At 39.4% G+C, this 60,948-nt stretch overlaps 2 protein-coding genes across 2 annotated transcripts; both read left to right on the top strand.

Annotated features, from left to right (window-relative positions):
• Nucleotides 1–22,119: 22,119 nt before the first annotated feature.
• On the top strand, nt 22,120–25,912 carry cfd (complement factor D (adipsin)). The gene is made up of 5 exons (XM_036573938.1): nt 22,120–22,263; nt 22,780–22,924; nt 24,068–24,206; nt 24,309–24,566; nt 25,481–25,912. The coding sequence occupies exons 1-5, from the start codon at nt 22,206–22,208 to the stop codon at nt 25,628–25,630; spliced, it is 750 nt and encodes a 249-aa protein (XP_036429831.1). The 5' UTR covers nt 22,120–22,205; the 3' UTR covers nt 25,631–25,912.
• A 5,088-nt stretch (nt 25,913–31,000) lies between these two features.
• Nucleotides 31,001–54,312, top strand: cunh20orf194 (chromosome unknown C20orf194 homolog). The gene is made up of 37 exons (XM_036573939.1): nt 31,001–31,185; nt 32,738–32,817; nt 33,051–33,167; nt 34,841–34,965; nt 35,521–35,617; nt 35,704–35,810; nt 35,914–35,991; nt 36,077–36,178; nt 36,266–36,321; nt 36,433–36,568; nt 36,667–36,748; nt 37,700–37,736; nt 37,837–37,921; nt 38,455–38,531; nt 38,651–38,695; nt 38,823–38,868; nt 39,009–39,120; nt 39,902–39,972; nt 41,490–41,540; nt 41,671–41,761; nt 41,844–41,947; nt 42,139–42,285; nt 42,397–42,482; nt 42,623–42,724; nt 42,821–42,941; nt 43,048–43,136; nt 43,222–43,356; nt 44,802–44,927; nt 45,039–45,076; nt 45,162–45,297; nt 46,614–46,700; nt 46,885–46,991; nt 47,254–47,328; nt 48,336–48,511; nt 50,175–50,240; nt 50,333–50,426; nt 50,530–54,312. The coding sequence occupies exons 1-37, from the start codon at nt 31,130–31,132 to the stop codon at nt 50,631–50,633; spliced, it is 3,444 nt and encodes a 1,147-aa protein (XP_036429832.1). The 5' UTR covers nt 31,001–31,129; the 3' UTR covers nt 50,634–54,312.
• The last annotated feature ends 6,636 nt before the right edge of the window (nt 54,313–60,948 follow it).

A 60,948-nucleotide genomic window follows, 5' to 3' on the forward strand; every position in this document is an offset into this window, starting at 1 on the left:
CACTGAGCGTGTCCCGAACCAGTCAGATACCGATCAGATCTCACTGCCAAACAACCTCAACTACTTCAGCACTGATAACACTCAGTTTTAAGTGCAGTTGCTTCGCAATTGTGTCAAAATGATGATTTATTTTGGTAACAATTTTTTCTTATAAATGTATTTTATACAATTATTGGTTATTCAATCTCATAATGACTTTAAAGGGCCATCTCATGGAAATTTGGAATTTTGCTTTTTTGAAATAAAGTTTGACGCAACATGTAAACGATGTTGTTAAAGTTCCAAAATGTATTTGTTGCTCCCCAGTCCATACGGTCCATACATTGAAACTGTGCTGCAAAACAGCCCGTATTGAGTATACTGTATCTGTGATCTCACATGAACCAACTCATTTACATATATCTATCTATTCACTCTACAGCAGTTTAGCTCCACCCTTTCATACTGAATTTCTAAGGAAGCACCATCCAGGTCAGCCAATCAGAACAGAGCTCATTTATCTTAAATCAGTCATAAAGGCACAGTAACAAAAACTGCTGATAAAGAGAGGTTAGAAAATAGTCAGGTACAAATTAATTATGACTATTTTGGTGCATAAAGCCACAAAATTGTTGTAAGATATGGGCCCTTTAAAAACAATCCTCTGAATATTCCACATAATACTCAGCCAATGCAATTTAATATCAACTGAAAAATCATTGCATTTTTTTCCAATTGCTTACTATTTATTGTTACAGTTAAAGATATGAGGTCAGTATTTAGAGCAGTAAGCAAAAGTTTGAACACCCCAAATGATGGTTTTGTTGATTTGGAAAAAAAGAACATCCTCTACAGAGAACAAACTTAACTATGGAATGATGAGCAAATTTCTATTTATTCAACATATTGAAAAAAACATAAAATATTAAATATGCATAACTTTGCATTTGACTGAATATATATATATATATATATATATATATATATATATTATATATATTATATATATCTACTAGAGAAACAACTTCATTTTTACTCCAAAAGCCACAAAATGACTCAATGTTTACTTGTTTTTTCTAAATAGAGCCGTGCATTAAGTTATATCTGCAATGCTTTATATTCAGTAGTAAAAGTAGGAATATGATGAGAAAGTTAGTATATGGATATGACAGACATACACCTTGACCTTAATGCCTGCTGCTTGATTTAAAAACAAAAAAAAACTGTTGAGATTTAGAGGAATATCAGGTCTTACTCAGTCAGCTCCAACCGCATGCTACACTATTGCTTGAGCTAATTTAGATTTTGTTTCATTACCTTTCCTTAACCACAGTACTATATACACATATAGCCTGCTTTGAAGGAATTTGTCAAAGCCTTTTGTGATGCTTCACCTAATCACTAAGTACTATACAGTGTTTGGCTTCATAACCACTGTGGGATCTAATGTTCAGCAAAGAGTGCATAAAGATGGTTTGTGGTCACCCTCTAAAAACATCCTGATCTTTTCCATCTCCATGCAGGGAGCTCTAATTGTGCTAATTGGTTTGCCTCGTTATGCTCATGTGAGCAGGTGTAAGCTAACCACCAGCAGTTCAGGCAATCAGAAACTGGAGAATGAACAACAACCTCTACATCACGAACTGAGTTTGATTCAGTTTTGTCTTTTCCAATTCTCTGCGAAGATGTGAGGTTCATGATTAATAGTAAGTAGATAGTGATCAGACAGCATGCATATGCTCTAAGTCTGCCACCGCCCTTATCGTTCAGTAAGATCTGTGGGGAAGCCACTTAGCAAGACAAATATCTCATGGCGAGGAACCATCTATTAGCTAAGCCACAGAGAAAAACAGTCTGCAAGGCCGCACAATACCACCATTGTTCCACGGCCCATCCAGATGATATTAAGCGCTTTAATATTCCCATATATCTTTTAGCATGCTAGCTTATGAGAAGCATCTCATGCTGCAGCCTCAGGGGAACAGGTGGAATAACCTGAAGTTCTCTCTCTCTCTCTCTCTATACCTGCCCAAACACACTCAACCACAATGGAAGTTTCTTGTCAAAGGAGAAAGAGTAGAAAAAAACATTTTAATTAGCTATTAATAACATCTTTTTTTCATTCTTATATCCTTCAATGTGGAAAAAATAACAAAGCAATAAAGTTCCGTGCCACCCATGTGTGTTTTGGTCAGGCACGCAATATGCAGTGTTTTTGGCATGGCTAGCAGTCTGCATATTTCAGCACGAGAGACTGTTGCTTCACTAATTACACAGCAGGTAAAGGCAGATGGATGCAGCCTTCTTTCTTGAAAGGTGACAGTTATTGACAATCAACTCGTCTAGCCATAATAATGCCTGAGGGGGAGGAACCAAAAGCTTCCAACGTAAACACTGGAGGAGTGAGGCTTCAAATGCGGCGGCTTTGGCCTTGACAACTGTAACTATGTTCAACAAATTAGCGAGAGAAAGCCCCAGTGTTTACAGGACTGGATATAAAAGAGACTGCCTTTGCTGTGAGTGACAGTCTGATTCTGCGCTATTCCTCGTTTGTTTTTACTGCTGTGATTTAAAACAGGGGGAGACAGAGTGACAGGTGTGGGGATTCCGACCTGTCAGTCACAGGTTCTGAGGAACAGGTCGTCTTCCGTTACTGATATTTTATGTGTGTGTGTGTGTGTGTGTGTGTGTGTGTGTGTGTCTGTGTGTGTTTGAGGGAAACACAAGCTTCATGTTCGTGTAAATACCACAATATTAACATTTCATTCTAAATCGATCTGTACTTGCTCCACCCATAAATGCGTTCAGATGTGGCATAACAATATATAACATACATAACAAATCAATTTCCTTTTTAAAATGCTGTGCTACTGACCTGTAGAGTGTTGTAGGTAATCAAAACAAGGCAGAAGAGACAATGATGTTGTCATCATACTAATGTTGGCTCAACAACACAACAAATAACTAAATCCAGCCTATCCTAACTGTCCAAACACAATAAATATTAGTGGCCAACCATTAGTTAGACATTCAGTTTGGGCTGTAAGTGTCAAAACTGACAAAAAAAAACTTGTCTATAATAATGCTAATTTCTGCTAGCTCCCCTATGTGACTCTAGTAGTATGTTAGCGCTAAGCTAATGTCATTCACATGAACATTAATTGTTTTGTGATATAATGAGGACCAACTCATTTACATATATTCACCTGTGCAGTCTACAGCAGTTTAGCTATCCCCTTTCATACTGAAGTTCGGAGGAACACTGACATTTGAAGTTTGTAACAGACATTACCATATATTTAATCTTGTAACAGTTTTACAGTGTTCATTTTAGTAAAGATCCCTGATAGAAACCTGCCGCTGTTTTCCTTTTTTAACATCCGATTGAAAAGCACCACTTGTATTCACAGTCTTCACACTTTCTAGGACTTCCAAAAGCAACACAATTGGTCCCACCCATTGTAAATCTATACATGATTGGTTGACTACATTGTCAGTTCCTAATTATGTTGGTGGTTAATTTGCTATACCAGGCCTTCGGTTCGAGCTCTAAAGTCCTAACCAATAGGAAACTTTTCTACATAAATACCACAGAGAAAGAAAATCCTTGTTAAATAACCTTTCAGTTGGTATTTAATCCTTTTGTTTCCAACCAAAACAATGAAGTGAGAGAATTAAATTGATGCTTGCATAGTTTAAACACAAGCACAATGATTCTGTTAAATAAGTAATGACTGACGTGCATTTTATCATTTCACAGAAATCATTAGGCCTAGAAGACCCTAGAAGTGTCTTAGTGTGTGTTGCGCTGGTACAAGTGGATCAGACACAGCAGCGCTGCTGGAGTTTTTAAACACCTCAGTGTCACTGCTGGTCTGAGAATAGTCCACCATCCAAAAATATCCAGCCAACAGCATCCTGTGGGCAGCGTCCTGTGACCACTGATGAAGGACTAGAGGATGACCAACACAAACTGTGCAGCAGCAGATGAGCTATAGTCTCTGACTTTACATCTATATGGTGGACTGACAAGGTAGGAGTGTCTAATAGAGTGGACAGTGAGCGGACACAGTGTTTAAAAACTCCAGCAGCACTGCTGTGTCTGATCCACTCGTATTAGCACAACACACACTAACACACAACCACCACATCAATGTTACTGCAGTGCTGAGAATGATCCACCACCCAAATAGTACCTGCTCTGTAAGGGTCCATGGGGGTCCTGACCACTGCAGAACAGGGTGAAAGGGGACTAAGTGGAGCTGATAAAATGGACAATGAGCATAGAAACATAGACATAATGTTATGCCTGATCGGTGTATATTTTCATGTAATTTTTAATCAACCTCCTTTATAGCAGCACTGTCACTTGAGAACAAAGATGCCTCACTCTGCTGTAAGATTTGATTCTGCTCATTCTGAGAGCGTGATGTTGAGTTTCACAACACAGAAGAGTAGATTCAAGATTTGACAGAGACAGTGTGTGGGACTGTACTGGGAAAAAAATATATAATGGTGAGTTAAATTTAGTATATATTCTTTATCTTGGTGAACATCGTAACCAGAAGCTTTTGTTTTGGCCACATTAAGTCTCTTGCAGTCAGCAGCAAAGTGAAGACAGCTAGCTATCATCTTGCTAACATCAATATAAGAAGTTAGATAGCTAAATCTGCTAACGGAAAAAGAAGTATTTTTGGCCAAAATAAAATCAGGTGCCCATGTTCCAAGACCTAAGGATGCTTTGGAACAACAGCTTAAATCGAAACTGCACTTTTTCTCTGGTATAAAAGCTGATGCGTTTTATCTGACATGTTGGCATGTGTGTGTGTGTGTGTGTGTGTGTGTGTGTGTGTGTGTGTGTGTACCGTTTCAGGTGTCTGCAGGTACACCCTATGCTGCGTTGAGTGAGTGACAGTGCTGGGTGGGAATTGGCTGAGGGTTAGTGCCACGGGGTTCCCCCAAGCTTACTATTCATTCCCTCACCAATTACAGCCACTCACTCACAAGCTCAGTAACTCTGCCATGAAAGGAGCAAAGTTTCCAGCTTCAAAGGCACACAGTCATATCCCAACAAGAAACACACTTCACAGGTATTCTGCTTCAATGGTAAGACAACAAGAAGTATCTCATCTTACCAACACATGACATCACACTTTTTTCATAACATCCATTTCTAGCTGTTCCCCATGCCACAGATTCCAGTACGCTAGTTCTGTGTACGTGTGTCCCTCAACTCCGCAGGCAAACACCAATAGAACAGGCTTTTGTTTAGCCCCTTAATCTTCATGGACGTCTCTATCCTAAAGCTTATTATTCAGTAATTACATGGAAGATGCCAAAATGTGTTCTTAGGAGTGCTGCCATAGAATAAATATTCCTAGTTCCCTTAGGAACCCTTTAGTGGATGGTTCATTTAAGAGCTGTTTGTGTAAATGAGATGTGTTAATGTGAATAACCTTTTCAAAGTTTTAAGAATCTCCACATTTTTTCCTAGATTGGTATGTTCAAGACTAGGAAGCTTTGTTTTTAAGAATGAATGCAAACTTTTTGTTTTATTATTTTATTTTTATATTGTTATGAAATAAGAGGAATGGAGGGTGTTAGGGGCCCATAGCATGGAAAACAGAATTTTGCTCATTTTTTTTCCAAATATGAGTTCAATCTAGTATGTCAACTTCATTACATTTCAAAACATGCCATTCACCCTTCAGGCCATACAGTCCATATATGGAAACCATGCTTCAGAACCAGCCTTTTTTGAATTCATTAGTTGTGTGATGTCATCCACCTATTTAGCATTTAGCTCCACCCATTTACGCTGAAGTTATGAAGAGTGTTTCAGCCTGAACTGCTTTTTGAGGCACAGCATAGGGCAGCCAATCAGAACAGAGCTCATTTCCATATATCAGTCTTAAAGGCCCAGCAACAAATAAGTCTGTTTAAATCTAAGGGATGAAGAGAAGTTGGAAAATGGACATATAAAAATGAAATAAAACTGTTTTTGGTACATGAAACTGCTATGAGTCCTTTAAAAATAAAGGAACCTCAAAGGGTTCCTTGCATGATGCCAAAGAAGAACCACTTTTGGTTCCCTTAAAGAGCTTACAGTTGAGGGTTCATTAAGGAATCCTTTTTTTAAATGAGTTGTGAGAGTGTGAAGAATCTTTTAAAGGTCAAAGAAACTCACACAGTTGTGTACAAACGTTTAGGCGACCCTGGTTAAATGACATGTTTTGTTGTTTTTCTAAGTGTAAATGAGTGAACACATCCTCTACAGGGAACAAACTTTTGCACAGTTTAATACACAATTATTGTTTATTTGCTGAATTTAACATACTCCAAAAGAAAACAACAATTATGGCCTGTGCAAAAGTTATTTTTTAATGTTTTTTCTTCCATTATGTTAAACTTAGCAAATAAATAGAAATTGTGCATTAATAATTATAGAAAAAGTCCATATTTAAGTTCCCTGTAGAGGATGTGTTCACATTTTATTTAAATCAACAAAAACATATAATTTGACCAGGGAAGTGCAAACTTTAAAATAGCTGTAATAAAAAGGTTTTAGAAAGAACCTTACATTTGTCTAGAGCCCTTATATTCTGTAAAGGTTCTTTAAGCCTTTAAAAGTTTTCTTGCTCTCATTAAGCTATTTTTCAAGTTTTAAGGTCTAAAGTTTTAAGGAGTCTTTCAGCTCTGAGTGCTTTTTAAATGAGGCTCAATAGGCAGCCATTCAGAACAGAGATCATTTACATATATATTAGTTTTAGAGGCACAGTAACAAAAACCTGTTTAATTATACGTGATAAATATATGCTGACAAATGCTCTTGTAAAAATGACTTATGATTATGTGTTTTGGTACATCAAACCACAAAAAAAGTTATAAGTGGGCCTCAGGGGAGAAACTACAATACATGAAAGGCGTAGGATATGTGCCCTTTAAAGAGTTACTAATGGCAGCTGAATTTCTTGCAGTCATTTGTCTAAAGTAGCCGGGGTTATTCAGGAGAGCTGGAAGAAGCGAAGGTGTGGGAAAATTTGGAATCCCCCTGCAATCGTCCCAGGCCCACCACTGGAGCAGATTCCTCACAATACCACAGAAAGCACACGGATTACTGTCTCCTGGGAAAAAGGCATGAACGGTAATAATAACGTAGGTAGCTTAAACTGTAACTATGCTAGCAGCATGCAGCTTGGGAACATAGGCAACTGGAATAGCTCATATATACACATCCATAATTCACATATACAAACATACACATTCATCAAGCTCTACCAAGCTGGTTCCATTGTTTTGGGCCACAGTTTATGAAGTGTAAGTTCTGACCAGAGAGATGCTGACTAATACAGTGAGGATCTGTGTGAATGCAGCTCAAACAGTACAAATGTGAATCAGTGGAGGAAACACAGGAGATTATATGAGTTTAACAATAATCCCTTCCACTGGAAGCTGTCCAGCACTGAACACGAGACACAGTGGGGTGGGGCAGGTGGGGGACGACACCCAGAGATACAGGGGCGGGGGCTTTACACTCAGACACTCACAATATCTCTTTAGGCACAGAAACTCCCACTTTTGATAGCTGTAGCCATGCCAGACCACACACAGACAGGCACGCACCCATACACACATGTACACACACTCACACACACCTGTGTGTGGTCTTGAGGGTCTGAGTCACTTCGGGTCTAACCTTGTATTATTGCCAAGAACATCCTTGTTTCCCATAGTGCCGTGGGGCACAGGTGCAGACAGAATTGCTCCAGCCTCAGCCTGGAAACCATAGCAACACACAATGTCATCCATGATCACTGGGAAGAAGTTGACTGACATATAAACCGTCCTGTCAGTCATAGACATGTATGTCATCACAAAACCTTGTATCCTCAAATTGGTAACTAAAAACTTCCTTAACGTACAAAAAGGGAATTCCACTGATTTTTCAAATTTCTACATAATTCAGTGGTCGAGATGTAAACAAAGTCATTCAGAGTGGTTTGATGTGAAATGGTTCGTAGTAGAGAAGATCACAGACTTTAATTTATTTACAGTGGTGGTGATAGGAACCAGGGGTCACAATGTCTACAACACAAATATAGCCATTTTATTTACAATCCACAACCACCAGTTAACCTACATGTGTCTTCCAACTTTTATATGTACTGTTGATTATTGTAAACGAGTAAATCCAAAAAATGCATTTTTTGTGCACTATTTTGCTTTACAGCGCCCTGCATGTACCTCTCCACTACGAATAATAAAATACATTTTGGGACAAAATCTAATTTTAAAACTATCATAAAACAATATCTTAGGCATCAGGCAGTGTATTCATAACCATTTTGTGTAATAATTTTTTGTGACGTAGCTTTCAGAGGCATTACACTCTTCAGACGTCTGGTTCCTATCACCACCACTGTGAACAATTCTGACTCTTTCTCTAGAACAGAGCATTTCATTTCAAGCCTCTCTGAATGACTTTGTTTGCATCTTAACTGTTTAATTATGCACACATTTTGAAAAGTCAGCAGGATTCCCTTTTAATGTATTCTAATGTAATGAGATTTTTTAAATAATTCCTTTCAACATGAAATGTTCATACAATTTAAAGGACAGCTGGAGGTTTTGATATGTGTAATTAAAAATGAATAAAAACGGAAAACAGGAAATAAACAATGGAAAGGGCAGCTTGGGTTTTCAAATTATGTAAAAAGAAATGAAAAAATGAGATCTGACAGTGAAAATAGTTTATTTGAAAAGGATAAAAACCTCCTAAATGTGGACCATGTCATCACTGTCAGAACAACATCCTGTATCACCAAAACGGTGACTTTACAGTAAAAGGAAAAAAGCAGTCTTAACTTTCAATGTAACTTAACACAAAGATTTTTTTTCAAGTAACTTTGAAACATTTATGTTGGTCCATTCCTCATGACATGTTCACACAACGTAAAGGCCAACTGGTATTTTCAAATTATGTTACTTAAAAATCTAAAAAAATATTTAAAAGTTTTTAAAGATTTTAAAGTTTTGCTCTTACAGCAGTGATATGCTCTTGATGGGTGCCAACAGCTCACATGAGTCCTTTTTTGTTTTCGTCAATGTATCCTTCTCACAAATGGGTTCTCTCAGTCCTCTCTTTATTTGTCTGATACCAGTAGAGGGCAGCACTGAGGTGGAACATGCCATGTAAACATCTTGCTCTGTTTTCTGCGGTGCAGTAAAGGCTGTGTCATAGGTAGTCATTACTAAACTCATGTGAGTTTATTAGTTACTGAACTAATGTAAGCATTTCGGCCATTCATTCACTGGCCATTAGCAACTGATGAACAGCTTCTTAACTGCATAGTGAGTTGAATCAGGAGTGGTGGAGGTGGTGGAAACTCTGCAGTGTGTAAGTGCTGCAGAACCCAATTTGAGAAACACAGGATCTATAGCACTGGCTGAAATCGCATATCTAGCATATTTATGTGGCATCGCAGCCTGGATGTTGATTTGTTTCAGCTTCATTTGAGGACTATTTGAGGCAAAACCTAAAGGGGCCATCTCATGAACTATGGTTGAAATGAGGACGTAGCATACACATGGATCTTCAGGGCTTCAGTATAGAGAGAGGGCCTCTAAAGGGGGACGCCAGGACACGGTACACTACACCCACTGAAACACATTCACAGCTTTCTGTGACACATAAAGGCTGGTTTAGTTCACCATGATCCAGAATAATGATGCTTACGTTCTATAAAAAAGCTCAGGTATAATTATTTCAAAGGTTTAAGCCTGTTATGACACAAGACATGTAAGTACTGAACCACTGCCACCTCATTCTGAAGCTTTTAGAAGTCTTTATAGCCTCACCGCGGTTGTATGTTTTTTTTAGACTACCAAAAAAAAACTCAGCTGAATCTCAAGGAGCTGTTAAAGAGGATAAAGCTTTTATAACCTTACAGTCCTGAACTGCACTGCCCCATTAAAATATGAATGAATAAATGAATGAATTAATTAACTATTAAATACATACATTTTGTACTTGTTTATTATTAATTATTAATTAATTAATATTTTTTATTAATAAAAAGTATTAATTAATTTTAATCCACACAGGCTTATTATTCAGTCATTTTTACTGTGCAAAGTACCGTAAAATGTATGGTTAATACACATTTTTGAAAAAAGGTTACATGCATATAAATAAAACTTGCACATACTGTATTATAGCACTGCTGTTTATTTACAAAAACAAAATGTAAATTCACAACAAAAAGATGATCACTTCTATTTCATTTCATTTGTGTTTATTTTAATGGTTGTTACTGTTATTATTATTATTATTATTATTATTATTATCATTCTTGTAAAATATTGTATTATAAAGCAAGCTGAACAAATGAAACTGTTGAATTATGATAAAGGCAGTATTTCTAAGAAATTAAATGACTGCAATTTTACGGATTTTTACCATCATTGAGAAAACATACATTTGCTGTTAATTAACAGGTTTTGTTTAATGTTTTTTATTCCAGATTTTTTCCCCTGTGTATAAAATCAAGATTTAGGTTTTATTGTCATAAACAATCCGTCAAGCTACATCTAAATAAAAATTATTAATGTGAATTATGATAAATAAAATATCACTTGCCAGCAAATGATCAAATAATGAAAATACTTGCATGATCATTTCTCAGGGTAGATCCGTGAATGGATAAACTAAAAGGAAATTTTTATAAAATTATTAATTAATTTTAATCCACACAGGCTTATTATTCAGTAATTAAACTTAAGATTTATTATTCACTAACATCTATAAATTATTAGGTGATAAATTATTAGGCTTGTATTTAAGCTATGTCGTCATTAGAGTGAAGAACTGAAGTGAGGGTCCACATACAGGAAGTTTAAAGGTTTAAAGAAACTGGTAAACTGTTTTCCCATTGAATGGCCAGGCGTTCAGGGCTGTTTTCCAAGATAACCAAGTCAGATGTCAGTCAGTGGACATGGTGGAGGAGTGATTATAGCCTCCAGTCCTGAGGGCCAGGCAGGTTAACTGTCCAGTGAGAGGGATAAAGGTTAATTCAGTGGACAATAGCGGGCTGGTAACCCTAATCCCCGCGTATCTGTTAGAGGTGCTGAAGTTGAGATGGGTGTTTGTTTGGAGTAAAGTGCTTTTTGCCCTGTGGCGGAAACTTTGCATGCTTTTAGCCTAGCTGCTTCCAAATGCCTCACTGCGTGGTTGGAGGCGTGAGAGGGGAAAACACAATACCCCTCTCTCATCAGCCTGCTCGCTAACGACACCCCCAAGCCTGGCAGAATAGTCCCGTGGGGCTATCAATAGGTCAGTAGCTCACTCCTCCCCCACCTCTCCAGAGATCCATGAATCTGAACGCCGACACAGTAAAACTCCTCTGTTTTCTTTTAATCCCCCAAAATCTGTTGGATTATAAAGGCTGACAGCATGTACAGGCAGATTAGTTGGGCTGACAGACAAAGTTTGGTCATGACCTTAGGGTATGACCCATACATGACCCCTCTGTGAAGGTCACCCAGGGGGTCTTTCAAACACATAGGGTTGGGGTACTAAAACATGCTGTTACTCCATAATGGGCCAATTATCATCTTTCCTTATCATTTCCCCCATTTTAAAAATCCTGTTAACTAGCCTCACAGCTTAACGTGAGAGGCATCCTACCTACAGCATTCACTCACATCGATAGGTTTTGATTGACAGCTGTGAAAAAAAAAACACTTATCAGAAGCAGAAGGAGAGAGGAAAACGTTAGTTATGTAGTCTTTGGGGACAATTTTGCCTAATAATGCCCTGCATGTACCTCTCTGCCATGAATGGATTAAAAATATATATATTTTAGGCCAAACCTTTTTTAAAAAACTATTGTAAAACAATGCATCAGGCAGCATATTCATAAACATTTCATGTAAGAAGTTGCAGTGATGTAGCTTTTAGGTATTAAACTCTTTGAATGTCTGGTTCGTATCATCACACACAACTGTGAGAAAGTTTTACTAGAATGGGGCATTTTTGTATGACTTTGTATTTGCATTTTAATCACATAATTATGCAGAACATTTGAACAATTGGTGGATCTAGAGATTTTAAAACTACAAGAATGTGTCCCAACAATTACTACTTTACAATTTTACAATTACTACTCTATTTTTTAAGTTAAACATATATAACGTAACTGTGCATTAACATTTTTTTAAAAGTTTGCTGCAAAAGTTGTTTACTTCTTTAACGTGAGAAGTCAACAAAATATATTAAATATATTAACTATAATAGCCATAAAATAACTAATAATAGCTATGTCATTGTTATGATTAGTAGTAGTAATAGTAATAGTACAGCTATTGCTGTTATTGCATTTTTTGGCGTCACACATTGGTGAGATTTTACACTTTTGAATTTTAGAAACAGCGACCAGAGAAGTGTGTAACTGAGTACTGTAATTAAATGCCTTCACAAGAAAGTTCCAAAAATCATCCACCTACTTCCTTAAAGCCATCATCACCTGATAGAGGAGTGGGAGGTGTTGCAATGGGTGGGAGAGGCAGCGCTGAGTGACAGTTACTTGCGCTTCAAAAGCTAGATCAATGGGAGGATGGATGCACAGATTGATGTATAATGAACAAAATCATCAAAGACAACCTCAATGCAATTATTGAATTTCAGTTTAAAATCTTTTGAAATATATATACAAACATATACACACATATACACACACACACACTGCATATTGCCAGGTTTCTACTGGATTATTCCATCCTGCATCTAGCAATCATATATATATATATTTACATTTATATATGGTTCAAAGCACATTCTTAGCATTTAATAAATGTTGAGGGGGTAGAGATAGAGAGACTAGAAGCACTGAGCAGGAATGAGAGAGCACCTTCATTGTGTTGATGGACTTAATGCTTCTTCTTCCTCTTGGTTAGGAGATACTTCCTCCTGTCAATCACTCCCAAACAATCCTGAGTGGGGCACAACGACCTTTGACCTCAATCAGAGACATCGGTTCCTTCCGAGGAAATGAGTCTCGCTTTTCCTTCCTTACATTTCTTGTCTTGGACCAACACTATATTTCAATAAAAGCTCACTGGAAACTGTAATTACTATCTGTAATTATTATATAGATTTTGTAAACTTGTAAACGGACGAAGTTCTTGGTTTGGAATTAGAGCTAAGCTAAAGAACAAACACACACACACACACACACACATACACACAGCTTTCTGAGCAAGGCGTTCTGCTGCCTCCTTGTGGTCCAATGGTCAACATGCCCATTCCTCATCACTGCAGCTCTGAATTGGTTGCCCATGTAATGATGTTTCATGTGTAGTGTTCAAATGTTCAGTTGCAAGATATATCATGGAATAATGCAGTAGCAAAACATGGCAACCGGACATGATCATAGCTGTAAAACATCTCTTAAAGTATTCAACTTCAAGCCTCACTTATTATTCAGTTGGCCTTTTGCAGACATTCTGACAACCTCTTGATGCAATGTCTGTCAAACGTTTGGATAAATGCAGGCCATCACTTCCCCTGGTAGCATCTGTAGCACTTGTTAGATTTAAAAGAACGTAGAAATGTACCATTGAAAACATTTCATTGTTCATAAATAACTAAGTGAATTGTCGGTGCAGATATTTCTGAGAGTTGATAAAATAGGTGGGCTAAAGCTAAAAAGGATTGTGGAAACTATGTTAACATGAATCGAGCCAGGGAAATCTTAAAGCCACTGGAGTTTTGTTCTTGATTAGGAGGAGATTTGTGACAAAGGCTGCAAACGCTAAAGCGAACACTAGTGCTAATGCTAAAGCTAACCCTGGTACTATCGTCAATGTTATGTGCTAAGGAGTACACGTAGGGGAGCATGGGGCAAGATTTAACACAAGATTTTATGTTGTTATACAAGGTCAAGCAGCATGTGCTTCTGGTCACACTACCACATTACCAGCATTTTAAAGAGATCTGTGCCAAAGAGTGTTTTCAAGGCATGTAAGTAATTTTTTTTCAACACAAGTTTTTCTCGGTTACTGAGCTGTTTGCGTAAATCACAGAATCCAACCTTATATTACTTTATTCACCATCTTGTTGCCTAAAATGTAGCACCATTTTGAAGCAGCTGACAAGCCTGAAGCAAGTGCTAGCTGGGCTTAAGTACAGCCTCCGTACTGTAGGGTTAGCAGAACAGGGTTCTTTTACTTTTTTTTCTTCTACTTTATTAGTATGTTTCAGATGTTAGTATTTTGATTTTAAATAAGTATATTAATGAAATTGACATTAACAGTCCGTAAAGCTGTAGTTATTCAGATACAATGTTCCATATTTTACTGATGTGTGATGTTAGATGTGATTTATTTGCTGTCCTACACTAGACAAAAATACATTTGTCATTGTTTGACACAGAGTCTCATGTCAGTTTTCATAAATAATTTGATGTTTGCGAGTGTATCTCTCAACTGAGCTGTCTGTCAGTCATATAGATAGGCAATATATGTAATGCAGTTTGGTTTGGAAACATATTTGTTTCTTACAGCATATAATTATGTGTGTAAATTGAATTCATTTTGTTTGCATCAGACTTTCTAGGCATTGGTAAAACTAACTCTTAGCCTGTTACAGTTAACCCCACCCATGAGCTAAATTGTAACACTGCACTTCCCGTGATTTTCGGTGGAATTGTACGCGAACGGTAGGTGCTAGAAACAAAGTTCAGTTGTTTGTTTGTAGCACAGAAGTATATGTTGCTTGTGTGAAAACATGATTATTTCAACTTAAATATTTATAAAATTATTTCACTCAATCCAAAATGAGTTACGTTGTGCCCTGCGCTCCCCTACATAATGTCATGTAGTAATGAAAGCACTGCAGGGGATGGCACACGTGTGAGTGCATAAGAATGTATCTTCACACAGAGAGTTCTTTTTGTATATCGCTGTTGTTGGAAGAAAACCTTGTATCTCCAACATGATAACTTTACAAGAGAAGGAAAAAACACACTTTACTTGTAATGTAAGTCAACTGAACCAGATGTTTTTCTAAGTCATTTTAGGTCATTTCTTTTCATCCATTCATATGAAATGTATATACAATGTAAAGAGTAACAGGCATTTTCAAATAATGTCAAAAACTGAAAAATGTCAAAAATGGAGATACGAGGTTTTGTTCTGACAACAGCGATATGTAAGCAGTGTACAGTGCTGTTTGATCTGACCATTTTATCAAGCTGTCAGCAGCAAAAATGAGAAAGTCTAACTTTGCCAACTGATCGTAACATTGTTCTGTAACATTATTTATTGTTAGATCAAAGTCAACTCAAAGTTTATTTATAGAGCACTTTTTGCAGCACGTGGTGTCACAAAGCAGCTTTACAGAAAAATCCAGGTCCAAGCCCCCATGAGCAAACCACTGGCGACAGCAGCAAGGAAAAACTCCCTAAGAGCAAGAGAACCTTAAGAAAGAAACCTTACGAGGAACCAAGACACAAAATTGGAATCCATCCTACTGATGAACCCATCATTGTGATTTGAAATGAATAACACATTTTTTTAATTTAGATATTTTGGCAAAATTGAGTTTTCTGCTACAGATTCTCATCAGGTTGAATGGGATTTTTGCCAGCGTTCTGTTTTCCTACCTTACAATTTTTCAAGAACGCATTTTTGGGCGGAGTACCGATATGACAATTGCGCAATAGGAGCCTTGGAAGGTGAAGAATAATACATATTTGTTGGCCGGTGAACCAGCTACTGAAAACACCAGAGACTATCCACCACTGCATACGAAATAACATGTCAAACCCCTTACTAAGTAGTACAGCAGTATATTCCTTAATATTGTACATACAGTATAGTGCACAGTTGTATGTGGCTTTGGATGCCGGTCATAGATCCATTGAACATTTTATATTGCATTAGATGATTCTGCCAAGCATCTTATTAGCTAGCGAGCCCATCACTTCCTTTTCCTTTTTTCCCTTTAATCATCACATCACTGTGGTTAAATAACCACAGTGATGTGATGATTAACACTTTATCAGCTTCTTTCTGCTGTTTGAAACCAAACAGACTGACTGTCCTGTAAAACTGTACTGAATCCAGACCTCACTGCTGAACGCATGGCTGGGACTTGTTGAGACTACATCAGTCACAATGTGTGATTTTAGTTTATACCTCTGTTTCAGTAAGAGTTCACGAATAGAAACCTCTATTGGTTTGGTTTGGTTGTAAAAGCACTCAGAAAACAAGGACTTTAGGGCGAGAATGGCTCTGTAAGTCTTTTTCTTCCTCTCTCTCTTATATAACAATTTATCTGCGTATATTTTCCCTCAGAAGTGGCTTTATTCTACTATTCTGCTCAGTGTCTAACATAAACATCACTTATGGAAGGTTTGTCCCAAAGTTTTGGAGTCAATTGTGGACACACTTTCTCTACATTATATGCAGGTTCTGAAACTACTTCATGTGGTTCTCATGCTTCTGATTTCAAATCCTGATAAGAAGGACAGATTTTGTTCATCCAAGAAGGGAGGTTCCAAACTTCAGGGGTCACTGCAAAGTTGCAACACTTCATTTGAAAAACCCAAATGTATTCTTTGGAAGAGATCTGAATGAAGTCTGAAGGGTGAAGCCTCGTTTTCTGGAAGTTGTTTTTGTCCCCACCCGTTGGGCCAGTTTGAGCGGCAGCCGTTATTTGCAGAACTCTGCTTCCTGGAGCACAGATAATCCAAACCTGATCACACGATACCCTGTAGTTTTCCTCACTGCAGCCTGGTCTAAAACAAGAAGTAAACCAAATATTAGGATTTTCAAAAACCCTGATAGATGCGGGTAGGGGCATGGGGCGTGTCATCTTTTTGGAGACTCTCTGAAGACAAAAAAAAGCTTACTGAATCGCATCAGGTTTGCTCGTTTTTGCATTGGTGTCCCATTTTTGCTAAACGTTCCAAAATATAAAATGAAAATGAATAAATAAATAAATATCTCACCATATCCCAATAACATAATCTTGGGAATCTGACTATAAAGTGAGTAGCTGTGCAGTGTTCCGTTAATGACATGTATGTAACATCATGCCATGAAGTCCAGCACCACAGCCCAGCTCATCACTCACAAACATGTCCACTATTGAGGAGATTGTTCAGTTCGAACATCCCTCAAAAGAGTTTAGTAACTCTGAAATAAATAACTGACCCATAACATTGATTTATCAGTCTACTCAGGAACTTGTTGAGCATGTTTGCTATACACTATGCACTCTGTTAGCACTTCTAGATCAAACATACACATGTGAAGCTTCTAAAAGACATTCCATTTTTTACTGAAGCTTGTGACCGACATATTAGCATTATATTTGACCTTGTATCAGTTTAACAGTGTCCCTAGTAGGGAGCTCTAGTATAGAGCTGCCTCTCTACTTTCCATTTCTAACAGCCCACTGATTAGGCTGCCACTGGTATTTGTTTTTTTTAGTCATGTGTTTCCAATGACGAGCAAAATCCAGATGGACGGCATGAAGTAAAAGGCAGAATGGACAAGATGGAGGCAAGTCTGTACTGGGCGCTAGTTTAGACGATATTAGGAGAGAAAGGTATAAACAGAAAATCACAACATTTGTTGGACGTGATCCTTATGTTCTGAAGAGGAACGATTTTTCAACTGAATTGAAAGACTTGCCTGCTATTGAGGCAATAGATATGAGCAACTACCTTGTCCTGCAGACATCCTTCTACTCAAAAAAAAAAAGACAGCATATGAGGCTGAAGTTAGCTTCTTATTCTAATTTTCCCGTTCCACCTTAAATGGTGCAACAGTATTGTTATAATGCCTGATGCTGGACTAGAGGTCTGCACGGGCCTGATTGTTAATACCCACACCCAATTCAACCACTAATAATGTCTGCCTGCGCCTTCATTCTTGCCCACTCCAGCCTGCAAAACCTAGCACCACTTTTGCCTGCACCCGCCTGCTTCAAGCACATGCCATGCCCACCCACACCCACCTACTTTGGGCTAAACTTGTGGTCCTCGTCAATTCCCGTCTGTGTTTGCTGTAATGTACTCCACTTGTGTAGGATGTGTCCGCCCAAACCTCATGACATGGAATAGCCTCCAGGCTCATCGCACTTCCACACACCCAGCAGCAAAATAAACCTTTACAGTGTTGCAAAATAAAAGTAAATGCTTTGTGTATTTTTAGGCTAATGAAAACCATGTGAATTTGCAAATGGCAGCAAACAATGGGCCTCCTTTACTAATGTTTTCCTAAGGTATTTCTTGAATTTGTTCTTGGGAAAGGTCCTGGGAAGAGGTTGTGTCAGATTTGTGACGTGTTCTTAAATTTCAGAATTGTTTGCACCTTTGCACTCTTGAGTGTGTGTAGATTCTGTTCTTACCTAACAACAAATCCCAAATAAGAAAACATTGGTGAATGTCAGAATCTTCGTGAAAACTGTGTAAGTGGATTTTAAGAAGAAATTTCTTATTAAGAACAGTTGCTGAACGAGTCCCATTGAGCGTTGCATCACCTGACATCAGTGTCGACAGACAAGAATCCATCACCACAGCCAAAAAAAAAACCAAAAAAAAACAGTGCAGCAGCTTGGCTTCGCTACGGTTTCTTCAAATCTGCATCAGCATTATATTATTAGCTAATTACTCTGTAAGACATCTGTCAGCTGAAACTAATTTTAAATTAGGGACATTAAAATTCAGTTTTCAGATTCAGATTTTGTGCATAAGTTATTTATAAGCATGCTTGCTGCTCATTTGTTGCTTGCCTGTTCACTACAAGCAGCTAATAATTATCCAAGTCTGCCCCACTCAGCCTGCCATAACATCCACCGCCACAAGCCCGAAACCTGTTAGCTGTTTACCATAATGGCTGCGGTGCTTAAAAATGAATCGTGCCAGCAAATTATTTAGCAGATCACATAGGAGCCACAGGAGAACCCACCTTGTGCAGACCTTTATGCGAAACTGTAACTGCAGCACCATTTAAGGTGGAACGGGAAAATTCGATCAAGAAACTGGCATTGTAAGGTAGCATCAACAGAAAAAGAAACACAGAGGAGGCCATACTTCTGCTGCAAATAAGTGCTTTTTTTTATCACACCAGCAAAAAGGCACATATAGATCGCTGAAGCCAGGGGGGGTCACTACCAGCCACTGGCTTTACCCTGGCAGTTACCAACCCCCAACACAAATATGCACACAACAACCCCACTCCCTGACACAGAATAACACACTAAAACACAACAAACCACATTAAACAAAGAACATTAAACAACATAACTACTGTCGTGCCCTGCTGTGCCACCTCCAGCTTCTAGTCTTGCCACACCAGCCCCGTCTCAAAGCCATGTTGCGCCAGCCCCAGCCTCCAGCCTTGCTGTCAGGCCTTCTCACACCGGCCCCATTGTCGGGCCTTCCCACCCTAGCTCCGGCCTCCAGCCCCTCTGTGCTGGCCTCGTCACTGAACTCCATCTTCCACATGGATGGGGGTAGTTGGGGGGTGGGTGTTGTCCCTGGTATTTTTTCAGTCAACGCAAACCATAGGCATTTTGAGAGCTTGTGATAATGATTTGTAGGTAGAAAATCACTTCTTGCCCTCCAGCTGCAGACCTTTTTTCTCACAAAATTAGTCCTACCCATTGGGAAAAAAAAAACTTGATTTGTCCTCGGTCAGTTTATAATTATGCAGTAGTTAATCTAATGTCTAAAAGGCATTCACCTGCTTTCTCTACTGGTCTTCTGAACATGTAGCCACACCATCTCTGAGTGTCATGATCTGCCTCAAACATGTTGGAGCATGTATACAGTGTAGAACTGCCAGAGAAGATTGCACTGACTTGTCCAACATTTTGAGTAATGTTTGTCGTATTGAATAACGTAACACTTGCTCGGGGTCCTGTGTCGCCCTGTGTAAAACATATGTTGTGGAAATTTAATTATATGAGGTAAACTTACTTGCTGAATAAACCTGTAACACCTTTTGGGTTTGCAGTTGCTAGTACTAACTAGCCTTGTGGTGTCCACAAAGGCTAACTAGGCATTTGCAGCTATTTAAACCAGTGTTTCTTAGCCCTGCTTCTGGAGACCTACAGCTCTGCATGGTTTCAACTTTTTCTTACCTTAAAACAACTGATGCAGCTCATCAACTGACTATTAAGCCCTTCCTTCATGAGCTGATCAGGTGTGTTGGACCAGGAAATCACTGAATCTGCTGTGCTGTGGTTTGAGGGAAATAACATAGCATTGGAATAAATGCAGTAAAGAGTGGAAAACACCACTGATTAGTGCCAGCTACAAGTTATTGCAGTAGTGAGTTACCATGTCATAAAACATTGAAGTCATGCATCGTTCCTTAGTTGGCATTATGCTCATATTTGGAACTCTGGGTCTAAGCTTGATTTCAAATTGAAGGCCAAAAAGAATGGGCTTTTCAAAGAAGCTTCTTATTTGCCAGCTTCTTATTAGAATTTTCCCATTCCACCTTAAATGGTGCAGCAGTTATTATAATGCCTCAGGCACCAGAATGTAACCGCTGCACCATTTAAGGTGGAATGGGAAAATTCAAACAAGAAGCTGGCAAATGCCCTTATCAGAAAATGTTACAAGCATTAACAGAATAATTAGGACATTTTAATAGCCGAATCAGGTCATGATAAGGGGTAAATAAAACATTAAGCTGAGTCAGTACTGAATTACCATAAAAAACACAAGAAACCATTTAAAACACTGAGTTACTACACTGTACTAATGTGCGCATGCTCAGTATGACTGCTCGATGGCGGTTGATCTCTTTGTGGTTTGTCAGCCTAGGTTAGTAATTGCTAGCATCTGCAAACTCAAAGGTGGTACAGCTTTGTTCAACAGCTAAATTCATGTTCTTCCATTTCAGAAGAACTGTCACTCCAAATTAAGCTCCCTCCCATGGAAATATGCCAAAGGTCAGAAGTAGAAGAAAGATTTCAGAAGCAAAAAAGCCATTCCAGAGGCAAAAAATATATCAGCAATATCATAAGGGAAAGAATGTATTCAACAGCTGGTAAAATGAGAAACACATTTGTATTAAAGTGAGTGACTGAGCAGTAATCATTTTGAAAAATTAAGTTTGGATATTTTGATACTTAACATTTTGTTTGTTGATTTTGTTATTTTATTTGAACCTTTTGGCACAAAAAAATAACTCCATAAGCCTTCTCCTCAGCTCTTGAAGTCCTAACCAATAGCTAAATCTTAGCTGAATCAACTTAAATACCTCAGAGAAAAAAATTATAATTAGCCAATTTTCCACTGGCCGTTTCAAGAATCTAATCTATTGTTTCCATCCTAAACTTAGCAATAAAACATGAGTAGTGCTGTAATAACTGTGGAGCTTAAATACAAGCATGATTCTATCCAGTAGAGATATGAATTTAAAATTACAGACATGTGTTCCCTGTGCTGAATTTGTATTCTGAATACTTGCATTCCATTATACCCCAGCACTGCATACAAGTATCAGTCCATTCCAAGTCATTCTGTTAGTTCTATTTGAATTAAACTAAAGAGTCACTAAAAAGGAGCCACAGGAAAATTTGCATATAACAAATGTTTGCACCTGGAATTAGAATGTGGTGATCTTATATAAGTGACACATGATTTCCAGTAACGGTAACTGTCACTGTTCCAGTCATAAGTTATTATTAAAGTGAGTACAAAAAGGCAAAGGTTATAAACATGCTGAAACCCACCCCCAAAATACTTGCTAATCCAGTTAACAAAGTCTTTCTTGACAGCCCCGACAAGAACATGTTGATACAGGCCCCAAAGTTTTCACAAGACTGTTTGTTTATGTATGTGTGCACGAGTGTTTTATATGAATCATTAGCCATCATCATTATTAATCATTAGGGGTCATATCAGTTCTTGGCTTTTTATTTCTTTAATAGTACTTTCCTGTAACTTTTGACTTGCATGAACTAACAATTGTCAAGAGTAATGAAAACATCTGCAGGAGTGGTAGGAGAAAGCTGTTGGAAGGGGAGATAAGTGGCAAGTTCCTGCTTACCATCTGCTCGATGTGGGAGGAGAAGAGGAATGATTTCCAAGAAATAATCTTTTCCTAGTAAGTACAGATCTCCACTTTCAGCCCCAGTCCCAGCCTATATAAAGAGAACATCTTGGGTCTCTGAAGTAGGCAGAAAGCAGCTGTTCATCATGGATTATCTACGAGTGATCTTTGCCTCGGCTCTTCTCTGTGCATCACTACTACCTGGTGAGTATAATATATGACATATTTTTGTTACATTTATACGTCTACTTAAAATCTGGCCATAAATATTTCTCAGTGCTTAAGCAGGTTTTTGTCTTATTGCACAATTCTACCCACAATCTGGAGTGGCCAAGGAAAGCACATTCCTCCTATGACAGAGTACCGAGCACCACCAGCCATGTAACTTGTTGAGTGCTTAATCACGTTAAGAACGCAATTCTGAATGCAACCATGTAAGCATCTGATGCTGTATGCAAAAAAAGAGAAAAATGTCCCCTGCTCAGTATTGCGGTAATGCATATGGTACAGGTAGAACTCAAACCTGAATCCTTATTACTATTAACAAATGCTTTTTTTATTGAATATTTAGTATTTTTCTTCAAAGGGTTCCAAACTACACACATCAAAATAATAGTTCCAATCCTCCATCTAAACCCCACTTTATACTTTGCATCCCTAATTACCTAATTTCTGTCTTGTTTAACATTTGAACTAACATTCCTTTATTCCTCTGAGAAGGTGACTGCATCACAGGAGGTAAAGAGGCTAAGCCACACTCTCGCCCCTACATGGCTTCTCTGCAGCTGCAAGGCAAACACCAGTGTGGTGGATTTCTGATCTCTAGTCAGTGGGTCATGAGTGCTGCGCACTGCTTCCTGGATAAGTAAGTGCAGTAATTAAACTAGGAGCAAACTGCATTAGAGCTTACAGTGCAATAAGGTGCCCAATTTTTTTCACTGCCTGATACATCATAGTTGCATTCTGCTATTGTGAAACAAGTACTGAAACCAGTCTACATGCTGTGATCTCATGTCCACCTTGCTTTATTAAAGGGACATTCCGGCTAAAATTTAAACGTTTAAACTTTTAATCATCACTACAATTGCTGTAAACATGCTTACTTGCATCCTTCACCGGCTCCGTGTAACTGTAGTAACAGCCCTCAAATGATCTTTTTAATGTAGAGAATGCATTACTCAAATGACAGCACTAACTCATTGTGATGTGGCAACAGAATACAGACGCTCGCGGATGTAAAAACGACAAGTTTTAATATAATCGAGCAAACAAAGCAAAAAGGGCAGAGCTGAAGTCAGGGTCAAAAACAGGCAGTAAGGTTCAAAACACGGTTCAGTCCAAATCAGGCAACAGTACAAAAGGATCAGGCAAAAGACAAAGTCGAGAAGAACAAAATGTAGGTCAGCAAAACAGAATACAGGCAGTCAGAAAAACAAGCGCTCAGTAGGTCGTAACGATACAATACTTCGCAGTGAACCTAACTCCAGCCCGGGCTTATAAAGGAGACTAACTAGTCATATGATCAAGTTCACAGGTGTTCTCAGTTAGTACTCTGGGGAGTTTGAGCGCTGATTGGAGCACGGGCGAGAGTCAGGAGTCATGTGATCTCCCCTTGAATTGTGGGCAATGGAGTCCATGTCTGAATCCGAGTCGGAGGGAAGTTGCTCGGTCACGTGACTTCCCTGAGGATTCTGGGAAATGGAGTCCGTCTCCTTGTCAAAGTTTGCTGAATGCGTGACACTCATCAGATGAGGAGGACAGTAAGTTAGTAAGGTAGCTGTAGGAAGCTGGCTATCTGGCTCCTTTTCCCTGGATGAGGGGGTAAAAACATACACGTTGCATAATTAAACATTAAAATATAGTTTTAGGCCGGAATGCCCCTTTAAGTTGCTTTATCTGTTTGAGCTTCATATGGCCTTTACTTAAGGTTCTTTTACTTACAACAATAAATCGCTCTCCAGTTGCATGTCAGTACATGTACACGTGTGTATCTTCTTTGCTTCTACAGCACAGATTTTAAGGTGGTATTGGGTGCTCATTCACTATCTCAGCCAGAGGACACAAAACAGACCTTCAGCATTGCTGCCTTCTATACCCACCCTAGCTTCAACTCCAAGACCTATGACAATGATATTGCCTTAATGAAGGTATGCTGACTATGTGTGGATGAGGGGAAAGGGTGTCTCTTAAACTGTATGTTGTACACTGTTAAATGTCAACGGGCACTTGATCTCCTCCATAACTGACAGCTAAGTCAGCCAGTCAGAGAGACTGCTGCAGTGAAACCAGTGAAGTTCCAGAGGGCAGGAGGGACTGACCCTTCCACGAATGATAATGTGGACACTGCTGGGTGGGGTGCCAACAATTTGGGCGAGCGACTAGACAAACTGCAGGAGGTGACTGTTCCTGTTGTGGCCAGATTTCGCTGTGCCCGCGGCGATTCCTATGGTGCAGCCTTCACAGACAACATGCTTTGTGCTGCCAAAGCTCGCATGGACACCTGTGATGTAAGTTGCAATTTCGGCTTAAAAAAGAATTCTACCAAAATGTAAAATTTTTCTGTGTTCATCAGTGTGATAATTAGGGCTGCACAATAAGTTTATCACATCACAAACCACATTACCTGACACGCACACCGCTAAGGTAGCATCATAAGCCCTACAAGAGCTTCCCTAAGCTAGGCTTAAACACTGCTCTCCCAGGTAAAGAATGAGTAACTTAACCATTGAGCTAAATGACCAGCTGCTAGTAGGATAAGGAGCGTTTTAAGGAATGAAATCTATTTTTATTTATTTTTCCAAGATCAGTCTATATTGACAAATAAAAATGTACAAATTTATTCGTGTTTGTTTTCTGACTGCAAGCATGACTAGAAAAATCTGAATCCAGACTGTTTTTAGACTGAACCACCTCATGGAACTCCCTCGTGTTTCACAGGCTACAAAACTTTGCTATCCAATCAGAGATACATGATTTTTTAAACAATTTATTGCTATATTGTATCGTATTGTATTGTATCATATATATTTATATATTGCTCTCCCAGGTGGAGACATACATACATATATATATATATATATATATATATATATATATATATATATATATATATACGTCTCCATATATGATGTATGATGTATGTATGTATGAAGACTGATTGTAAAAAAACACAAATGTTCCTTAAATGCAAAATAGCAAATTCATGCCATCGTAAATCTGCCCACATGTTTACTGGACGTACATACTCTTCCTAACCACACCCTCATTTCAAAAACTATGCCTGCGGATGTAGCATAGCAAGGATCATGGAAACGTGACTGCAGTCTTTTCTCACAAAGATTACAGCAGAACATCACAGAGAGAAGTATCAGGTACATGTGGTACACAGATAGTACATTTACTCTTTCTCCCCCTTTTCCAGGGTGATTCTGGTGGTCCTCTGCTCTACAAGGACATTGTTGTGGGGATAACTTCAAATGGAGGAAAGAGTTGTGGCAACAGCAAAAAACCTGGGCTCTACACTATCATATCTCGCTACGACGCCTGGATCACCCAAACTATGACCATGTAGCACTGATTCATAAAATGAGCAGTTTTGTTAGCATTCTACATGCTTTTTGATCTTAGATGTATTGCCATAGAGATCATGCCTGGCTTAGACATGCTGCTCTTTAGACTTTCTGTTCCTTATTGTGTCACATCTTCTTCATGTAGCCATAATGAGAGATGATCTCACTGCTGAATTTTGTCAAATCTGTGTTATGCAATTGTTCTTGGGTGTTTTCCTGATGTTTGCAAGTATGAAACACTATGCAGCTCCTATCCAAATAAATTTGTGCACATGCCAATGTTATACTGAGTGCAATATCTTCTCAATGCAATCCCTTTTCTTAGGACATTCCACTTTGAGTTGCAACATATAAAATATTGTGTCTGCCAGTTGATCAGAGAGTCATAAATGATGTTGAACAGATCAAAGACTACAAATGTGACTTTATAATAGCTTCTATTATTTCAGTGAAATAATAGAAGTTATTATAATTCAGTGATCCAGTGATCTGAAATGTGATAGAATGGAAAAACACAAAATTGTGCAATGAAAAGGGGAAGGTTAAAAGTATCAAAAGTTTTGGATCTCATAGTTTGGATCTTGCTTTCACAAATTTTATTTTTATCCTTCTGTGCGGCCTGTAGATTTTTGTGCATGCTACCATTGCAAAACTGAGACACCACTTCCAAGTTGAAATTTGTTCTTAGAATTAGTCCTATCTATAAAAACGGATATTCTCCAGTAGGTAAGCTAGGGAGGTGAGTGAAGCTTTCATTTTCCTGGTGTCTGGTTCTCCTCAACATTTTAGGCCCAAGTACAGTGCAATGCAACCAACATGTGCTCCACATGACTCTACTTATATGATTTACTGATGAATGAAGCTACAACACTTCAACAGTGCAGACTGAATTAAGCATTGTTACTTTTCTAGCATTGCATATTTCTCATTTAACATTGGTCAGAGTATCTAGTGTGGTTTACATTCTGTAATCAGTGCACAACACGAGCTTCTGCCTATGGCTCTGGTTTCTGGCATGCAGCTATGAGCCCACATTGGTGGTACAAAACTACTAAACACAGCTCTGCAGAACAACACCTCCCCATCACAGCCGGCTGCAGAAGAGAAAAGGCTCTTCTAAGGATACTGAGTTACTGCCCTCTACAGGATCATATTTGCTAGTGAGTCTTGATCAATCTATTGTTGTGTATTAAAGGGAAATTCTACCACTTTTTCAAAAATTCAGCATAACTTGGTTGTTCAGATGTAAAGAAAGTCATTCAGAGTGTTTTAATAAGAGATGGTTCATTAGTACTCTTGGTACAACATTTTACAGTGTTGGTACAACACTGTAAAATCTAATAATACATGCTATTTCTTGTATAATCTGTAGTACTCAGTTTTTTTTGGCCCAAAAAGTTTCCCAGCATGCTTAACAGTTTTATTGGTTTCTGTTATTTTTTTATTTTTTTGAAGATTATTTTTGTGTGATAGCGTATACTCGTGTTAAATGTGAAGTCTGGATGCATTTTACACTGTTTCGTGACTCTCTCCATGATGGTGTTTTGTGTTCAGGTTTATCAGTTCAGCCTGGAGCCATGAATCCTAACAGAATGGCCAACATGCTTTAAGCTATAAGAGCCCTATAAGTGGCTGATTCTAATTTCAACCAAGCTGTTTATTATTTATTGTATTTAAAAACTGAAGAAATTAAATTGAGTTGTTTAATTAATACCAATACATTACATAAGGAAGAATGTTATCCTAAGTTAACCTAACTAATTCAACAGTAAGCAGAACGTAAAAAAGGAAAGTACTGCCAGCTCAATGGAAACCATTTAAAATGACTGGGCTTAACCTCACTTGTTGAGTAAGTGTGGATCACTAAAAGTTAAGAAGTAACTTTAGCTTATATATTTGTAGTTATTTAAGCTTGAACCTGTTAAGTGACTTAGTTTTTGAGGCAGTAAGTTGGCATCTTTTCATATAATAACAATGTGATTTTTTTTGAGGCATTACACTCTTAAGACATCTGGTTCCTATCACCACCACTTGAACAATTCTGACTCTAAATGCTTCTCTAGAATGAAGTATTTCACATCAAACCCCTCTGAATAACTTTGTTTATATCTGAATAAAAAATTTTGAAAATTTGGTGGAATTCTCCCTTAATGTGTTCCAGGGTTTCAGAGTTTCTAGGTAAAGAGAGATTCAGGGAGGTGCAAGAGAATCTATAGAGTGTACAATTTAAGACAGCACAAGAACATTTAAGGCAATCGTTACTGTAATCACTCACTGTCAGCAAAAAGATGCTTTGGGAGCTATTTTAGTATATAGGTCATTAGGGCAAAATACTAATTGAAAAGTTACCTGAATTTTTTTAAGGTAATGATTTGGATTATTGTGAGTATTACTATCAAGACATTTCTTTGACAAGTTTTCATGTTTTTATTGATATTTTCTTGAATATTTCCAGGTACAATTCCACGATCACAGCAGAAAACCTTTGTGATAAAAAAATAAACAATTTATCTAATTACCAAAATATACAAACCAAATTCAAACACTTTTTTATCAATTAGGCCTGTTAATAAATCATAGTGAACATTTTTCAGAACATTTGAAATGTGACCATTATTATAGTATTGGAATGTGTTCTGGAAATCATAACCATTAATATACTATAGTTAATTCTCATGAAACCAAACCTGAAAATGTCATTTTTTCTTCCTTCTGGCACTCAGAATTCATCTTTTTTAAGAGTGTAGTTCAAATTCTTTTTTCACCTTTCATTAAATCTTATCTTGAAAATAACATTTTGGTTCTATATAGAACCAGGAACACTCAAAGAATCCTTTGCATGATTAAACGTTCTTCAGATTGACAAAGAATGTGCTATAGATGGTTCTATATAGAACCTTTTTGAAAAGGGTTCTCTATAGCACCAAAAAGGGTTTTGCTATTGTTACAAGCTTGACATGGTAACAAAAGAAGAACCCTTTTTGGTGCTATTTAGAACCCTTTTGAAAAAGCTTCTATATAGAACCTTCTTCATCACACATTCTTCATCAAGCAGGAGAACGCTTTCAGAAAGCAAAGAATCCTATAATCATGTAAAAGGTTCTATATAGATTTATTTTTACTAAAGCACTGTATATTTTAAGCATATACTGAGGTTTATGGCCTTTTAAAAAAGTGAAACCAGTTAATCTTGTCACTTTCACATTAAGATTGTGTGAAGCAGTCCTGCCCCCTCGATAACTTGTGCCCATTTGCCACATGAGCTATTTTTCTACAGAGGTAGAAACGGTACAGCCAAAACTCTACCGGTGAACAAGTATATACTTCTGCAGGTTTACTGTTATACTGCCCAACCCTGGCTGTGTGTGTGTGTATACATGTGTGTGTTGGTGAGGGGCTTATAGGATAAGAGACAAAAAATAGAGAAAGAATAGGAATTTATAGTACAGTTCAAAATAGCTCAGCTGTGGCTTTGTGCTTACTCCTGCTGTGACCCCTCTGACCCCTAACCTTTCTCTTTCCTTTCTTCTGTATTCCTCCAGCAGTTCTGAGTTGCTGTAAATTTTAATCCTAAATTTTACCCGCTTTTTTCTGAGGCTTTCTTTTTCACTATTTCACTGTTTGCAATTAAGGATAACACAAAGCAAAACAGCAGTGGCTTTAAGAAAATGTTTAAGTCAGGTAAAAAGCACTTGTTTGATGGTTCTCTGTTGCACAACTGGCCTTAATAATAGAGACGACATTATGACCAAGCAAAATGAATTTCATTTTATTCAATGTAAACAATTTTACACTGAAATCTGCAGTCGAGTAGTGGCCTTTCTGAACTTTGCAGGGTCTTGCACATCTGCTACTACAGAGAGAAGAGCAGTGATTCTGACTGAAGATGACTCTTCAGTGAATAATCTTAAAATGCATATAAATATATAAATATACATAAATTAACTGCAAATTTAAATTAAATTGTAAATTAAACTTACAGTTGTATGCAAAGGTTTGAGCACCATTGGCCAAATTACATATTTAGTTCATTTTTGAAGAGAAAAAAGTAAACATAACCTCGGGCCAGGTCTGGGGTGCCCAAATTTTTGCATACAACTGTACCAGTTTAGATCATAAACAAGTAGCCTATAAATGCAACTAATATCAATTTTTATAAGTACTACAATGACTATACAGGGCAGGGGTGGAATTTGTACCATAGGTGTACATCACATGCTACATTAAAAAAGACTGTAATTATTTTTAGCATTATTTTTACTTAGACTTACCTAGGTTATTCACAAAGCATCCTCATTTAGAAGTGTTTTTAACTACATAGTAGCAGCAATCTGTAAGGAGAGTAGCCAGTCTGATCTGAAACTGATCCTAGCTCTTATTTTGATGTGCTCCATGGATTTCTCAGTTACACCGATAACATAAATCAGAAGTCAAGTCCAACATGCGAAGAAGCAAGTGATGTTCCTATTGGGCAAACACTCTGTTTTGGCTTTGGCTTACACAGTTAAGCCGAGAAGTTCTGCTTTGTGAAATGTCCTGAATATGCCAAATATTTGGGAAAGTTAACAAAGTTTGCTGTACGTGTGTTTTTGATATTGGTTTGAAGGAAGATCAGCACACAACTACAAATCTCCTCATCTGGCTGGCTTCACATTTGAGGAAGTTCCATTTACATACTGTGCTTCTGAAGATACATTAAAACATTAAAACAAGTGCCTTTCCATAAAATAAACACCATGATTCTTCTCATATTCTGTAGATGTTGATGCATCCTTCATATCTCAGCTCCACAAAACCAAGCCCATTCTTATTAAAGATAAAACTGTCTGTGAAACATCTCTTGCAACATTGTTAAGCCAGCAAGTATCTGAAAGTCATCAGCAGCTGTGGAATGTGGACAAATCTGGACCGAGGTCGGGGTTGGGGGGGCAGTATAGGCCAGCTACGAATTTCAAAACCCTCTCAAATTTTAGCGCGAAATCTTTATAGACACGTTTACCATATACGCCACTATGAAGTACATTTGTAAGATAACATGTAATGACTTTCCTACATGCAAATCTGCTAGATATAGTTGCAAAAAAACAACATTTTCTCCAATTACAGCTGAGAAGTGAGGCATTGTTAGGGTATTGCATTAGCCACTGTAAGAGAATATGTGACGTCTACCTTTGGGGAGGGGGAGCAATGATGGTCTTATGAGTTCATTTTTGTCAGAGGAATATATTCACATTCATAACACCTCTCGCACGATCAACTGGCACGTCAGTAGTATGGTATTGTCCTTCTCACAAGATAAAATAAATGTTTTGTAACCAAAAATTGCACTAGCTAACAACACATCCCCCCTCTGTGGTGCTATGGTACGGGCGGTTACTATGCTGTCTTGGCTGCGTTTGTCTTCTCCAGCTGCGACTGTTGACTATGAGGACGTGCGCGACTGAAAAATAACGGCATAGTATCTGTTCAAAACCTGACTTTCTAATGCCTGCATCGTTAATATGGCTGGTATAAACAGAACTAACGGAAGACCCTATTTTGTCGGTCCGGCAGTCAGGTGACTACAATATTAAGCCGTTTCTGTTCGTCTGAATTGCTTCTTACTTGAGCGACATGTTTTGTTTCGAGTGAGATGACGGTTGTTGTAGTAGCGCGGCTGTAACGTTAGCCAAGGACGGCCAGCTTTCGATTTAGCTGGCTAAGCAGCCGACTAACTGGGCATTAATACGAAAATTATTCAGATTAATTGTCGGTCTTTTTGTGAATGCACCCGGCACGGTTTTATCTAAGCTATTGGCTAACGGTAATAACCTACGTAAATCTCAGTATGCTCAGTGTGGGTGTGTTGGGCGGTTACCAGGCTGTAACCGTCATCGCGTTTATGTCCATGTTCGGTTACGTTACGGTACCTGAATGAACTGTTGATAGAAGAGCACCTAAATAATTTAGTCCACATCACCTGAGCTTCGAGTTACTGAGGCAGCTAATTCTGCTAGCTGCTAGCACGGTGTAAACATCCGTAAACGTTAGCAAACTGTTTATTTAACGTTGCTGAAATGGGCTGGTTTTGCCTCTGGATAAGTTGTTTAAATAGCCTTCTTTTATTGTAGCCATTTGTTTGCTTATTAATATTATCTCATCAATATTCAATAACATTACAGACCCAAAAATACAAATACTGGAAAAAAAAGGTGTTGTTTTGAATTGACTTTAACATTCAACATTGTGTAACTTACATGATTTACATTGGTTCCACATTAATGAAATTATTAACATATTAATAAAATTAATAACATAGGTTACATAACGTTACATCAACACAATCAACTGTAGTTCATTTTACTCACTTTTTTTGCAAGAGTGGTGTGGTAATGTGTTTTATTCCTGTGGAACTGGTGTACACGTTTGAATCAAGAAAATTCAGAGCAACACTTCTTTCAGTGAACCTTTGCAAGGGGAACATTTTAAACTCAACCATCTTCCTGCAGATTTCATAACCAGTTCTTACACACCTGATCCATCCTATCCATCAAGTCAAGGACCTGTGCAGACAGTAGATGGATGAGATGTGATGTATTAGGTTGGAGATAAACTCTGCTTCAACTCTTGGAGCAGACCTGGAAACCACTGCCCTAAAGGACATTTTTGTTTAACTTTCTTGTGATGTGCAATTATGGCTGTTCATTCCAGTGATGAAATGATGAAACAAGTCTACAGGATTACAGCATTTTCAAGCTACTTAGAAATAAGTTAAAATGTTCTCAAGCCATACACCTTTACTGACGTAATGGAAACAGCTTGGCTTTTGAGGGAATTAGGGAGTGTCCAATTTCAGACCTTTTATGTAGCTTTCAGCAAATGTTAGAAATACATAATAAAAAAAGAACAAGAAGAACTGACAGCTGAAATCTGTTCAGGACATTTCCAGCAAGCAAATATACATACAGCTTATACTACACCCTTGACTTCACTTTCAATGTCTTTTTCTTTGACTGATAAAGTGATTTTGCTTACTGGGTAGACTCTGTTGTGTTCTGGTGTATGTCCAGGTATTGTACAGTGTAAAAGAAAAGATTTGAAAGAATTATACAAATATGCTATGCTTGCAGCTGCTTACGCCTGCGGCAAGTCCAGGCTTTGCTGAGGGATGATGGGAACACAGCTCCAGATGGCATCCTCTGCTCGCTAGGTGAGTTTGTCCTTTTTACCTGATAACACCCATTCCCTTTAATATCTCTAAGTAGCCAGACTGAGAACGTTTATTAAGTCTATATGTCTAATGCCTATGTTTCACCATGCTAATAATGCTACAGGCAGGTATCTGCCTTGTACAGAATATTTTGTGGCAGCTAGTACAAGAAAACCAGTTGTACTTAATTACCCTGTGCTTGTTTCGTGTTTGTATTTTTTTGTATTTTTCAGGCATCGACAGCCGATATAACGAGGGCTGCAGTGAGCTGGCCAGCTACCTCTTCTTTGATTTATATAAACATAACCAGGAGCAGATCCCAGAAGACTTCCCTGAGGAGGTGCTGGATGGTATGACCCAACTCAATGAGCCACACTCCACTATTAGCTTAATCGCAGGGTTGTGAACACTGGTTGCTTGTCTCCACTGAAATGTGAACATGATGTCTCCCAGCTCTGGTGTTCTTTTCCAATAGCAGTTCCATTGTCCGCTCTAGAAGAAAAAAAGAAAATAATCTTAAAAGGACATCAGATTCTTCCAGGATTCTGAGTTTGCATAATCACACATTCCAGTTTGGTCAGTAAACTCGTGCAGTTCAGAGTTTTCCCCAGAGTGTTATAGGCCCTGCGGACCACTAGGCCAATTTTGTCATCCTGCTTGAGAAAAATAAATGAACAGCTAATGTTCTGCAAGTTAAGTTTCATTTTAAGCAGATATAAATACATGTAGAATGATTTTTCCATATGACTTTGCTTATTTTTGTTTAAAACAGAAACACTTCATATTTTAGTATTTTCCAGTGACAATTTGAGTGTAAAGCCAATTGTTTTTGCTCACTGTACTAACTCTGCTGATGTTGAAGCTGTTTTTGACATTGTCAGGCGAGGACAATGTGGTTGGTAAACATGCAACAAAAAATGCATAAGCACATCCATCATACACTATATGAATGCAGAAGTTTGAACACCGGTCAGATTACATGTTTTGTTGATTTGTGAAAATAAATTAGCATATTCTCTACAGAGAGCAAACTTAAATATGACTTTTTACTGCACGCAGTTTCTACTTACTTGCTGAGTTTAACATGTTGGGAAAAAACAGTATAAAATGTGCAATAAATTTTGCACAGCCACATTTTTTGTTTTTTTCCCATTATGTTAATTTCAGCAAATAAACATTAATTGTGTGCTTAAATATGGAGAAGTGTCTTCTCTGTAGAGGATGTGTTTATTAATAAGGATGTGTAGGTCTAAAAGTATCCAGACACCCCTTATAATTAGGGAATTCAGCTACTTTAAATGCACCCAGTGCTGAAATTGGAGTTCATTTGTACTGAAAGAGCTTGTATAATCTCCTTAGAAAAGCATTGGCAATAGAGTTAGACACTCTGGAAACGCTGCACATGAGTCTAAGGTTACCATGCTTAATGCTACACGGGTATAAAGCTCAGTGGAATAGTGTTCTCTGGAGTGACGGGGCACCGCTGAGTGCCTTTGGAATGACTCAGAGTGACATTTATGATCCAGAACTTATAATCTAACATCAGTACCTGACCTCACTAATGTCTTGTAGATGTATACAGTTAAATCTTAACAGCAATGTTCTAAAAATAAAGTGCAAAGCTTTCCCAGATAGGTGAGGTTGTTACTGCAGCAAAGGGGGTGGGGGGGCGACTCCTTATTGATACTCTTGGTTTTGGAGAAAATGTTGTGCAAACATTTAGACACAATATTTTAACAAATTTACTATTTGCGAAGCTGCTGTTGAAACTACAGCAAAGTCTATAAATGATAATGTAATTCACTCCAAGATGTTCTTTCAAAAAATTCAAACAAAATTCCTTAAACTTATAGCTGATATTCCTTTAAATATAGGATGTGTAATTGTATGAAAAGCATGAGGATTATCAGGTAGTTCTTAGTGACCCTCTGGAGGAAGTTATTTCTCTGACTCCGGAAAGCTGCTGTGTTGTGGCTTTAATACTCTGCTATTATACTGTGAACCGCTCTTTGTTTGTCCGCAGATGTGATCATTCTGATAAAGGCAGAGAGTGTGCACCTGTACTGTAACCCAGTGAATTACAGCTACCTGCTGCCCTATGTTTCCCACTGGAGGAATCTGCACCTGCACTGCATGACTGAGACAGAGGTGATAATCTGCTACATTGCTCTTTACAAACTCATGGAAAGACTGAGAATGTTTCTGAGCATGTCATCAATTTGCCATATAGTACACTGTTTTGGGAAGTCAGCAATCTTGTATTACCCCCAGTTAAACATCATTTGTAGTGCTGTTAATTTCTTTAAACAATTAAATTTAAACAAATGTATACTAAGCAATCACAGCTTGTTTGCGCAATGGCACTTTGGTTGCTAAGCTACTGCGGCACCATGATAGTGCCTCAAAACCTTGCGCTGGTTTATTTTCTGGTTCATCTTTCAGTGTAGCAATTTGACTATAAGGCGCTGTGATTGAGAAAACGAGTGAGCAATTTCACACACACGCTTGATATATTCTACCAGTTCTTTTATATGAGTGTATAAGAAGATTATCTTTCAAGACACAAGTTGTGACAAATATTCTTACCATTTTTATTCCTCTCTCTCTCTCTCTCTCTCTCTCTCTCTCTCTCTCTCTCTCTCTCTCACACACACTCACACACACACACACACACACATACACACACACACACACACACCACAGTATGAGGATGAGGAAGCAGCAGAAGAGTTCAAAATCTCCAGCTTTGTGTCCATGGTTGAGGACTGCACTTGTATTGGAATACCCTACAGCTCTCATAGTAAGGCCAAACACTCATGCATGTAAATTAACTGATTATTTTTCTCATTCTGCCCCTGATGTTGTTTTGAATATTGTTGTCTTTAGGCCATGTGCAGAAGTTTGATGTGTTCATGTTGGAGAAGTGGCCCATTGTTCAAGCATTTGCTCTGGAGGGAATCGGCGCTGGAGGATTTTTCACCATGAAATATAAGGTAAAATATAAGAGGACTTTGCTGAGGACTGCTATCTGTACAGAAACACACACACAACCTTCCTATTGCAGTCTTTACTAATTAAAAGTGCAATTTTTTTTAGCTGATTGATGTGAGTGAACAGCTTTGGCAGATTTATGCAAGACTGGACCCAGTGTCTTTGGACTGTCTGCTCAATGAGGTAAAACAGACATTGTTGCCTAATTACCCTGTGCACAGAAATACCAACAAACGACAGCTGATACAAAAGTGATTCTCTCTTGCAGGATTTGCTGTCGTTTGAGAGGCAGTGGAGCTGCTTGTTCTCCAGCTTGGGCATAGAAAGCGCACTGTCCATGCAAGAGTTGTCAGAGGCTCAGACTGCAGAGGTACACAGTTGCTCTTATTCTGAAATATGCAGTTATTATCTCTAAATTAAGGAAGGGCTAGTTGTAATATTCTTCTCTTTCCCATAGCCATTCAGAACATATTACTCCCATGGTCTCATTTCCAGTAACATCACAGATAACAGGTAATATCATTGGTCTAGACCTCATTTTCTGTTATATATTTTTTTGTGTCAATCTATGTGATGAGTATAAAGAGACATTAAATGTGGCCTGTATGTATGTATGTCTATCAGTAAAAGCCGACAGCCATTCGTGTTGTTTGGAAGTCACTCCTCTAAAGAGGATCTGGACAACTACTGCTTTACCTTCCCTTCTGAGGGCCACCAGATCCGTAACACAGGGCCTCATGGGGGCCCTGCCAAGCACATGGTAAGAGGAAACAAGTGTACAAAGTCAACAGTCAAGCACAATGCAAACGGACCTCACATAAATAAAAAGTATTGTTTACGTCTATTCTTTCTTTTCAGCTGCTTCAGTGTGTCGCTCCTAAGGGCCCCTTGGCCTGTGCAAGAACATATTTCTTTGGCAGCACTCATGTCCCATACCTAGGTGAGTTTGTGGTATGAGCAGTAATCAGTAAAGTGAGCAGGGGGAGCAAAGTTAGCTGATTTCCCTGCTTTAACATACTAGGCCTCACAGTGAACTGATGATCTGAATCAGGTGTGTTTGCTCAGGAACATCACCAAACTGCAGGACTGGAAAGTAAAGCTTTTGGCTCGGTGCATATGTACTGCCTCTGCATGGCATGAGTGATGCTGAACATCTTGCTTGTCATTTCAGTGCTTATGTTAATGAGTTAGGGCTGGGTTTCTCAAAAGCATCCTAGCTCAAACACGATTCTTAAATGGTAGCCCAAGCATCACAGTAAGATGCGTTTGTGAGAATAGGTTCAGAACTTTCACACAGGCTGTGCGAGCAGTGTATCCTCGGTGCGGCCCAGAAGTGGCATAGCGTTCAGAGAATACATATGGAGCCTTTTTTTTCATGTGCCACATGCGCTGCACAGCAAAATAAAGTAAGAGGAACCAATGAAAATTAAACGGAAAATCACATAAAAATGTCAAAAGACACGTTCACATTTCCTGAAAGCATATTAGCACAAACACGATTCTTAAATGGTAGCACACTGGAAAGCACTAACATTTAAGGACATTGGTAGCACAATTGAGCCAGGCTTGAAACCATTGCCCAAGTCAAAATAATGCAGAGGGAAAACACGTTTATTGTGCTCTTATACAAATGGTGATTGTATTGAGCGTACTTACAGGTTTGACTGTATATTTGGATAAAGGATGTCTGTAGAACTTGCTTGCTGCACCATTCTGCAGCATAAATGTTGTATGTGTAAATGGCCAGCATGTACAGCTGCTGCTGCATCGCTCATGTCATGCAAAGGTGGCATGTGTGTAACAGGACTTTTTCTTAGGCTAATTTTTTTGAGTGACTTACTGTGGACCGATATGGACTGTATTTCCCTTCTCTCTCATTCTCTTTCCCCAGCGCATGATAACACCCAGCAGATGAAGACTGAACTCCTGTGAGTACTAGACAATGTTAGCATGTGCCGTTTGGTTATAGTAATTACAATTACAATTTCATTGGAAGTAGTTTGAATTTTTTGTTTTTTTTGTTTGCAGGCTGCTGTCACAGATCTATTCAGCTGCAGTTCAGGCTGTGCTGGCAGGAATAAAATGCTTCTCTATCAATTCCAGTGCTGGCAAGGTGCACTTTTAATTCTGTGTAAATTAGCAGAATTAAGCACAATAATATCCAGTACATGGCCTATGTACATGTGTACAAGAAGTGTGTTTGCATAAACCCAATGATCTGATCATAGTCAGATTTCTGCAGTTATGTGATGATTCAAATGGTCATGTAAACAGCATACCCCAATTTCTTAGATCAGAGTGTAGCCTAAAAGTAAAGATGAGCTGGAGGTTGAAAGGTAGGTAGGTAGGTAGACAGGCAGGTAGGCCATTCAGTCATTTCTTTCTGTGATTGGACAGGGTTTTTACAGTCCTGTGGCCTTCACAGATAACAATTTTTTTCTTTTTATTGTCAGAGTATTTTATTTATTGATTGCTGTCAGGATGTAAAGAATATTTCAAGAAATACAACAAAAGATATTTCTAAAATAAATCACCTCCACTTTTAAAGGGGAATTACAGTAGTGCATGTCGTGAAAGCAAAGTAAGAACTGTGCACAAAATGTTATACACTGATCATTTCTTACACAGCGCTGTCTATTTTTCTAGGCAAAAGATGTGGCGGAGCAAACGTTTCACCTAGCTTTGGACACATTTGGCTTGCTTCAGTACAGGAGTGCTCTCAGGTTTCTTTCTTGCTCTCTCACATGCACTTTTACTCATTTCCTTTCTTAAATTTCTCTGTGTGGTTTTGGGTGATTAGTTGTATATGATATTTACTTACTTGCTTTGTGTTGTAATTCAGATCTAAAACTGTATTCAGCATCCAAGCTGTGAACAATGAGGGCAGGTGAGTTTACGCACTCATGCGCAGCACGAAAATATGTATGTTTGCATTGTTTGACAGGTGAAATTACATATTAGTTTTGTGGTACCTCTTTTCAAAGGCTCAATTTTTTTTTTCCTTACTATTCTAGAGTCATGCCTCTCAGCGATGAGCACAGCCGCTTTCTGGTGAAAACTGTAAGTACTGTTGATGTTTGTCACATCCTCAGCTTTTTTTTTTCAGTTTTTTTCTGATATTGCGTGCATGTGTTATCTAGACTGTTTATGAATTGTGCCTGTAACGCTGTTGTGTGATAGTGTTGTATGACCTTCCTCAGGCGTCCATGGTGGTACATGATATTCCAGATCTCCAGTGGGGGGGAGACAGCCTTGGATCTGTAGTGTTCTCTGAGTCCTTTCTGGAGTCCAGCATCTACATTCAAGATAGGGGTGAGGTTCATCTTTTGTAACCACATCTTTTGCTCTTTTGCTTTACAGTCGTAATGACACGATGGAGGCACAAGCTTCAAAGATGTGCTGACAGAATACTTAACAACATAATAGCCCTATTTCAGCTCTCATTGCTCTACCAGAGTTTGTCTGGTGTCTCGTATGGTATTGACTTTGCGTAAGATTGTTTCGTAAATTGTGTTGTTCCACTATTTCACTGCACAGTTTATACTGTGCACCTTACAGTCATAGTGCAAATAGTAGGCAGTCTTATGCAGACAGTTTTGATTAGCTACAGCCTTAATTTCAGACCCATTGCAAGCACATATTGTGGCCCCATCAAGCCACATTTCGTGCTGTGGTTTTTCATGTACATGCTTCTGTTCTGCCCTCTGTGTTCTACCAGACAAAACTTCTGTAATTGTTACTTTGGAGTAGCAGAGTACTGTTTTATTGCAGCCTTAGTTCAAAGAGATTACATTTTACTGACCCTGAAAATGAGATTTGTGGATGGAACAGTAAAATTCTTTGGACGAAGGTTATTATTTACATAAGGTTATGTGATTAGACCATGAAACAGAAAGTTGTCCCTAGGCTGGAAACAGGCAACAGTGTTTGGCTACTTCACATTGATGACCTTATGCTGGAACAGGAATGGCCAGGCTGAAGAACAACAAAATAAGCTTGCAGAATGAAGGTAGTCATGGGATAGTCATGAAAGAAGTGTAAAATGTGCTGCATAGCATGATGTCAGTTGTGTAATATTTGTCTTGTTCTGCAGATGGCGCCCTTTCCACAGACAGCTGCTTCACTGTGCTTACCTCTTCAGTCCCACGCCATATGTGCTGGCTGGTATGGTATTTTCTCTCTCACACATTGCTCATGTGTGGTATGGCTATTGACAGACAGACTGTTTTCACATTTTCGTCTTGATTATAAACATTTACATAGTAAAGTCATACCGCTTATGATATGCATACTGTAATACACTGGCCTCCTGTATTTGAAGCCTAGTTTTATGTGAAGTCCAAGTTCAAGTACTTTTTTGCCATTTGTAGTTAAAATACCTACGTTGGAATTCAAATGTGAAGATCTCAGATAGAAAAGAAAATACAGAAGAATAACTATAAAACTTTAAAACAGTGGATTCTAGCATTATAAATATCTTCTATGAAAGATAATAATTTGGCCTACATAATCCAATTAATAATTGGATTAATTAATAATTCAAATAGCAATTATTTGACCTTAGTTATTTAAGCTGATTGCAATGATTTTCCATCGTTGTTAGCTTTACAGTTAGAGGTTTGTGTCACAACAGACAGAATGTGAATTGGGTGCATTTTTATCATGGATGCTGTAACACATTTTGAGAGTGGTGAACTGTGTCAGTCTTCAGTTGGGAGCTACTAAGAATCAAGAAAACAAGACAGCTAATTTGTCAGTTTGGCCATTTTAAACATGTATTTTGTTAGTTGAATACAATTAACAAAAAAGCAGTTCAGTTGTTATTCTCAATTATTTATGACAGTTAATCATCTGCTAAAAATTCATTATGTTGACAGGCCTATGTATAATTCTCTGCGGTTCTTTGGTACAGTTACTGCCAATCTGTAACAACACTAGTTAAAATACTATCAGTAGTGCATCTGTAAACAGTTCTGAAAATGTTAACATTCAGTCCTTCAGTTACCCCCAAAGTACCATCATTGCTATGTTTTTCTGTTAAGTGAACATATTTGACCAGGAGTGATCAGAAGAAATCTCACCCTCTAAAGCAGGGAAGAACAGTTTCTTCTACTCAAACACACCCACTAAATGTGACCTTAACTTAGATGTTTCTGACCAGGCAAATCACCAAAAGTGTGCTGGACACTGGCCCTCTAGGACTGGAGTTGTGCACCTTGCTCTAAAGTGTAAAACTATTGACTTTGCCAGCTTTCGTTTTGTGTTGGTTTTTAGTTTCACTAAAATTAAATTTTATTTCTTTTATTAACATCTAGGTGAAAACTGTCAATATTGCAAATGTTTGTCACATCCTCAGAAGATATTCTGCATTTCAAGGACATCTTACAGTATTTCTCGGATATTGCGTATATGTGTTATCTAGGCTGTGTTTTTGTATTATGCTTGTTTTGCTGTTGTGTGACGGAGGGTTGTATGACCTTCCTCAGGCTTCTGTGGGGCCGGGGCACTCAGTCCCCTGATTAATTATTAGCAGTGGTAAAACCAGTTAGAATTGTACCAATGGCATGTTTAACAGTTAACCTAGGTGTGTTTGCTTCTTTACAGTGTGCACTACGTAGCACTGATGAATTTGTTTGTTTGACTGACTGACTGACTGCTGGCTTCTGCTCTGTGGGTTGTAGGTGGAGGAGTCTGATGTCAGATTGTCCGAGCAGGCTCTGCACTTGCTGAAGGTGAAATACGGTGCAGTACTTATTTTAACACAAGGTCTTTGTTTGATTAATAGACAGACTTGATTTGCTCATCCTGTGTTCTCTGGCTTTTATTTTCTTCCTCCTTGTGTGTATGTATGTGAGGGAATAGGAGGAAAATGGGACATGTTTGGGCACCGCTCTAACAACAAAAGACTCATCCCAGGTGCTTTCCAGCAGTCTGCTTTCCACCCCTGAAGAAGGTATTCATTGCCTTCATATGTTTACATTTGTACAGTACTTTTCTTAAGATTTGTTCTTATATTTGGGGATTTTGTGTTCTAGGGAAGCTGGTATTTTTCTCAGAGGGATTGCTGTTCATAAGTTCACATTATGGCACCATCACCATCTCCAAAAACCATATCAAGACCATCAAAGTCTATGATGGGGTCAGTGTCCATCATCATTATGGAACTACTATATTAGACACTCAATTGTAGAGCAATTACCTGATTTTTACTAAGCTACGGTCTTCTAAAAAGCATCGCAACCTCCAAAGTTTGACATTGTCGATTGGATTAAGTATTCATTGCTGCTGAGGCGTAATCAGAAATGCTATGTGAATGTGACTGTTTTGCAGGACTCTCTCTCTGCTGCAGCAGTGCTGTTCATAAATTATGGGAGCTCTCTGCTACCACACCTTCCTTTTCATCTGCACAGCCCCGATCACTGCTTGGCCATCACTCTGATGCCCAAAACAAAGGGATATAAAAGCTTCTACTCACAGGTATATACGCACAGACATGATCGCCCTGATTTGTTTTTCCCAGCAGTGGCTTCGGCTTAACCATTCTGGGCTTGTGCTTTTGTTTTTAAATTAAATGTGTTTGGATTTCAGGTCCTGCAGGTTTGGAATAAGCCTGATTCTGGGCTTCGGATGCAGCATGTGGCCCAAGACCAGCTGAGTCTGGACCAGAAAAACATGTGAGACTGCCATCCACATACAGCAGTGCTATGCTATAGCACTGCATTATATTTTTGCATTATGTTCTTATCTTTTGCTTGACTTGACAGAGTTTTCTGTGTGTGTGTGTGTGTGTGTTTGAACCTGCTGATCCTGGCAGGTACTCTAGATTACTAAAGCTCCATGAGCCCCATGGTTCATCCACAGCAAGCTCCAGAGCAGCTCAAAGGACCGCTTATCCAGAGCTGCCGGAGTTGGACAGGTAGCACACGTTTACTCAGTGGCCAATTGCAGGGTTCACTGTTGAGGTGGTTTTTATCTCAGCAGTATTGATGAGGGTTTGTGTTGTGATCTCCAGGTTCCTGAAGCATTTTGCTGTTAGCAGTAGTGTTTGTGAGGAGTCTGTCTGCAGTGACCACCTAACAGCTCTCTTCCCAAACGCCCACCATAAACCAGCTCCTTCTGAGTCAGAGCAAAAGGTCAGCCAGCTAAATAACATGCACTGATATGCATACTCTTGCAGGCATATAAAAGGTCATGTTAGCATTATGTTTTTGATTAATTTTTGTATTTGTATGTGCGTAGGTGGTCCTTTCCATCATTTCAGGCTTACCAGGCAGTTATAAAGAGAGTCTGTGTGATTTTTTAGTGGAGGTAAATCAAGAATGTGGCAGGTGGGTGCAAATGCTCATTAGCTATCATGCTGGCATATACAGTAAATGATTCCACTTTTTTAACTGAATGTTAATTTATTGACAGATGGGAAGTATACTCCCCTGCCCTGGACTTGGAAGATCTCTGTGTGCCACATCTCCAGCGATTCCTGAGCAGCCTTGTTGCCACACAGAGTGAGATGCATTTTAATACACCAAGAGTGCTACTACTCACACCAGGGTAAGATGTGCACACAGCACACATTTTGTGAAGGTTCTTTTTACAGTCATGTGGTACTGATGTGTATATACAGTGCCTTGCAAAAATATTCAACCTCTTTTAAAAGTCATGAGATTCATCTTGACACTTACGCAGATTGTGCTAGCCAGTATTTTTATTGTAAACTAATAGAATAATAATTAATAATAATAATTATTATTATTAATAGTAATAATAATAATAATAATAATAATAAGTTTCCCCAAGGTCACTTTAAATGATCACAATAGCATAAAAAAAATTAAGAGAAGAAGAAGAAGAATGAAAGTATTTAGAAAACAGGAACATTTTGAGGTGGATTTTGGAGAAGGACAGGGTAGTTTTGGGGCCAGAACACTAAAAGATCTGCCTTCAGAATTGGAACATTTAAAGGCAGGGACCACCAAAGGGCTCACATCAGAGAACGGCTTGCAGTATGTCCCTGTATTTTGCACCATCTGTCCGTCCTTCATTTTTAACAAGATGCCCAGTCCGGACTGAGGAACAGCATCCCCACAGCATGATGCTGCCACCCCCATTCTTCACTATGAGGATGGCGTTTGTTGAAGAATTAGCAGTGTTAGTTTTGTGCCACACACAACACTTTAAGCCAGAAAGCTTCTTGTCTTATCTGACCACAAAAACGTATTCCACTCTGATGCTTTCTGGCAAACTCCAGACATGCTTTGATGTGTTTTTTTTCTTTCCCAGTAATGGCTTCTTTCTAGAGACCATCCCATACAGGCCAGCTGTATGCCCAGCTTTTGACATCGTTGACTAGTGCATCTTCACTCTAGTTGCCCTCTCTGTGGCTCCCCTCACATGTCCCCTTTTTACTCTGATGCTGAGTTTTGAGAGATAGCATTGTCTAGTCAGTGCCTGGGTGGTATGATGCAGCATCTATTTCCTTACAGTTGATCTAGCAGTGCTCACTGGATATCCAAATACTTGGATATTAGTTTATAGCTTTTTCATATCTTGTGCATGTCTGTAACTTTATCTCTGATTGCATTAGAATGCTCTGTAGTCTTCATTTTCATAGCTTTCCTTCAAATTTACAGTCTGACCAATGGTACTTGAATTAAGGAGGTTTTTTATCCAGAGAAGGTAAACTTCTTTAATGATTCCACAGACAGAGGCCAATTGTTAGCTAATTAAAGCAACATCTTTCTTCTGTGTAAACATGGAGCTTCTGTAGCACGGGGGTTGAATACTTACACAAACTGCGTTTTTCAGTTTTTGCCAGAATTTTTTAATGTCACTAAGTTGATTTCTTTTTGAGGGTCAGTATTTTAAAAGAAAGTGAGTCAAGTGTCAAAAATATCAAATGTTTGTAATCTACATGAATCTGATGACTTTTAAGGAATTTTAATCATTTTTCAAGGCTCTGTAGAGTATGTATGTGTGTATGTATGTGTATATTATAGGTACACTGATGTGTTGGATGTGGTCCAAGCTATCGTATCTCATCCAGACCCACGGGTTCAGAGCAGAGTAAGTGTGGGTGCAGTCACAGCCTGTGTCAACCCCCTAGCTTCCTTCATGGAACACAGGTAAGAAGATCACCTTGTCCCTAAGCTGTGCACTGTTGTCATCTTCTTACATGATGCATGCAGTAATAAATGTCTGGTTGAGTTTCTCTCAAACCATCCCTTTTTCCCCAGGCTTCTTTTCCCCAAACTCTTGGAACAGTGCAGTCAGGGTAAGGATTTTCATTTTTGTTGTGCATGCATGTAGAAGTGTAGAGTTTTGTACAGCATTTGTATTAAATTCTCTATGTGGTACAGGGGTGGTGAATAATGTGGTATTTACGGGTTTGACCACGGACCAAAAGCACCCTCTGCTAAAACACATGCAGCAGCTGATCCGTTCAGCGAACCCCAAAGCAGCATTCATCCTAGCTGAGAGAGGAGCTGTGACCAGGTCAGCAAGCACGTTTGTACACTAAAGACAACTCGGTATCATTTTATCTTTTCTGATGCCAGTAATGATGTTGCAACCATTCTATATTTCTCTATAGCTTTAAAATGAGCTGTTTTTAATTGAAGAACTTAAGATGAGCTGCTGAAAGTAGGCTATTATACTCAAACTACTCATACGCTCACAGGAAGAAATACAGCTTTTTAGCATTTTCTGCTAATATCAGCCCAATACCGAAACCTATCAATGCTGATATGTCATCTCTGCACATAATTCATAAGCATTTTTGTTATACCTTACGGTTAGACATCTGTAATAGCTACTGTTTCTGTAATACAGCCCCAGAATAACATTTTGTGAGTTCATAAACTTATCTTAAATCTAGATTATAAGTTATATTTTCTGTTATTTCCGTTCTATGTTTGTGTTTCAGTTATGCCCATATCTGTTGTTGGCTTGGAAACCGACATGACAGTTGATTGTAGTAGTTTAGAATTTCCTAGGTTTTCTTCTATCTGTGATCTATGTTTTTTTGCGATCTTTTTACTATGAACTGACAATGAAACAATGTTTCTTTACATTTATGGCATTTGGCAGATGCTTGTATCCAGAGTGACTTACAGTTTTAATCATTTTACACAGGTAGGCGAAGGTAGTGTTAGGAGTCTTGCCCAAGGACTGTTTTTGCTACAGTGTAAGGTGCTTGCCCAGGCGTGGCTCGAAGCCCAGTCTACAGCATAGAAGGCAGAGATGTTACCCACTACACTATACCAACCACCTGTTAAGAGATTTTTGAAATGACTTTTTCTGCTGTTTTTCTTCTGTTCGATTTGAGTTGGGTGGGATAGATTCTTTATCCTCCAAATGGGTGGTATTTGAGCATCAGTTACTGATGCTGCGTTCGAGTGGTGTCGGAAACTGGGAAATACAAATTACAAAATACAAAAATGACTGACAAAGTTGTACTTACACCTGGTAAACTCGGGATTCTAGATGATATGTGAGTTTATGAGTTAGTTTGACTGTCATGCGTTTAACTTTTTACATGAGTGAAAAAGGCTGAACTTGCAGTAAAGGTGAAAAAATATATACATGACTTGCTATTAGATCTATGTGCTTTTTAACACAGCAAAGAAAAAGCAGGAAGTGTATTCTCCACACCTCCATACTTCAGTAATATACATTTGCGTCTTGATGGTATCAAATCTTAACTTAGGACTAAAGATAGGAAGTTTTTGTAATATGGCCCCAGGATCAGAACAGCAGCAGATGTGTTGTAGTGATCCATGCTTTATGATGTTTCCGTTACTCTATTACAGAACTGAAGATATGCGGCTGATTCTGAGTGATGGTGGTTTCTCCCAGCCACAGATGATCAGAGCCCGATACCTGCTCTACCCTGGCTGGTGAGCCTCTGTGTGTGTGTGTCTGTTGTGTCTGTTGTGCGTCTTGTGTTTGTTGTGTCTTGTGTATGTGTGTGTGTGTGTGTGTGTGTGTGTGTGTGTGTATATGTAAGAGAGAGAGAGAGACTGTATGTGAATATATAAATACATGTGCCACAATAACATTGTAATGCATATTGTGTTGTAGGTGGGAGGGCAGATTTGTGTCTGGTTGTGGATCTGTCTCCGTGTCTCAACACTATTTGCAGTTCAGCCGTCCACTAGAGAAAACCTTATTCCTACAACACTGCAAAGGTGAATGTGTGTCTGTGTGTGAGAGAGAGAGCGAAAGAGAGAGAAATTCTTTCATCTAGGTTGGTAATAGAAAATAAAGATGGTGTAATCTAAACTGAAGGTGTTAGCAGCGTGTCAGAGTACCGTGTGAACATGCTGCTCAGAGATCCACTGAAGATACAGAGTAGAGTGATGAAAGCTAATCCTGCTATGTGGTGTAACGCTCTCTGTCTCTCTCTACCCCTGCTTCCCCTTTCCTCTCCTTCCTCCTCTCCATCCTCAGGACTAAAGTCTTCTCTCAGAGGCAGCTCTTTCACAGGAAACATCTATCACATCAGTGGGAAAGTGCTGTTTTCTGGTAAAGTTCTACAGTTCTTTCTCTCTTTATTCTAAATTGTCTTCTACATTCTATGCTTAACGTAAGACATAAATAATGTATTTCATGCAAACTGTCAGACTTTTTTTTATGTATATATATCACTGAACAGCAGGATTCCTCCTCCAATTGCTTTGTCTGTTTAAAATCTATGTGTGTGATAAATATGTGACTTGCCTTTGGGAAGTGGTAGACAGGAGCCCTCTGGGCTACTTCTGAACGGTAGGACTTTCACCTCTAAATCCTCAGTGGTGTGGCCTGCTCCGCTCATCTCAGTTCTCCTCTGTTTTGACTCATTTTTCTCGATTGTTTTTGGAAGGGTCTTCGAGCCAGTCCTTTATTTGTCCTTGTGACCTTCTGTGGTGTAGTTGCATGGAGAGAGTGAGTAGAATGCAGAGGTTTGAACGGCTGTTTTGAGTGGTTGGGATAAGTCGATTTACTATGAGTTGATTTTAGTAGTTTGTTTGAGTTTCAGCACCATGAAAAGCACTCTGGATAGTGTAGTCCATTTATTTTTTCCACCTGGCAGGAGTTCATAAGATCCTAATGCCATCTGTGATGCTCAGTTATCACCATAAATCATCTGTGTTTTGTATTAAGCACTTATGATTTTTGGTTTCTCTTGATTTACTGTAGTGTCTGTCAGATCCCTGTGATGATTTAATTTGTATTATGATGCATTGTTTTCGGTTATTTTGATCCTAGTTGTAATTCCTGCTTGTGTGTACAGTGCTGTTGGGAGTTCATTTTGTAACGAGAGGAGTAGTGAGAGTGGGATGTGTGGTTGTAAGCACGCTGGGCTAGACATGGCTGAGTGCAGCACGTCCCTGTTTGATGATTCTAAAGCATGTCACTGTGTTACATACAAATTTAGTGCATAAATGTGATTTGTGTGTGTGTGTGTGTGTGTGTGTGTGTGTGTGTCTTTTGTGTGTGTGTGTCTTTTGTGTGTGTGTGTCTTTTGTGTGTATGTACATTCCTGTAAGCAGACAGTAACAGGTTGATGGAGGTGAGCTGTAACTCTGTCAGTGGGAGTATAACTCTTTCCCCTGATCAGGGGTCCACTTATAGCCCCAAGACCACAGACAGCTGCTACCTGCTGTTCCATGGAGTGGGACTCACCCAGCAAGGCCTAAAGGACTGGCTCAGGCAGTGTGCTAAACAGGTATTTTCATTTATGCATGCACAAGTTGACAGTAACAGTGTGAGTTGTTTTGGCGCTATCCCTTAGCACATTGGATTTAAACTTGAACGATTACTAGGGTGTTAAAGTGCAGACTTCCAGCTGTTTGTTCTTACATCTTTAGTACATGCACAAAAAAAGATAGCAAAAGGTCTAGAGATGATTCACTTGGACATAGAGTCTTTTTTTCTGTCGTACCTTAACATGAAGACTAAAGATGTGTCAGTGGTTTAAAGCATGGCGATTAAGTACAAGTTATTCATTGTTCAATGTCAGAAAAACGCAGAAAACAGATATTTAGCAGAAAATTACACAAAGTCTCCAACACAGCAAATCCAATCTATTTAGTTTGTCCACTGTTTACTTGTATGCACCCTACTGTCACTTTGTCTTTCATCCTTCCAATCTGAAAACCAGCAGTGTCCTCTCAACAAAAGCTGTTTCCAAATGTGTCACCAACATCATGTTCCCCTTCAAAGAGACAACTAACATTCACACAAGCAACTACCCAAAAGCAACTACCCGAGCACACCTTAGTTGTCTAGCTGTTTTGTTTCTCATATTTGTCTAAACTGGCTGAAGGAGATATTTCAGAGGAGATTAGGTATAAAATATAACACTTGCGTCAGAAAGGGGAAAGTCAAAAGAAAAGAGGAACCAGGAGTTCAAAAAATAAGATAAATCATGATGCATAACAACCATGCAATACCTAGTAGACCACCAAAACTGTCACCAGCAGATAAACGATACTTAAAGCTTTCATCTTTGAGAGGAAAGAGAAAATAGAGCACCACTCTTTCTTCAGATCTGAAAAAAGAGTTTTTCTATTTTAACTGAAAATTACATAAACGAAACGGCAGTCCCAATCAAATAGACTTGTAAATATTACTCTATATCAGAGTGATGAAAAGAGTTGTGAGAAAAAAGGAACCTATGCCCATAATGATCATAGTGTACCATGGCATCATGGTGAGATGGTTGCCAGTAGCACTGCCTCACTGGTCTTTATTGATGATTTGATGAATGCTGTACAAACTGTACAAAAACAAAGGTCAGGTTCAACCAAGTGCCTCAGAACTCTTTGGACAGCAGGTCACTGCAGCAGAGCATCACTAGAAAAGAATCGTGTCTGGTGATGTGTGGGTCACAGAGTTCAGGGAGTCAGTCAGTGATTTGCAGCACTATACTTGACAATTTTACTTCATATTGGGGTCTCTGTTCTCTATGCATGTTTACTCTAACCAAATACAGACAGCAGGGGAGCAGCAGTGTCACTCTCACATACACTCTTGTATTTGACCTTGCATTCTGTAAGATGAGTATTAAGAAGCTTGAAATTTAACGCTTCTAAAGTGATTACCACACTACTGAAGTGTTTGATGTCTATTTCTTCTGACTCCTTGAAATGATGCACTGTGTATAAAATGGGCTGTGATTTCTTTATGCTTTACCCAGCTCACATTGTGCTCTTTAACGTCATGTTCATTTTTTTTTTTTATTTAAAATCCAGTGTGCTGTAATATGGAGCCAAGTCAACAAAAAATGCCTCTGCCACATTACTTAGGGACTACGCTATACGTTCAGATACTCTTATCATTGAGACGCATGCCAGTTTCTGGATTTGTGTTTTCATGTTTTCTAACAGAAAGTGCTAAAGAAAGTTAAGAAGACCAAAAGGACTCTTACACCACAGGAGATCAGAAACATTCATGTGAGTAACAGAAACACATGCACAGAAAAAAAAGGAACAGAAAACAGAAATGGTCCAAGGGCTCATAATATTATGACCTATATTGTTTATAGGTGAAGAGGCACCTGGAACCACTCCCTCCTGGTTACTTCTATAATGGCCATCAATTTGTCAGTTTCTTTGGAGAGAAACAGAATTTCCACCCTTGTATCCTTCACCACAAGTATCACTGTTTGTTCTGTTTTCACCTACATTACTGTATTTGTGGAATTGAATGGTATGTGTTGTTTCCTTACATGTATATATTCAGTGATGGACCAGTTCATAGAGGAGTATATTCAGGAGGCCAATAAGGAGATAGATCGCTTTAACAGAGAGGTGGACCTGTATGCACACACTGATCTCTTCGAATAAAACTCTTCCACTGTCCAGTTCGGGAAGGGAGGGGTGTTCACTCCAGGACCATTAACACCTGCCGTCCAATCAGCTGTTCACTTGATTGTCCATGATGTCAAAAGAAAAAATCAAAGCACTAAGGGAGGGAAGGGTTAGCCATGTCGTCATAAAATCAGGGAAAACCACTGCAGTCTAGATGATGAGGTCTTCACCCAGCTCACTCGCACTGTCTCTCTGTAGATATCTCCTGAGAAACAATCCACCTGTAAATAGTGTTTCTGGGAGCTAGTTTGTAAAGCACAATAGGAACACCTGCGTTTGTGTCCTGAGGTTTTAAAAAAGGCATTTTGCTGCATTTATTAACCTTGCCCTGGCTTCTAAAAAGTATGATTATTTAACCATCTTGTTGTAGGTTCAGATGGTCTCTCACTACTGTGTGTATATAGTGTTAATATAATCTTGAGGAGTTCCTGCAGCAAGCCATATGGTCTTTATTACTACTAGAGAGATGACAGCAGTCATTTCACTCTATTTCCAGTACCATGTACCCAAAGAATTATTGCTAGGCTCATAGCTGGATGCTAATAGAATTTGTCAACAGGGCTGAATCTGCTTTAACAGGAGAAGGATCTGAAGTCCACAACCAGAGGAGTACAGATGGGGGGACAGATGTGATACTCTATCAGTCTGTAGACTCCAGCTGTGGAGTTGAGGTGATCATCTCTCATCTACTGCAGCACTGAGTCATCCAGTGACATCAAGTCACTCTGAAGTGATCATTAAAGCAGGTGATTTGACCACAAGCACAGAAGTCATTCCATGCAGGGTGGGGAATAGGGGGGTTGGGGTAAGGGATGGTAGTCTCACAGAGTGTTACAGGAATCTGGGTTTGAATGAGAGGCTGGGTTGTAGATGGGATAGAACAAATTTGTTGTTTTTCCCTTGTTATTGCTTAAACCGAGTCTCTATGATTGTAGAGGTGACGTGTGAGGGTAGGGATGGATTGGCTTATCTTCTAACTTACATAAACGTGGCTTGAAATGTGTGTTGTTAAAGCCTCTGTTACCTGAGGCTATGACTTGGGTTAGCTGAGGCTTTGATGGGTTGGGGCGGGTCATATAATAACCAGCTCTCGCTGAAGTGGGATTAATATGTGTTTATTAGAGCCTGTAGGAGTGGATCTAATCTGTGTCATGCTGTTTGCAGGCAGATTTAGCTCTTTACCTGGGGTCTCTGTTCTCTATGCATGTTTACTCTAACTAAATACAGACAGCAGGGGAGCAGCAGTGTCACTCTCACATACACTTTTGTATTTGACCTTGCATCTGTAAGATGAGTATTAAGAAGCTCGAAATTTAACGCTTCTAAAGTGCTTACCGCACTGCTAAAGTGTTTGATATGAAAAGGAGGGAGGGATACGCTTCCAAAGAAACAGACACTGCTGCTCTTCTCTGTGCTGCAAGTATAGTAATGGAATTCTATACACGTGTGAGCACGATGTGTGGGCTAGCATCTCTCTCACCAAGCCATATGCAGTATAGGAGTATGTCAAAGTTGCTGTGGTCATTGATATGCTAGAGAGATGTGTTGCTGTCGCTGTCCACACTTGTCACTGTTGCTATGGAGATTCACTATATGGTAAACTTGCCGCCATCACCATGGAGACTTGTGACTTTGTACCTTTTTAGCAAGCAAATGCAGTTTGCCCCAAGATAGCACAGGCCCTGTTATGGTGAACTCTGAAAGGACAACACACTGTGAGGATGTGTGTCTGCTCTAAAGTAAAAGGCAAAGCCGAACCAGCTCGCGCACCATTGACTGACAGAGCCCTTATGCTGAGCAGTTGCTCAGAGTGGAGTTACACAATCCCTATTGCACCTCAGACACACATTATCAGAGTGGTATCATTGTCAGAGCCAGGCTCAACACAGCAGCTGTCCTTAAAGGGTATAGGGCTATGTAACACTTATATAATCTGTAGTTGAAAGTAGCAGTAATTTTTAGCACATACTATCTGCATGTGTTAAGATGTCTTACTAAGGTCTATTTATACCAACACAAATGCCTTTCACCAAGCTGGTACTACAAAGAGAAAAATCAGTCTATTTTGCATATCTGAAGAGAATTGAATTACCTTGAGACAGAAAAAATGTATTTTTATAAGGCTGTGAATTTAAAATTAAAGAAATACATTAAATGAAGGGGGTTTGCTGCTCCTCTATGAAGAACAGAAGTTTTGTCAGAGGCTTCAGGGAAAGCTGCCACAGCAGTGCCTTGGCCGAGAGGAACAGGCGTTTCGCCAGGCAGAGTCGAGCGCCAGTGTTGGTGAAAGGATAAGCAGAGTCTTTGTCTTATATGTGAAGGGTCAGGGGGGATGCAGGCTGGCAGGAGGGCATTGGAGGGCAGCAGAGCAAAACCTTAAACAAAGACAACCAAGTGTCAGGGCAAAGCCTGGGCTTGGATTAAGTGGCCATGGTAGGCGTTCTTTAAAAGACAGCCCCATGTCAAACTTATTTAACACTTAGATGGATGAATGCAGATTTGGCCATGGGGTCCTCCTTGTTCTCTTTATTGCAAAGAGGACCTCAATGAGGCCCTCCAGGCTGTCCCCATTTCTGCCTGCTGGATACTCCCCTGGCCATTGTACCTGTGGAGCTGAGGTTAGAGGACTAAAACAGAGTTTGGTGTTTAAGAAAGAATTTGCCTTTATATGTGAAAAATAAGCTTAGATTAGAGGTTGCATTGTTGTTTGGATTAAAGGGATATTTTGAAGTTGACTTTTATTATATTTTATTTTATTTTATTTTATTTTGTAAGCTGAAGATTGGCAGCAGAGTTCTAAGGCCATTCCTTCAAACTGAAGCACTTTTGAGACTGTAATCAGAAACGTCTCCACTTTGGCCTCTAATGGAATAATAATAATAATATACAGCAATATCTCTAACTTGCTGTAGATACTGAAAACTTGTTCCCAACCAAAGTATCTCACCCCTGTTCGTTAACCACCCCTTAAAGTCTGTTGCTTATTATTATTAAAGCCTGAATTGTCTTTCAGAGGCTGCTCCTGCTTACAACTTCTTAAGCCTAGAGTTATCAGGGTTTGAGCGCAATTGGCGGTACCAGCATAGAGCTGTTTTCTGCTGTTTTTAACTTTTGACTAAAACGCTCACCAGATATTGATCGTGCTTTTTAGGCTAATCAGGTTACAGTAGCTGCTGAGAGGGGTCCCATTAGGAAAACAGAAACTAAAGGGCTAATAGATTTAAATTGCTGCTGATGTTTGGTAGGGAACAAGACTGAGGTAAAGAATTCCAAGACTAAAATAGAAATAAGCAACATGGTATTGTTCGCACAAAGCCGTCCCGGTTCTGGAGAGAGAGGGATATCACTGAAACTTTTAGTTCCAGAGGGGAATAATGTGTTAGAAGTGAGGAATTCCCAAGACTTTACCTCAGAATTAGAATATCTATTGTTAAACTGAAAAGGATTTCAGAAAGTTCTACTTGAAAAGTGCCAAAATGTTTTTATTATTTTTAAGGGGTTCACTAAAGCATTTGAAAATTCAAGTAATTGATTGTATTTGCACAAAACTACTGTAACTCTTGTTTTCTCCTGTGACTGATGCTTTTTCTAATCTATATGTTGTATTTATGAGACGGAATAATCCATTAAACTATTTATAAGCATCCTCTGCTAATATGTCTCCTTGATTGCTGTTGCTGGTTGATGCGGTTTCCCAACGTTCTGTGCATAGTCTCGCCATTAGGAGCACCGCTGTGAGTGGTGTTTGTTGGTGTGGGTGATGTTTGTGTTTATACACTCAGCAGTGGATTTGTCACATGGTGATAACATCTTTGAAAATGCCAAACCCTGCATCAACACGAACCTCAAGAGCTTGCCATTACTGAGGCTATTTATTACTGTGTGTGTTCTGTGTGTGTAGGCTGTAATAGAGCTGTGTGTTTATCTGATATTCACTCACCCTGCTGTACACATCCTTTTCTTGGCCCGCACTTTTGGGCTCCATCCAAATGTGCACACATCAAGCTTTTCTTGTTTTTATGTAAAGGCAAGCAGACTTGACGTCCCCTCGTGTACATCCATGCACACGTGCCAAACAATTCCCTAGACATTATTACACAGTATCAGCACCTCACGCACAAATCCAAAACACTTCTCTGCTCACAGATACAACACCCTGCATTACTGTCACCTTATATCAGCAGCACTTCACCTCTCCCTAGAGGCAGCACCCAACATACACACACATAGCAGGCATTGTTTCCTCCTCGCTGGGCAGGGAGCTGTGGTCCAAGCTCATTCCGAGGCCCTATTTGTTTTGACTGCAGCATGTGAATGTACTCTGTTCTGTGTGTCCCCTCTGGCTTTCTACAGTACAGCTCAGTGCCAGTTGGATACCAGGCCTGATTCTGATTTGGAAAAAAAAAAAAATAATAATAGGGCTTGCTCACTGTCCTCCAGCTACATCCACCCGGAAAAATCCATCTCAATCGTTACCTATTTTGTCATTTTTTAAAGAAGTTTCAATGTATCATTCTTATTTGAAGTGTAATTAAGCCAGGTTGACTCTAGTCGTTAACAAAAAATTGGGGCTAATTGATATAATTGATCATTGATGTTCAGATTAGTAGTTTGTCATTTGAAGATTCAACATGTATATTTTCATTTTGACAGTTTTGAAGTAATATGTCATGTAATTCCTATTTACTAAACTGTGTTCTGGACTTGCAGCTGCTTTCCAATCTTAAGGGCCCATCTACCCTTTACAGCCCTGTTTCATGTACGTCTATATAAGCTTTTTCACAGCCACAAAGAACACGATGCACATCTCATGCAGCTGATACACAGGCAAACATAGATACCAAGACAAGTATGTTAAAAGGAGGTTGCTGTATTTAAGAAGTGCTTGCATTATCATTGTCATTACTTGATAATGTACATCCAGTGCAGGGCAAACAAGACAAAATATTTAGCAAATATACATCCAGTGCACGACAAGACAAAATGTTTAACCAAAAAAAAAACCTCTGCAATAATGACATGCAACTTCTTTTATCCAGTTTTGACCATATTTCATTAAACTCTATGCACTGTGCAAACTGTCTTGGTGCCATGCACACTGTCTCTGGCTGAATCCCAGATGGCCTCTTGTTGCGCTATGTAGTTCATGAAATAATGGCTTCTATACTCTAATGCAGTATGATCCCGTTTACACCTGGTCATTTCATATCTTAAATATCAGAATCATATTTGGATAGAGATTATCTGCATAATAGGGCATGTGTAAATGTACCCAGAACACATTTAAAACATTTAAGTTCGATTGCTCAAACAATTTCAGGAGGCTGCCTGAGATGCATTTTAGCCAGATACCAGTGCAAATGTATCTGTCTCTCCAAGCCATGTTCAACGCCCAGCACCACTACCAATACGGTTACGCTGCATCCCTCAGCTCTGAGTTTGATTCAGCAGCCTTCAAGATAATTAAAATAAAGCACTAGTTTGGTTAATCTTCACTTTCCCTCATTGTTTTTCACTCATTGTACATGACGTAATGATTAATACAGGAGGCTAATTATTCTAAACAGCCATCTTCACTACATACATGTATACAAGCTCGTACAACGAAATGAATAATGCCTTACAAAATTGTGATTTTTGAGGTGACAACCATCTTTTGAACATGAAAAACAACACAAGTTGTTTTATATGAGCTGATTTGCATATTACATGTCATACGGCAATCAGTGTTTCAGTCTGACTAACTGGAGACAAATTTGTCTTCCAAGTGTAAAAACAGACTCAAGGCACATGATCTGACCAGGTGTAAACGGGGTCTATGCTTGTGTCCCAATTCAGGGGCTGATTCCTTCAGAGGCTGCATTTGAAGGCCGATTGCATCACAGTCTCATTTCAAAGTCTCTTTCATATGCGACTGAGAAATGTGTCCTTCTTTTCCATGGCATCGAAGGATCCAACAGGTGGATCCTTCGCCAGCCAACATATCCCGAGGTTCATTGCATGCCGGCAAGGATTCAAGAACATGGTGGCATCAGCAGAGAAGTGAAAGGCACTTGAGGAGACACTTTCAAATGTAAGTATTGGGTTTAAACTAAGTTGAGTAGCTAATGATACAGATGTTAAAAAAAATAAAACAACTTGGTCTAAAGCAAAACTTATGCAATGTTTTGTTTTTGTTGTAGGGAGCAAGGAGCTGACAGATCAGCATCTTCTGGCCCCATATTTAAAAAAAACTTGACGAGCGGCGTTTCATGATGCAGCGGTAAGGCCGGGAACAGCGGTGCTGAGACGCAAACAGGAAATCCACTGTAGAACAGACCGTCTCATTTCAGTTCAGCCCTCATGGGTCTATGCAGCCTTTGAAGGACGTGCCTTCGTAGACTGCGTCCTTCGAAGGATGCAGCCCCTGAATTGGTATACAGCTTATATGTCCAACAGCCATTTGCAATTTTCAATGCAGCTTCTCTTCCTTGTCACGGCTCACTTTTCAGGTCAAGGACATTGAAGGTCATGAGGACAGCCATGTCACTAGCCTCTGACGTGGCAGCGATCAGTTTCACTTGTGTGGCACCTCCTGTGAAGGCCTCGCCTTCCCACACCCTGCTCTTATTCATCTTCAACTCTGCTCGCTCCTCTGCTAGCACGCTCACTCTCCGTGCTGCCGGCACCCGCACACGGAAACTCACCCAGCTCCGTGGGGCCAGCAGGCCTGACCGCGGCTCTAGCAGCACACACCCTTTCCCCCATGCCGAATATACACATGGGAACGGATCTCCACATCTCTCACATGTGCTCCGCAGCACGTAGTCACACAGTGGGGTGTAATCTTGCTGAGGTGGCGTGCGTCCATACAAGCCTAGGCGATACACTCCCAACCTGGGTGCAGAAACACTCACGGTCACCTTGCTGTCCGTGGATGTGAGCAGGACATACCGTGAAAGTGGGAAGAGGGCCTCTCTGTGCAGCTCTGCGCTGAGGCCCCGGTTAGAATTGTCCTGATTCTTTTGACTCAGCTCTGAGCTGGGGCTGTGCTTAGAATCGACTTTGTTCTTCTGGTGCTTCTCTGCACTTAGGGCCTGTTTTGAATTAGCTTGGTTCATCTCTGCACTGAGGACTGCATGTATTTGCAGCTCTGTTGAGGCACGATGAAAGGTGATATTGCAGCATCCCTGGGGTGCGTTCACTAACGCCCCCGTGTGGCTGAAGTGAGACAATCCAGCTGCTTCGGTGCGCATGCCTGGGCCACACCACAGGCCAAGGTCAGGGGGGTACAACTGCTTTAGATTGGCTTCTTGACCCCTACAGCGCAGCATGAAGTTACCTGCATTCTGAAAGGACCCACTTCTGTCGTTGTAATCCCGCACAAACATGGAGAGACGGTAGAAGCCTTTGTAAGGGCACAGCACGTGACACACCAGCCGTTCTGCTGCTATTTGCAATGCCAGGCAACGCTTGGCCAGAGCGGGGTCAAGCGCAGGGTGTGTGAGTTCACAGACCATCATCAGTGGTCGAGAGGTGTGCAGGATCACCTCGCACTCTCCTCCCTCACCCACTTCTACAGGCTCTTCATTCAGTACACTGCAGCCCTTCACACCCAGCTCCCCTGCCCTGGTCCCTAACCCCCAGCTCACGTAGGGGTTGGCAGGTAACGGCTGGCTCTGCCGGATGGCTGGACACTCCAACTCTAGAGAGCAGACCCATCGTAGTGCCCCAGAGTCGCCCTCTGCCCGGGCGAACAGCTTTAGCTCATAGTCTCCTGGGTCCGGGGGCAGCAGGCGCAGACTCATTCCCTGACGGGTCACTGACAACAGGCCACAGGAACTGTCAACCTCCCTCTGGCCTGGAACTCCCGTCTGGACGTCCCGCTGCCTCAGCTCATAGGCAAAGGTCATTGGTCTGGATGAGGTCATGGACACAGTCGCCTCCCCATCCTCTATGGAACACATTAAGATTTGACAAACGTTACAGGACAATTACTGCTTTGTATTCAGGTTGAGCGCCAGAAATCTTTTACCTGTGGTGCTGTTAAGGAGCTGGCTGTTTTCACTTTTAATGTTTCCTTTTCCATGTTTGTGTGTTTATATCCGTTTGCTGCAGTGCTGTCTGCAGAGGGTATTCCCTTGCTCGGTTTCAGGAAATCTCAGTAACAATAACACACTGGCCCTCTTTCCCCTGAGACACTCTAATCTCTCAAGCACACAATAACTTCATAAACAGTGAATAAGAATAAGTTATTTTGAGCCTCTCTGATCTGTTGTCCCAGAGCCATGGAGCATGAGCTAATGGCAGGAGCCAAATATTACCTCATTCTAGAGTGTATGTGTGTGTGCCTGTGTTTTTCTGGCCTGTGCATGTGCAACTGGGCACTTCTTCAGTGTTTTCACAGCAAATCTGCAAGTATAGATGCTCACAACTGTGTATAGAGCATATGCAGTTGTGGGCCAAAGATCCCCAGTCAAATTACATTTTGTTTGTTTTCTAAGTTGAAAATAAGTTAACATGTCCTCTACAGGGATAAAATACTGTACAGATTTTTTGGAATTTGCAAAATAGTAGTAGTTTTGCATTAAAATAGTAGTAGTTATGCATTAAGATGTGCAGAAATGTGTGTAGATGATGTGTACTTGGCATTTAAATACAACAAACATGATGACTATTAACTAAAAACTACTTAAAAAATTGCAGACATATTTGATTTCACAGAAAACATTAATAAGTCCTTCTCTGAAGCTAGCTTGACTGAAGGCCTACACAGCCTTGAGGGTTCCTCACTGACTGCAGTCTGTAATTGTATGTATGTATATTATATACATGTATTAATACTGTATCTGAATTACTGTCTCCTGTGTGGTTGTGTTACCTGTGGTTATTTTGTATTGTGTGGGCTGTAGAAGGGTTAATCCCAGAGTGTAGAAAGCTGAAGTCTTTAGGGGCCTCAACTCAAACTGCTCCATCGAGATCGGAGTGTCCAGCAGTTGCCAGTGCTGGTCATCAGGGAAGTGGGAGTTTATGAATTCACTTGGATCAGTCAGGAAGTAGAAATCATCAAACCTAAGACATGGATATGGAGTTTTTTACTTTACACGTGCATACATCAAATTGATCTTTGATATTTAAAAAAAAAACTAGATTATAAATCTAAATTTTAGATATAAACCCATTATAAAACAACTGTGTTTGTGCTTTTCTTATGTACTTCGGCATAGACATATGTATTGGTGTGATCATCACTAAAACTGCCAGGATTCAAACCTCTTGACAAATGTTTTGGTTTCCATGTTGACCGTGCCAGCCCCCCAACAGGCATCCAAGAGCCCCCACTGCTCCCTCACCCACACAGCGTTCCACATGTGGTCTGAGGGCTTTTGTGCCAGGCTGCGTCCAGGACAGTGCCCAATACCTTTACTATAGCCACTCACCTCCTCACACTGAATACCAACCTCCCTACAGAGCACAGACAGGAAGCAAGATCAGGTCAGAACACACTGCAGCTAACCACTAAAATAATGTTAACATTCAAGTAACTTTAGAGTTACAATGTCAAAATAAGGGATTTAATACGGGATGACGGGGCCTCCCATCCATGGGGCACAAGAGGTCTCTGAATGATTAGTATGAGACGAATATACAGTATATTTTATTACTCTCTCAGTGGGGCTAAAGCTGAAGGTGCAATTGTGTTGTGAAAAACAGTGTCAAGTCAGTTCCATCATTGTTAGAAGCTCTGTATGTGTTGGTGTTGCTTTTCTTTTTATTATTTGTTTGAGTTTGTCACCTGCACATCTCCAGACAGATGCTGGAAAAGCCACTGCATACTCCTCGTCCCTCCTTGATGACTTCTTCAGGTGTGCAGAGCTTTGGAGAAAGACCCAGGTACCCCTCCAAATCATACTCTACATACATACAAACACATTTTGATAGTTTTATGTGTAAATAAAAATGGCAGTGATCCAGTTCCAGGTGCTAGTATCGAGCCAATAGCAGCAGAAAATATTGGATGAAAAAAATGAATCTGACACAGTCCTGTAACAAATCATAGCCTGGAACAGCACAGACTGACATTGCATTATATCATATTATTAGCTCTGTGTTTTTTCTGTGAAGTATCAGAGAAGTTGTTTGAGTGTGATGGCTTACTTTAAAAAGCTCATCTTGCGTGTTTGAGCTCAAAATAGCTCATTTTAAAGCTACATAGTTGTAAAGAAGAAATATTGCATCAGGATTAGCATTGGCCGATACTCAATGTTTCCGCATTGGTATTAGTATTGAAAGAAAATGTGGTGTTGTGTCA

Source organism: Colossoma macropomum, unplaced genomic scaffold (assembly GCF_904425465.1).
Source record: "Colossoma macropomum unplaced genomic scaffold, Colossoma_macropomum, whole genome shotgun sequence".
Taxonomy (NCBI): domain Eukaryota; kingdom Metazoa; phylum Chordata; class Actinopteri; order Characiformes; family Serrasalmidae; genus Colossoma; species Colossoma macropomum.

Coding starts and splice junctions, on each gene's coding strand:
- cfd (XM_036573938.1), top strand. CDS start 22,206: ATGGATTATCTACGAGTGATCTTTGCCTCGGCTCTTCTCTGTGCATCA. Junction 22,264..22,779: donor CTGTGCATCACTACTACCTG/GTGAGTATAATA, acceptor TCCTCTGAGAAG/GTGACTGCATCACAGGAGGT. Junction 24,207..24,308: donor ATGATATTGCCTTAATGAAG/GTATGCTGACTA, acceptor CATAACTGACAG/CTAAGTCAGCCAGTCAGAGA.
- cunh20orf194 (XM_036573939.1), top strand. CDS start 31,130: ATGGCTGGTATAAACAGAACTAACGGAAGACCCTATTTTGTCGGTCCG. Junction 43,137..43,221: donor GTAAATCAAGAATGTGGCAG/GTGGGTGCAAAT, acceptor ATTTATTGACAG/ATGGGAAGTATACTCCCCTG. Junction 50,241..50,332: donor AGGAGATCAGAAACATTCAT/GTGAGTAACAGA, acceptor TATTGTTTATAG/GTGAAGAGGCACCTGGAACC.